General features: G+C 34.2%; 4 protein-coding genes, 2 long non-coding RNA genes and 2 other non-coding genes across 49 annotated transcripts; 5 read left to right on the forward strand and 3 right to left on the reverse strand.

Annotated features, from left to right (window-relative positions):
* The first annotated feature begins 303 nt into the window (after positions 1 to 303).
* On the forward strand, positions 304 to 11271 carry LOC135150764 (uncharacterized). Its single transcript, XR_010288979.1, has 5 exons — positions 304 to 1638; positions 3423 to 3617; positions 4496 to 8032; positions 9817 to 10011; positions 10890 to 11271. It is a non-coding gene; the product is annotated as an uncharacterized LOC135150764 (long non-coding RNA).
* A 3974-nt stretch (positions 11272 to 15245) lies between these two features.
* LOC108206657 (WRKY transcription factor 22) lies at positions 15246 to 17049 on the forward strand. Its single transcript, XM_017377029.2, has 3 exons — positions 15246 to 15835; positions 15987 to 16097; positions 16303 to 17049. The coding sequence occupies exons 1-3, from the start codon at positions 15375 to 15377 to the stop codon at positions 16739 to 16741; spliced, it is 1011 nt and encodes a 336-aa protein (XP_017232518.1). The 5' UTR covers positions 15246 to 15374; the 3' UTR covers positions 16742 to 17049.
* A 2800-nt stretch (positions 17050 to 19849) lies between these two features.
* LOC108210193 (desiccation protectant protein Lea14 homolog) lies at positions 19850 to 21913 on the forward strand. Its single transcript, XM_017381482.2, has 2 exons — positions 19850 to 20122; positions 21485 to 21913. Exons 1-2 carry the CDS (start codon positions 19917 to 19919, stop codon positions 21738 to 21740), a joined length of 462 nt encoding a protein of 153 aa, XP_017236971.1. The 5' UTR covers positions 19850 to 19916; the 3' UTR covers positions 21741 to 21913.
* A 1623-nt stretch (positions 21914 to 23536) lies between these two features.
* Positions 23537 to 23609, reverse strand: TRNAA-AGC (transfer RNA alanine (anticodon AGC)). Its single transcript has one exon. It is a non-coding gene; the product is annotated as a tRNA-Ala (tRNA).
* A 500-nt stretch (positions 23610 to 24109) lies between these two features.
* On the forward strand, positions 24110 to 24964 carry LOC108208010 (RING-H2 finger protein ATL67). The gene has a single exon (XM_017378480.2). The coding sequence runs from the start codon at positions 24145 to 24147 to the stop codon at positions 24856 to 24858; it is 714 nt and encodes a 237-aa protein (XP_017233969.2). The 5' UTR covers positions 24110 to 24144; the 3' UTR covers positions 24859 to 24964.
* A 3443-nt stretch (positions 24965 to 28407) lies between these two features.
* LOC135151010 (small nucleolar RNA snoR145) lies at positions 28408 to 28546 on the forward strand. Its single transcript, XR_010289461.1, has one exon. It is a non-coding gene; the product is annotated as a small nucleolar RNA snoR145 (small nucleolar RNA).
* A 2251-nt stretch (positions 28547 to 30797) lies between these two features.
* Positions 30798 to 38995, reverse strand: LOC108209757 (uncharacterized). Of its 42 annotated transcripts, XR_010289016.1 has the most exons (19): positions 38768 to 38991; positions 38609 to 38673; positions 38374 to 38419; positions 38054 to 38240; positions 37380 to 37454; positions 37167 to 37258; positions 36573 to 36988; positions 35978 to 36479; positions 35488 to 35647; positions 34730 to 34988; positions 33759 to 33897; positions 33504 to 33683; positions 33342 to 33392; positions 32261 to 32284; positions 32082 to 32111; positions 31909 to 31989; positions 31656 to 31797; positions 31463 to 31573; positions 30798 to 31353 (listed from the first exon to the last, which is right to left on the reverse strand). It is a non-coding gene; the product is annotated as an uncharacterized LOC108209757 (long non-coding RNA). The 42 variants fall into 42 exon arrangements; XR_010289011.1 differs by having other exon boundaries at positions 31875 to 31989; positions 32069 to 32284; positions 38768 to 38994; XR_010289010.1 differs by having other exon boundaries at positions 31875 to 31989; positions 32082 to 32284; positions 38768 to 38993.
* A 5273-nt stretch (positions 38996 to 44268) lies between these two features.
* On the reverse strand, positions 44269 to 46251 carry LOC108208468 (beta-amyrin 6-beta-monooxygenase-like). The gene is made up of 3 exons (XM_017378996.2): positions 45098 to 46251; positions 44826 to 45013; positions 44269 to 44729 (listed from the first exon to the last, which is right to left on the reverse strand). Exons 1-3 carry the CDS (start codon positions 46062 to 46064, stop codon positions 44430 to 44432), a joined length of 1455 nt encoding a protein of 484 aa, XP_017234485.1. The 5' UTR covers positions 46065 to 46251; the 3' UTR covers positions 44269 to 44429.
* Between the last annotated feature and the right edge of the window lie 25838 nt (positions 46252 to 72089).

Here is a 72089-nt window from a genome sequence, read left to right on the forward strand (position 1 = left end):
AACGTTTGATAATGGTGGTAAGAGGTCTATTATTACGATTTGGGTGAAGATGATGGTCATATACGTTGCAGATATGTGTATATATATATTTATATTCGCGAGATATGCTATATATAAATTAGTGATATGTTATGTACAAATTAGTGATTTCTGTAGTTAAAAATAGTGATAAAAAACTGTCCAGAAACTGGTTTTTAGTTTTTAGGCTAATTTGGTTTCTATTGGAGTAGGACTCTATATATATATACTAGTATTGTTGCCCGCTCCGCTGGGCTATATTAAAAGTTATATGTATTTGTAATATCCCATATTATTAAATTCAGATTTGATTATTATAAATCTATTTGTCTAAATATTATTGTTGGCTTTAGTTGAAAAGTGAATTGATTATGTGAATAGTTTTATGTGATGATACTTGGTCTATGGATTAATATGGATTATACTGATTATGCGTCCTCCTTCTTTCTCTGATTCCGAGGACGGAATCCCTATAAGGAGGGTAGATTGTAATGACCCGGATTTTTAAAATTTATTTATTATTATAAAAATGATTTTTTTTTCAAAGAAGGGAATAAGATTTAATATTTTATTCCAGTTTAATGAGTTTCAAGGTTTTATATTTAAACCCCGGGTTATTGTGTTATTGATAAATGATTATATTTTTTTAAACTGATTTTCATATATTGTTTTGAAAATTTTAGATGATTATTATGTGAATATATGTGTGATGTGAGTAAGTGGTATTGGTGGATTTGTTGGTTAATTAATTATGGTTAATTATGAGTATTATATGATTAATATATGAATTTTTGTGAATTTTGTGTTATCTAGTTTATTGAGCTGAATACTCGTATGTGTTCGTATTTGAGAGATTTCAATTTCTATATGCTCAGGAGAAAATATAGTTTATTTGGATATTTTCATATCGATTTATGGAATGTTAGATGATTTTATAATCGATTTACGGATTTAATTGCGTATATTTATATTTATTTATTAATTATTGGACTTCCGTAAAACTGTTCACTCGTAGCGAGGTGGCAAATTTTCTTCCCGGAAGTTTCAACAAAACTCACCTTTAGCCTAATTTCAATATTCCGGACATTTTTCGTGTTTTGACTTTTTCGATCCGGAGTACGGTTTTCCCTGGAGTCGGTCCGGCGGAGTTTTCGGGTACTAAAATTTGTCGATAATTATCCAGTTTGTCTCGATAAACGTGAACTGAGATATTTTCATCATCCTTATCATGTAATAATGGCAGTGGGACCCGCAGACCAATAATTGAGTTAAAAAGCCCCGTTTTGATGATTATCTCGAAAACCAGTACCGATTGGACCCCGCTTTATTAGTATAAAGCTATTAAATACGTATTTTCATGTCATAAACGATCCAAAGGGGTACCAATTATTTGTAAATATAAATATACCTTTCTAGAGCTTATTTTCACCCGTAAAATCATTTCACCAGTTTCTCTGCACGAATACCGAGAGAAACCGAGCGGTGTTCTTCGTGTTCTTCGTAATCAAACGTGGATTTGAAGGCGTTATTGGAGTCAGAATCAAGCGTGCGAATAGTCAAATCGAAGATATTGAAGAGTAGAACTCAAATCAAGCATCAAAAACAACCTGAGATTCACAGGTAGGGAGTAATTGAAGTTTTAAAATTCGAATTATTATGATTTAAATAGTGAATTTTTGAAAACGTGTTTGTTTGATGGTTTTGATGATTCCATGTTGTAGAGCGTGTTTTTCTCGTCGTTTTGGTATATTATATGTTGAATTTTGACTTCCATAACATAGAGAAAAGTCAGTTTAATCTTTGAAAAGTCATGTTCTTGGTGTTCTTGAGGAGTTCGCCGGAATATTTGAGTTTTTCGCCGGCAAATCGTTCTGATGATTCTGGGTAGAAGCTGAGCATACCATTTGATAGATCGTAGCTTGTAGAATCTGTTGGTAGTGTCCAATCGTGCAAAGGGGCGGTGGAAACGTCGCCAGAATCTGTATTTTCAAGTCGGCGGCGGAGCTCTTTGGCTCCATTTTCCGGCTTACTCGGGGGTTGGATGTGAGTTCTGAAACCAGGAATGAACTCCTGACGTTGTGCAGATTGTTTGGTGTTGATTTGGTGGGTGGAGGAAGCCGGGAGAGTAATCTCCGGCGAATCGGGGCGGTGGCGGCGGAAAATATCCGTTTGCACCCCCCAACTTTTGGAGATGGTGACTTTGAGGCACCCAGGTTTTCATTCTTTCAAAACAAACCCTGATAGTTTCAGTTTTTACAAATTAGACCCTGTGACCAAGTTTCAAAATCTTACAGAATAAACCTTTTCATTTTGGAAATGTTTTTAATTATTTTTAATTATTTTGATTTTCAAAAATAGTTTTTAAATTATTTCTTTACTCAAAAATAAATCTAATTTGATTTATTAATTAATTTTAATTAGTAATTAATTATTTAATTGGTCAATTAATTTAAATATTAATTGATTAATTATTTTAATTAATTATTAATTGATTTTAATTGATTAATTAATTGGATTTAATTATCCTTTTTGATTTAAAAATTTCGAAAAATAGTTTCGAGCTTTAAAATATTTTTCCAAATTATTTTCAAGGCTCGATAATTATTTATGAATGATTTCAAGTCCAATTTCAAGTATTTGGGACTTGATTATTTATCTGAAAAGTGATTCTTTTATCGATTTTCATTCCGAAAAATGTTTAAAAATTCCAGAAAATTCCCGAAAAATCATTTTTAACCCAAGAGTTGATTTGATATCAATTGGGGTGGGAAACCTTATGTGTAATGTGTTGTCTGCTATTGGTTGGATGTCTTATGTGTCGATATAAGAGTGAGAAAACGGTTTTAAACATATCTTTTGATCCGTAAGTCGGAATCGAGTGAAACGAAAGAGAGATGAAAGCTTATAAAGTCTAGTTTGATATGACATAATAATATGATGGAGTCGAGAATGTGAATAATTGTTGTGAAATGTGCAATGTGATTATATGTTATTTGATTGCTATTAATTGATGATTACATGATATACATGTTTATTCATGATAGTATACACGTGTGATAAACGATTTGGATGACATAGTTTTGTGTAATGATCGATATTGGATAAGAATATATGAATTATAGTGATTGGATTTGGTTGGTTGATGGTTGATTTAGATAAGATAACAGGTGGATAGTCTAACAAATAGACGAAACGCTGCCAAATTATCGATAGGATTTATATGATAATTGATTTGTGATATGTTATGTGGAATATGACTTGACTATATGGTAGAGTCAAAGCATGATTACGTGTTAAGTGATATGTGATAAGTTTAAAGGGGTATATAAGTGGGTATCGATATACGTGATATGTATATGCAATAAATTGATTAGTGATTATATTATTATCTTATTCTCGTTAAGGTTTTGGACGAGACGTGGATGACCGAAGACGTTCAGAAGGACAAGTGGTGTTCCAAAGCGAATAAAGAACGAATCGAGTAAGCGAAGCGAAGTGGCGAATAGAGTATAGCTAGAGATGGTCTAGATATTACGAGATGCATAGATTGTGAAAGTGGAAAGATGAGATAGAGATGTGAGACTGGAGTCAGATTTAAGGCAAGTATCCTATACCCTTCTTTTGGATATCTTGCGATTATTCTGATCCATTCTTTTCGTATGTGTTGCAAATATTCGTTCCTTTCTTTTTCATATTTGGCAAGTGCAAATATTTTTATCCATCCTTTTCTAATCCTCAAAAATTCAGATAGTTTCCGTTTTACAAATTAATTCGAAGTTCAGATTGTCATTGAAGCATGTGTTGCTCAGTGATAGTTAGAGCTTTGAATGAATTGGGATCTTCTTGATTATTCAACCCGCCATTGTCATGCTGGTCTAGCAGGCTAAATTCAGTTGATTAGCCGATAATGGAGGATATTGAATAGTTAGGGATTTCCTGAACTCTGATTTATGGAAGGATGGACGGTGACTTATGGAAAGTTTATTATCAAAGTTTGATTTGGAATTATTCAGTTATTGATGATGATTATGATTATGTTCTGTTAAGTTACATTGACTTCTTGAATTGAATTATGGAATTGGATTATTGTTTTTTATAAAAATTATGTGGACCAAATGAGTGGTCAGACCAGATTCGTGGTCATGTTAGGCCAATGAGTGCCTTGGATCCAGTGATAGAGCATGGCGGGGCCTGCTCTGGGTTAGGTATGACTGATCAGCATCCTGACCTTGGTTTTTAATTAAAAATGTGATAGTCCAATTCAATAATTCTCTTGTGAAGGATTGAATTCCTCAGGTTTCTATTGCTGCAAGGTATTGTGATTCTTTTATACAATACCTAAATTTGTGAACTCAGGTTGAATCTTTTTATATCTTGAACTCGAGAATTTCTGTTATATCACTTCAGAACTTTCATTGTTATTATTACTTGCTGAGCATTGTTGCTCACTCTTGCTATTCTCTTTTAACCATTTCAGAAAAGCTTAAAGATGAGATGATTGATTGAGATTGTGGATAAGGCTAATGCTAGGCGAGGAGACAGAGTTGAGGAGGAGACAGAGTTGAGGATCCAGTGGTCAGGGAGTGGTGAGGAAAGTTGATGAGATTGGTGCAAGCTGGAATAGTTGACAGTGATTCTTCTTATCGAAGATGATCTGACTTGGTAAGAAATATTGTATAGTATTAGTGGTGGATTCTAATTTCAATACTGTAACCTGGAAGCGATCCTGTTGTTTTGGGGGTTAAATGTTCTCTTAAAATTTTCTTATTATGGTTTTCAAGTTTGAAATTCAGGTTTTGAAATCATTTGATTTATGTTCTCATTCAAAGTTTTTATTAAATGTTTTCAAGTTTTAAATTCTTTTGGATTTTCATTATCTTTAAATGAAAATACCAGGTTTCAAAAGTATTTTAAAAAGGGTTTTGTGTGGTGACGTCAGAATCCAGACCCCCGGATTCTCGGAATGTCACAGTTGGTATCAGAGCAACAGGTTACAAGTTATTGGAATTTGAATATAGATTATAGTCTTAAGTTTTATAGAGAAGAATGTTGGGTGACCTCGTATAGAGGTATTGTGAGACTATTTAGAAATAGTCTAGAGATGCGATAGAGGTATAAAATCTGGTTAGACGATCAAGTTGAGTGTATAGGTTTAGAGAGATTTTGATTCTTAAGTTTAGACATAGGATTTCTAGTTTGTTGATTAATTGAGATGATGAATTGTGTGAAAGGTCAAGGTTAGACCTAGATAGAAGAGTTGGATAGTGAATGATTGAGTTGAGAATGGTGAAAATGCAGGGTTCAGAGTATTCTGACTATACTGCATATTTGAAATTGGATTATTGTATTGATTTGAGGATGATATAAATGCATGGTTCATAGTATGTTGACCATGTTGGATATTTGGAAAAGTATATTGTTTTGTGAGATATGAAGAGTTAGTGTAAGATATGAGTTGTACTGAATCAGAAGGAGAGATTTATAGATAGAGGTGGATAGGTGAGAAGTGAATGATAGAGAGTATGTGGAGTTGAGTCCAGCTATTAGAGGTAATGTCTGCGAATAAGTTAGAACGTTAGTCCTCGACGACAACGCTTCGAGCTAATCGGGGTTTCAAATGGCATCAAGGTGGGCCCATAACCCACAGGTTGATGATCCAGACAATCGAAGATACGTTACGTGTTTGTGCTATGGATTTCAAAGGCAACTGGGATAAAGTAGAAGAATGTAAATTACATGGGCCAGAGTTATTACGGACGATAACGTCTACGATGACATCTTACGAGGCTATTACGAGTCAAATCGATTGATTATCGAGAACGTTGAAAGGATGACATAAATCGAATAACGATTTCGTAAAGTAGAGTGGGAATTTGAGAAGACTTTGGCAATACCTCTCTTCAACTAAAGATTCTTTTGATTATATGTTTTTCATCAGTGAGTTATTATGATATCATTTCAATAAACGAGATTTTCAATTTCTCAAATTCTAGGATGATAAGGATATTGATTATTGGTGTGAGTTAGTATTGAATCGGTGTATGATAAAGGCGTGTTTATGAAGAGACAGTGGAACTCCTTGATATTATTTGATATCCCTTGATATTCTTCCATATTCTTTGATATCCCTTAATATTCGTTGATATTCTTTGACATTCTTTGATATTCCTTGATATCTTTTCGATATTCCTTAATATATTCCTCGATAATCCTTAACATTCCTTGATGCTCCTTGAGATTTCTTGGATTCTTTCCATCTGATTGGGATGAACAACCCTATGTATAGGGGACACAAGGTATACCTGTCTGTGTGATAGGAGTTGGATGGGACGCCATCACTTGTGTGTGTTGTGATTACAAGAAGGTTAACAACCTTTAGTAGTGTCTAATATGGACACGCAACATTAAGTTCATTTGATCTTATTGATCTCCCAGTCACTCTTGTATTCCAATGTGACCTATTTTGAAAATATCTTGTTCCTCCGAAATTCCCAAAGATTGATTCTTGGGAAATGAATGTTGCAATCGCGAAAGTTTGACTTTCCTTTTCCATTAAAGTTAAAGGTATGCCAAGATCAATCAAAGGTGGATGACGATATGATATTACGAAGTGGGTACGTTTTAGTTTCTTCGGAGGATTCCGAGGACGGAATCCTTATAAGGGGGGTAGAATGTAATATCCCATATTATTAAATTCAGATTTGATTATTATAAATCTATTTGTCTAAATATTATTGTTGGCTTTAGTTGAAAAGTGAATTGATTATGTGAATAGTTTTATGTGATGATACTTGGTCTATGGATTAATATGGATTATACTGATTATGCGTCCTCCTTCTTTCTCTGATTCCGAGGACGGAATCCCTATAAGGAGGGTAGATTGTAATGACCCGGATTTTTAAAATTTATTTATTATTATAAAAATGATTTTTTTTTCAAAGAAGGGAATAAGATTTAATATTTTATTCCAGTTTAATGAGTTTCAAGGTTTTATATTTAAACCCCGGGTTATTGTGTTATTGATAAATGATTATATTTTTTTAAACTGATTTTCATATATTGTTTTGAAAATTTTAGATGATTATTATGTGAATATATGTGTGATGTGAGTAAGTGGTATTGGTGGATTTGTTGGTTAATTAATTATGGTTAATTATGAGTATTATATGATTAATATATGAATTTTTGTGAATTTTGTGTTATCTAGTTTATTGAGCTGAATACTCGTATGTGTTCGTATTTGAGAGATTTCAATTTCTATATGCTCAGGAGAAAATATAGTTTATTTGGATATTTTCATATCGATTTATGGAATGTTAGATGATTTTATAATCGATTTACGGATTTAATTGCGTATATTTATATTTATTTATTAATTATTGGACTTCCGTAAAACTGTTCACTCGTAACGAGGTGGCAAATTTTCTTCCCGGAAGTTTCAACAAAACTCACCTTTAGCCTAATTTCAATATTCCGGACATTTTTCGTGTTTTGACTTTTTCGATCCGGAGTACGGTTTTCCCTGGAGTCGGTCCGGCGGAGTTTTCGGGTACTAAAATTTGTCGATAATTATCCAGTTTGTCTCGATAAACGTGAACTGAGATATTTTCATCATCCTTATCATGTAATAATGGCAGTGGGACCCGCAGACCAATAATTGAGTTAAAAAGCCCCGTTTTGATGATTATCTCGAAAACCAGTACCGATTGGACCCCGCTTTATTAGTATAAAGCTATTAAATACGTATTTTCATGTCATAAACGATCCAAAGGGGTACCAATTATTTGTAAATATAAATATACCTTTCTAGAGCTTATTTTCACCCGTAAAATCATTTCACCAGTTTCTCTGCACGAATACCGAGAGAAACCGAGCGGTGTTCTTCGTGTTCTTCGTAATCAAACGTGGATTTGAAGGCGTTATTGGAGTCAGAATCAAGCGTGCGAATAGTCAAATCGAAGATATTGAAGAGTAGAACTCAAATCAAGCATCAAAAACAACCTGAGATTCACAGGTAGGGAGTAATTGAAGTTTTAAAATTCGAATTATTATGATTTAAATAGTGAATTTTTGAAAACGTGTTTGTTTGATGGTTTTGATGATTCCATGTTGTAGAGCGTGTTTTTCTCGTCGTTTTGGTATATTATATGTTGAATTTTGACTTCCATAACATAGAGAAAAGTCAGTTTAATCTTTGAAAAGTCATGTTCTTGGTGTTCTTGAGGAGTTCGCCGGAATATTTGAGTTTTTCGCCGGCAAATCGTTCTGATGATTCTGGGTAGAAGCTGAGCATACCATTTGATAGATCGTAGCTTGTAGAATCTGTTGGTAGTGTCCAATCGTGCAAAGGGGCGGTGGAAACGTCGCCGGAATCTGTATTTTCAAGTCGGCGGCGGAGCTCTTTGGCTCCATTTTCCGGCTTACTCGGGGGTTGGATGTGAGTTCTGAAACCAGGAATGAACTCCTGACGTTGTGCAGATTGTTTGGTGTTGATTTGGTGGGTGGAGGAAGCCGGGAGAGTAATCTCCGGCGAATCGGGGCGGTGGCGGCGGAAAATATCCGTTTGCACCCCCCAACTTTTGGAGATGGTGACTTTGAGGCACCCAGGTTTTCATTCTTTCAAAACAAACCCTGATAGTTTCAGTTTTTACAAATTAGACCCTGTGACCAAGTTTCAAAATCTTACAGAATAAACCTTTTCATTTTGGAAATGTTTTTAATTATTTTTAATTATTTTGATTTTCAAAAATAGTTTTTAAATTATTTCTTTACTCAAAAATAAATCTAATTTGATTTATTAATTAATTTTAATTAGTAATTAATTATTTAATTGGTCAATTAATTTAAATATTAATTGATTAATTATTTTAATTAATTATTAATTGATTTTAATTGATTAATTAATTGGATTTAATTATCCTTTTTGATTTAAAAATTTCGAAAAATAGTTTCGAGCTTTAAAATATTTTTCCAAATTATTTTCAAGGCTCGATAATTATTTATGAATGATTTCAAGTCCAATTTCAAGTATTTGGGACTTGATTATTTATCTGAAAAGTGATTCTTTTATCGATTTTCATTCCGAAAAATGTTTAAAAATTCCAGAAAATTCCCGAAAAATCATTTTTAACCCAAGAGTTGATTTGATATCAATTGGGGTGGGAAACCTTATGTGTAATGTGTTGTCTGCTATTGGTTGGATGTCTTATGTGTCGATATAAGAGTGAGAAAACGGTTTTAAACATATCTTTTGATCCGTAAGTCGGAATCGAGTGAAACGAAAGAGAGATGAAAGCTTATAAAGTCTAGTTTGATATGACATAATAATATGATGGAGTCGAGAATGTGAATAATTGTTGTGAAATGTGCAATGTGATTATATGTTATTTGATTGCTATTAATTGATGATTACATGATATACATGTTTATTCATGATAGTATACACGTGTGATAAACGATTTGGATGACATAGTTTTGTGTAATGATCGATATTGGATAAGAATATATGAATTATAGTGATTGGATTTGGTTGGTTGATGGTTGATTTAGATAAGATAACAGGTGGATAGTCTAACAAATAGACGAAACGCTGCCAAATTATCGATATGATTTATATGATAATTGATTTGTGATATGTTATGTGGAATATGACTTGACTATATGGTAGAGTCAAAGCATGATTACGTGTTAAGTGATATGTGATAAGTTTAAAGGGGTATATAAGTGGGTATCGATATACGTGATATGTATATGCAATAAATTGATTAGTGATTATATTATTATCTTATTCTCGTTAAGGTTTTGGACGAGACGTGGATGACCGAAGACGTTCAGAAGGACAAGTGGTGTTCCAAAGCGAATAAAGAACGAATCGAGTAAGCGAAGCGAAGTGGCGAATAGAGTATAGCTAGAGATGGTCTAGATATTACGAGATGCATAGATTGTGAAAGTGGAAAGATGAGATAGAGATGTGAGACTGGAGTCAGATTTAAGGCAAGTATCCTATACCCTTCTTTTGGATATCTTGCGATTATTCTGATCCATTCTTTTCGTATGTGTTGCAAATATTCGTTCCTTTCTTTTTCATATTTGGCAAGTGCAAATATTTTTATCCATCCTTTTCTAATCCTCAAAAATTCAGATAATTTCCGTTTTACAAATTAATTCGAAGTTCAGATTGTCATTGAAGCATGTGTTGCTCAGTGATAGTTAGAGCTTTGAATGAATTGGGATCTTCTTGATTATTCAACCCGCCATTGTCATGCTGGTCTAGCAGGCTAAATTCAGTTGATTAGCCGATAATGGAGGATATTGAATAGTTAGGGATTTCCTGAACTCTGATTTATGGAAGGATGGACGGTGACTTATGGAAAGTTTATTATCAAAGTTTGATTTGGAATTATTCAGTTATTGATGATGATTATGATTATGTTCTGTTAAGTTACATTGACTTCTTGAATTGAATTATGGAATTGGATTATTGTTTTTTATAAAAATTATGTGGACCAAATGAGTGGTCAGACCAGATTCGTGGTCATGTTAGGCCAATGAGTGCCTTGGATCCAGTGATAGAGCATGGCGGGGCCTGCTCTGGGTTAGGTATGACTGATCAGCATCCTGACCTTGGTTTTTAATTAAAAATGTGATAGTCCAATTCAATAATTCTCTTGTGAAGGATTGAATTCCTCAGGTTTCTATTGCTGCAAGGTATTGTGATTCTTTTATACAATACCTAAATTTGTGAACTCAGGTTGAATCTTTTTATATCTTGAACTCGAGAATTTCTGTTATATCACTTCAGAACTTTCATTGTTATTATTACTTGCTGAGCATTGTTGCTCACTCTTGCTATTCTCTTTTAACCATTTCAGAAAAGCTTAAAGATGAGATGATTGATTGAGATTGTGGATAAGGCTAATGCTAGGCGAGGAGACAGAGTTGAGGAGGAGACAGAGTTGAGGATCCAGTGGTCAGGGAGTGGTGAGGAAAGTTGATGAGATTGGTGCAAGCTGGAATAGTTGACAGTGATTCTTCTTATCGAAGATGATCTGACTTGGTAAGAAATATTGTATAGTATTAGTGGTGGATTCTAATTTCAATACTGTAACCTGGAAGCGATCCTGTTGTTTTGGGGGTTAAATGTTCTCTTAAAATTTTCTTATTATGGTTTTCAAGTTTGAAATTCAGGTTTTGAAATCATTTGATTTATGTTCTCATTCAAAGTTTTTATTAAATGTTTTCAAGTTTTAAATTCTTTTGGATTTTCATTATCTTTAAATGAAAATACCAGGTTTCAAAAGTATTTTAAAAAGGGTTTTGTGTGGTGACGTCAGAATCCAGACCCCCGGATTCTCGGAATGTCACAGTATTAGTAAGAGAATGAACATGCATAAACTGACTGATAACAAATATTTTCTCCGTCTGTTTTTAGTTGTCACATTTTATTTTTGCTGGTTAAATTGACTGAGTTTTGACCAAAGATTATAAATTTTGTAAATTCTTTATAAAAATAAATAATTATCCTATATTCGATATATCTTCTGTCCCAACAGATTCTTTACGTTATTTTTTAAAATGTATTTTAAAATTCCTATAAATACAATTCTATAATATAAAATATATGATTATATATATATACACACATATATTTATATATAATATACAATATATATTTATATATATAATATACATAGACTACCGCAAATGTAAACCATCCCTTAAATACAAACTAAAAACCAATCCAATTTAAAATGTAGCGACATTCTCTTTAGAATGTGTGATTTGTGTTACAAAATTTGGTGAAAACATCCTGAAAATGGTGAAAACCTCCAGATATGTTCTTGTTGTCAATTCAATTGGTGGTGGCGGTGGCGCAGAGAGTGGAGGTGAAGGGGGAGGCGGAGGTGGTGGACATGAAACGAGTTTTTGGCTCTATTCGACAGATTCCGTAAAAATATAGAAGCGAAATTGGCAGTAAAGCGAGGACAATGGTACTCGAGGTGCAAACGATCGTGGTGAGGTGGGGGGACGGTAGGTGAGGTGGATTTGGTGGTGATAAGGCGGGGGCGGGCGTTATTAGGTGGTCCCAATACCATAACTTTATCATTACTAGTGACTACTTAACACCATCACACACCTATTCTCATCACTTACTATTATTATTAACGTCCTACGACTACAATTGACCATCAATAATCGACAACAGATAATTAAATTAAATAATTTTTTTATCATAGAAAATAAAAATTACTAATTTTACCGTGTAAAATGGTGATAATGAAGTATGAACAGATGATTCTTGTGGATGTAAATAATGATCGTAACACTAGTTTTTAGTTTGTATTTAAAAATAAATTAGTATTTGATTACTAATATATATGTGTGTGTGTTTTTGCTCCAATGAAAATAAGTAGAAATATGGATTATGAAAATGGTTAGAGCCATGCTACTCTGAATGAGACCGGTGTGGAGTTTAATGAGATTAGGATTATTGAGAGATTCAGAATTTATCTAAGGCCTATTAAGTCTCAGTGAGGCATTGATAGACCCATAGTGGATTGTGTTGGCCATGAAATAGGATACTGGCAAGAAATGTGAATGTGATATTAAGATTGGCGATGACATATATGAAAATAAATAGAAACATGGATTACGAATATGATCAGAGTCATGCTACTCTGAGGTGGGACCGGCGCGGAGAGGTTAATGAGATTAGGATTACTGAGGGATTCAAAACTTTCCTAAGACCTATTAAAGTCTCAACGAGACATTGATAGACCCATAGTTGATTGCGTTAGCCGAAAAATGGGACAATGGCAACGAATGTGAATGCGACATTAAAATGGGCGATGACATATAAGGGATAACTGATGTGTGGAGGTTTCTCTTCACTTTTTTTAATTATTTCTATTTAATTATTTATGAGTTTGTGCGTGTGTGAAATCATGTGTAATATGTGTGTGCGTGTGTGAAAACATGTATAATTTTATCGGTTGAAAAGTTAGTTCAATTTCAATAAAATGTTAGAAAAGTCAATTCCATTTTCAACATAGTGTTGAATATGTATATATAATTAATTTGATTGAAAGAATACATCCTTAATAATTAATGAAACAGATATATTTCAACTGTCTTCCATTTTCTGGCATGAAAATTAATGATTTTCATTAATTCAATAGCCAAGATAAAAAAAGAGTCCAAGCCTCCGGTTACTTCTTGTAACCATAATAATTTATAATAAAAATAAATGACATATGAGAATACGAGTGGGACTGATGTAATTATTAATATTTCCAACTACAAGATTTAAATTAATAAAAATATTCATGCCTATTATTAATTGTTAGAATTATGAAACCAGCTACACACACATATTCATACCAGTTATTTTATTTTGACTTAATGTATATATCTGCTGGATTGTATATCAACGAGCTAAATATTATAGTTAGAATGCTATTTTTTTCTTTTTTTAAATCATGGCAATAAATGAACAATCTCGAACGACCAGAAAATAATGACAAGTGAAAATAATCTGGCTATTGGTATTCGTTGATCTAACAACGAGAAAATAAATGACCAGTAAAACCCCTCACCATTAATGACCAAGATCAGACCTTTCAGAACACAATTTCAATAATTCAACTACTATATAATAATTAATGTTTAAATAAAATTTTCATAATATATATAATATTATCCCCCATTTATTTTCTTCCCTTGGAAAAACTCCTATATTGCTCTAAAAATAAAATATTAAAATAAAAATATATCCCACAAATGAAAAACAAATTTATTTCTCGAAAAGATACCGATTACCGAGCATGTTAAACTTGTTAAATTTTCTTGAAAATTATAAATATTCAATTTTTTTCTTAGAAATTATGCATATTTATGTATGAGTAATTTCGTAAATATATATAGTACCATTTACTTTCCCAAAACGTCAAATTATAGGAGTATCATATGTATTAGAAAAAAATAATGATATTTGTTAGAAAAGTTAATAGCACAATGGTATATTATTTTTTAAAATACATTTTGAAATTTCAGAGTACGTTTTAATCATATAATTTATGATTATATTTTTAAATATGTACTCTCTCCGCCTCCTTCAAATGTTTATATTGAGGGATGGATCTTGTAACACATTTTAAAATTCTCATAAAATATAGTTGGTAAATTAATTTATTTTTCTATTAAATAAAATTTAAATTCTAAATTTTTTATACATAACAATTTTTTTTTAAAAAAAATATTTGCTTACCTATACTTTTTATACACCTTAAAATGTGTATTAAACGGTCGAAGAATAGGAGACAAAAGGGTGTGAATTGTTATGAGGAGTATTCGATTGAGATTTTAATGAATTGTTTTGAATATATGGATTTTAATGGACGGGACGTGATTTTGATTCTATGCGGATTCTTGATAAAATGTTGTAGAGTTGATATAAATTCTTTAGGATTTAAGCACAATACTTCAAAATCTCATGGATTTTGGTGTGATCACAACAAATTTAAAATATTGAGCAATGTCACAAAATTCATCATTTTATTAAATTTAAAAATTCATCGGCAGTTGAATACCATCAGATTTTAATGTATTTTAAACATTCCTAAATTGAATATCATCAAACTTTTAAGGATAATTTAAAATCCTCTTCGAATAATTCCAGATTTTGTAACGGAATTTAAAATCCCAATTGAATATTCCAAGATTTTAATGAATTTTAAACAATCATAACTGAATACCCGGAAATTTCATGATTGTTTTTTTTAATATATCATTTCCATAAAAGTTTAAAAAAATGAGATTTAAAACAAATTTGAAAAAATATATGCATTTTCTAAAAACATATCAGGATGATAGAGAAAATCAAATTTGTTAAAAAATCAAGATTACTGTAAATCTGCACCCACTTTATTGTCGGTAAACAGCGGGTGATATCAAATTTTGATTCACGGGACACGGTTCTGGACTTCTGGATAGAGAAAACATGTAGAGAGAGAGAAAGAGAAAGGAGAGAGATAAAGGCAAGTGTGTGCTGTATCTTGACTTTGTATTCAGCTGATTTCACTCTCCTTTGACAAATTCAATTGTCAACCCATAACAAAACAAAACACTATCCCTCTATTGTCAGTTTTTTGACCCCTCAACCATTTTTATTTAATTATACATTTATTTTATATTGACACACCAAAAGCAAAAACACAATTTCCTCTCTCTCTTCACTGACTTTCTCTCTCTATAAATAATTATTGTACTCCCTCTTTACACCCCTCATATCCTCCAAAAGTCAGCGCCTTCCATTTCTCTCTTCTCTCTCAATCTATCTCCTCTCTTCTCGCCGAGATATGGACGATGACTGGGATCTCTACGCGGTGGTCAGAAGCTGCACCGCCGCCGCCGCCGCCGGAAAGTCAACTCTCTCTGCAACTCCGAGTCAACCGATGTGGAATAATCCGATAACCTCCCCGCCCTTTCGGGTCCAAGAAAACGAGCATTCTGCGAGGTTTCCAGATCTACAAGAAGCCAGAAGAAGCGAGAACATAGAAGATTTGCATGAGATGTTTAAACCATTTGCTCCCAAACAAGGCTCACAAAATGAACCATTTGGCCAGAAGATGCAAACGATTAGTCCACAAAATATTCCCATCTCGCCTCTCTCTGTTCTCGGTGATTTCTTGCCACAACAGCCGCCGCAAAAGAGACAGAGAGTTGAGCCCAAAACTGCTTTTTCCATTTCTCATCTCCCTCCGACTACTTCAACTGTTACTCCAAGAAACGCTTCTCAAAATCCAAGGTCCAAAAGAAGGTAAAAAAAAAAATATTTTTGTTTTTTTTTTTTCATTTTTGTTTGTTTATGTATTAAAAATTAAATCTTGGTCAGTGGCTTTTATTAAATATTGCCCAGTTTGAATCTTGACATTTGATAAATTTCTAATTTTTTTTAATTTGATTTACAGAAAGAATCAAATGAAAAGGGTTTGTCATGTGCCATCTGAAGGTCTATCTTCTGACATGTGGTCTTGGAGAAAATATGGGCAAAAACCCATTAAGGGATCTCCTTACCCGAGGTAATTATGATTTTTTTGAATTTAATTTTACATAATTATTGAGATTTCTGAGTACTTTTCTTGTTATGGAAATAGGAATGAGCTAAATTTGGGGATTTAATTATGGAATAAAATAATTGTCTGGTTTAGTGGAATATTAACTGATACGCTTTATTTTTGGTAACATTATGAATGAACTAATTATTGTATTTGTGTGTATCTACAGGGGTTATTACAGATGCAGCACTTCAAAGGGATGTTTGGCCCGAAAACAAGTGGAGCGAAACCGATCCGACCCGACTATGTTCATTGTTACCTACACTGCAGAGCACAATCACCCTGTCCCCACCCACCGGAATTCGCTCGCCGGAAGTACTCGCCAGAAGGTATCGTCCTCGGAAGGGGTTTCCGACGGCGACCCAAACAAGCCCACTTGCTCAACTCCCATTTCGCCGGCGGCGAGTCTCTCGCCGGCGCCGGAGAAGTGTGAGATCGGCGAAGAAGACGAGGAGTTGTGGGCATCAGATACCCCTCTGAGTGATGATTTCTTTATGGGTCTGGAGGATATAGAAATGCCGGCGGCCGGAGATGGGGAGATGGATCATTTTCCGATGTTTCCATGGACGGGTAACAATGCGACAACGACGGCTGCCGGAGGTGTGTGAGTCGCCGGGAAGTGACGCCAGCATGACGTAAGGAGGATGCTATTTGAAGAGTTAGTGGGCTTTTTTGGGTATGTTAGAGAGAGGGGAGGAGAGTGAAAGCAGTGGGAAAAGGAATATTCCGATAACAATGTTTGTGAATGTACATTTGTAGGGTATAAATTAAGATGCTCCATTAAAAGTGAGTCTTGTAGAAGAAAAAAGATTTTATTCCTTCGTTACCTTTTAAAGTTTTAGTTGCATTTTATACTTTTCTAATGTTAAATTTTGTCTTAAGCATAATTCTAGTACTAAGGTGGTGTTTTAAATCACAGTTTGTCTGATATGTTAAGGTTTCATTTAAAATTAAGGAGATTTTGGATCGCTATAGAGTACGCCGGTCCTTTTTTATTTAGATATAATTAAACGTGGATGTATGATTAAATCAAGCATTTTTTTTTTGAAACCGATTAAATCAAGCATATATTTCCTTAAAGAAAAATGTTTATGGATGTTGTATTTAGACGTTTTTTTTTTTTTTTCAAGATATGGTTTTTGTTTAAGATATGTATGAGCAGAAGGGTAATGGGGTACTACACAGCTGCCGGTATTACAATTAAGATGCGGCAATTTACTAGCAGCTGAACTAAAATGCAGAAACTATGGGTGTGGTCTAATTATCTGATTCTAACAAAAGAAAACTGGCTACACCTAGCAGGCCCAAGGCTACGTTTTAGAGAACCAGGTAGAAAGCACATAAAGCTGCGGAGTTGTATTTCCAACGCAGGTCCGAGCTTGCGAGAAATAAACTTGCACATAGAGTTGTAGGTATTTATCTTCCCAAAGTGGTAGCTTAATTTGCAGCAGGAAAATATAGTCATTACTATCAAAGTGAGAGGTGGCGACGACACAGATTTTGTGTACAACATTCTCAGTTTATTGCCAATTTGCATACCAACGGAGATACCACTAATGCTCTCTTTGTTTTGACATATAAATTGTTTGATCGCATTAAATTCATTTTTTTTGGATTTTTTTTATTTTTGAATAAAAATATATGATTAATATTATAATAATAATAAATTTAAAATAATAATTTTAGCTATGCGGTCAATGATTTAAAAGTGTGTGTCAAAAAATTAAGCGATCTATATTTTAAAACGGAGAAAGTACTTGCTAGTTGTATATACAGTCCTCGCCATTAAAAGAAAGTCGTTTTATCACCTAACATTCTCAAAATCTTGCATTGAAGGGTGCTACAGTCCAGTTTCCTGACATTCCTCATTTTATTTTCGTCATTTGCTGTGGGGACGAAGTCTTCTGCTCGAGATGGAAACAGAACTACGATTGACGTTAATTTATCAAACCCAATTTCGAAATATTTTGTTTATATATTGTGATAGGTTATCTATACTTAAACTCATCGTAAGTCCTGATAATATTGGTGAACTGTTTTAATACCGTCATTATCTTTCGGGTGCATCAAGATAAACTGCATTTAAGCGACATGCTTTGATCTAGGAGGCATAATCACAAATTACACTCTCTTCAAGAGTTAAACATGTGACCAAGAGGATACAAGCCCTCTCTTTAACCAGCTGAACCAACCCTTGCGGCCTATATCATGATTTCAGAGTATATGCAATTAATTTCAATTGAGATTTTAAAGAATTTTTTATTTATAAAATCTGAGGGCATGAAATTCGGACTTTGAAATTTTTATGAGAATCTCGGAATATTCAATTACGATTTTAAAATATACTAAGAAAATATGATGATATTCAATCGAGATATTAAATAATGTTTTAAAATGTGATAGTATTCAATTAAGATTATTTAAAATTTTCTTAAAATACGATGATTCAAATGTTTGATGATTTCTTTTTGATTTCATAAAATTATGGATTTTGTGAAATTGCTTAGTGTATTTTAAGATATTTGAAATTCCACCAAAATTCATGAAATTTTGAACAACTGTGTTTAAATGCTAAAATCCCTCGTGAACTTTACAAAATTTGATATACAATATACATAAAACTAAAATTATATACAATGGATTAAATTTCACAGACTACTAAAAATTTGTTAAAATACTATTCCCTCCGTCCCCTTTTACATGTCCATTTTGCTTTTCAGAGTAGTCAAATTGACCAATTTTTGACTAAACATTACAAATTATCTACTCATTATTTCTAAAATCTGAAAAATGCATATTAAAATAGATTAAATATACTTTCTAGTGGTATAGTTTTTATTATTTTTCACAATTATCTAATACATGTAAAGTTCAGTCAAAATATAGTTAATTTGACTGGTCAAAAGTTAAATTGGACATGTAAAAGGGGACGGAAGGAGTAGTTGAATATCCTAATCGAGTCATAAATAGAAATACAAAATTGAATTTTCTAAAATTACTCCCTTTTGATTTGATTGATTTTGTTTGCAAATATCTCCGACTCAGACTCGATACTTAACAAAATCAGGGTCGGACCGTTGAAATATAAGTATAAGATTCATAAAGAGCCTCCTCTCACATTTTAAAGTTTTAGATGGAACGGACAACACATTTGTTTGGTAAGTTTGAATCATCATGTTTGATATTACAACTAAAATCTTGAATTCATCAACTTAAAAATGGTCTCGACTAGATTTATTCAGAGACCGTGTATAATTTACACGGCTATTATTAGGTGCAAGTTTGATTCTTAGAAACATCCTCCAATAAGCCACAGGAAATAGAATGGTAAAATGCCGCCCCTTTGTTGCTTACAGAGGATCACAGGCCGCTTAGTTTTATTTCACAGGCCCATGTAACAACAAAAATACCCCAAGCTTGCTCTTTTATTTACGGCCCAATTAAAAATCAGTGCTGTGGACCGAACCACTCCAATAATACTTATCCGATATCTCATTCCTAGATAAAATATAAATAAAGTGAATCAATTGAAAAAGGACAGGAACGTCGGCAACGCGTTAAGTTGATAGCTCAAACCGAGTCAGATCGTACTGAAATATCTCGCCTTTGTCTGAACCTCACGTGTCCCCACGTCTTTCTTACACGCATTCACGTGGCGGACCCACAAATTAAGCACATCACCGTATTAATAAACATAAATTAAACCTTCGGGAGCCTTATATATAGACACATAAATCAATTCTATAAATCACCTCGATAACATAAAAACACTTGCCGGAAAAAATGTCGCATCTGTTGGACAAAGCTAAGAACTATGTGTCGGAAAAGCTGGCGGAGATGAAGAAGCCGGAGGCGGAGGTGCTCGACGTTGATCTCACCGACGTTAGCCGGAGTTGTATCACTTATGATGCCAAAGTCTCCGTCACTAATCCTTACAGTACTTCGGTTCCTATCTGTGACATCACTTACTGCCTCAAGAGTAACAATAGGTAATTTTTGTTTTTACAACTTTAATTTTATTTTAGTTTTGTTTTTCTATATGAAATACTATTATTCATGCTAAATTTTTAATGGTTATTTACTAGGGTTTGATTTCTGTGATTAGATGATTTCTGTTAATCTATATGAAGTTATTTGTATTGTGTTCGATTTTGTTAAAGCTAGGATTGAAGTTATAAGATGCGAGCTTAATGTGACCTGGTCAGATTGAATTAAAAATTTGAATTGTTCTGAGTTGTATATTTAGAGATTTGGTATATTCAAGTGTAGATGGGGTTCTTTAATTGTTTTAAGAGACGAAACTATTTGTGAGTCGCTGCCTAGGCCTAAATGAGTGTCCAAGTGAATGATCATAGTAAGGTGTCAAAGAACAACTTATTTCATGTGATATAGATCAAGAAACATACAGGAAAAAGTAGTTTGGAAACAGAGAGATAGATTAGCATGTCAAATGTTGTTGCTTTATTTGGAGGCTTCAAATTAGATTTTTTTTGGTTCTGCGCCTTCACTTTTGACACTTGCTGCTCTTCTATTGGTATTTTCATCTTCACGGTCGGCTTTGGTTCAATTTAGGCAGTTGATTACCTATATATGCTCAACCCCTGCTTGTCATCTTTTAAATCTATAATTTGCGGATTAAAGGAGAAGCTAAGAGGATTAATCTTTATTCCAACTAAAGGAAAATCAAAGTGAATGACTGCCTGTTGTCTTGAGGCGGCTACTTAAAATGTACCAGTTTTTTTTGCAGTGTTCAGTGTAACAATCATAATAAATGTCTACTTGTGTAATTGTCTCTTGCAAAGATTGCATACTCACATACTCATGTCTCTGCCTGGACTTGACCCGGTACAAGGTTGAGAAAGGATGATCGTCTAGTATCTACTGATTTATCGTCAATATACTTTATTTGATGTGATATGTCACTAGGCGTAGATAAGAAGAATTCTAATTCTCACATTAGGATGGTGGGTTCTTTATAGGGGAATATGCCTCTTTTTGTGTTTTTATGCTGCAATGATGAATTCTTTTTAGAAGAAAGCATATTCTCAAGGGAAAAGGAGAATGAACCAAATCTATTTATATTGTAGTACAAGGTTTTAAATACATGATTTAAAATTTTGTGGAAAATGATTTGCCTAAATGATTGTTTTATTTTCTTTCCAGTCCTAAACATAATTCTAAATAAACGTATATCGGATCTTTGGATCATTGGATGTGTAAATGAAACCTTCAGCATCTTTTGATAAACAATGATGAATTTCAAGATACTTTTTTCTCATTCAAGATGGTATTAATTTCCTTGTATATACTGATTTACTTTGTTACATTGTTGTGATGATGAAAAATTATAGGGAGATAGCATCAGGAACCGTTCCTGACCCTGGCTCCCTCAAGGGAAATGATACCACATTGCTTAATGTGGGATTGAAGGTGCCACACAGCGTGCTGCTGAGCTTGGCCAGGGATATTGGTGCTGATTGGGACATTGACTATGATCTAGCTATCGTCCTGATTGTGGATCTTCCAATTTTTGGGAATATAAGCATTCCGATCAACAGCAAGGGTGAAATCAAGCTTCCAACCGTCTCCGACTTGTGGTCCAAATAATCACCAGAGTGATGTTTATCTGAAGTGTTCCCCACTTCCCAAGTACTTACTTTCCTTGCTGGTTTGTGCAAGGAGAGTATGGGAACTCATGCTTTGTAACAATAAATAAGAAATAAGAAGACAAATGACGTTTGTTTTTCATGACAAAATGGCAAATTTATGTTTTTGTTGAAGTTACATTCTTGATTTGGACTTCTGATTCCAGTTTGTTCATGACTCGAGGGGTCCGTTCCCTCGAACGAGGAAGTGTTGAATAACCCATAGGTTATAGACTTATAGGACCTCACATCCAAAAAGGCTTATTTTCACATACTAGTAATATATAACTTAACATTATTATCAAAATATCGGTTTTTTTATTGTGTGCATATCGTGTGCAATAAGCCCAAAATATTTTTATTGGCTTACACTTGGTGGACCTCCTCCATTTACAACAACCACAACGATTAAAATACATCAAATCACACCGATTAAAATATATCAAAGTAATAAATTTTAGTGCTCTGCTTTAAAATATTAAAATCTAAAAGTCATGTACGGGAATAGTAGTCCTTTGCTCTGATTTAAAATATGATTCAAATCTTGAGAAAAGAAATGGATGATCGCGATGACTTAAATTATACTGCCTATGTCCCTTTCATTTTTGTTTACAGTTACTATTTTGAGATGTCCCTCTCATTTATTTACGTTACTATAAATAGTAAGTTTTTCTGATAGTTACACCCACTATCTTCCCCTACTATCTAATATTTAACAATAAAAACTACTATTACACCCACTACTTTCCTCCACTATCTCAAATCTATTATTAAATATTGATAGGTCCCACCAAGAGGGAGTAAGAAAAAGATTGGCGGTGAATAAATAAAAATTAAAGTATAAGGAAAATGTTAAGAATGAATATATGGAAATTGAAATTGAATAATATTATATATTGAAGTATATATTTTATCAAGACAAAGTAGAACTAATATATATATTTTTTAAACGAAGTAGAACTAATATTAAATAATTTGACAACAGGCTTATTTCTTTGAAAAATCCAAAAATATATAAATATAGGGAATTGATAAATAAGCTACAAAGTTTATTATTTAAGCTCCAATTCAATTTTTTTATTTATCCAAATATCATTATCACCACTAATATGGATAAAATATGTGGAGAAGGCATAGGTAAATATGGTATAAAATTTGGATTTGGAGCTTAAATAGTAAACTGTGGAGTTTATTTATCAATTCCCTAAATATATATAGTATATAATCTCTAATCAATTGTAATCATCAAAAAACACACATATATTAAATAGATTTAAGAAATACTGAGTACTTAATAGACAATAATTTAATAATGTAGTGGATACTCATGTTATTATATTAATGAATCAAATAACATTAAGATACTCGTTGTGTAAATAAAACATTATTTTTTCAACAATTTTGTATAAATACAAATATAATTTAGAAGTGTGTGATATAAGATCGTTCTTGAAAGTACAAATAGGAACTAGGTTATGTTGAATTCGTTTTCGTTTTGAAAACTTAAATGTATATTGAAAGGGGGGCAGTATCTTGTTTGGTTGCTAAATGTATTAAATTATATTTGATGTAGATAATGTTATAAACTCTGAAAAACGGCTATTACCGGTGATTATATTCTTTGTGAAAACAAAGAAAAGGGGAAAGCCTAATTTGAACGGCTAAGTTGCATAAAACATCACTGAATATAAAAGAAAAGAAAAAAAAAGGGAACTCAGGCTTTCATAACAAAAACAACAAAACGGGCAGAACGTAAAATGGAGATGCGGGGTATCGATCCCCGTACCTCTCGCATGCTAAGCGAGCGCTCTACCATCTGAGCTACATCCCCGGATAGATTTTGATTACTAGCTGGCTTATTTATTAATATTATTATACTGTGAGACAGTCCTTCCTAATCACTCCAAACTAGGCCCGGCAATTTGACACGTAATACGCTAACAAGAAACGAAACGACACGAAAAAATGGATATGGATTTTGATTTTTAATACACGAAAGTATAAAAACAAGAAATTACACGATAGATTTAGTGCCGGATATGAATTTTCATTTTGGGTACACGAAAGTACACGAAACTACAATTTCGTGTAATTTAAAATACAATTACTGTAATTTAAAATTTTGAAATCTCACCAAACTCTCATAATCTATATCAATTCTGCGATATTTTATCAAAAATTCACACAAAATCAAAATCAAATAAAAGTTAAAATTAATAAACCCAAAACAATCCCAATTGAACGCTCCTCCTAAGAATAAACATGGATTTAAAATTTAAAAATAAATAATACTTCATAAAAAATATTCCCCCGCAGCTGGCTGCCAGCGAATATATCCTGAGAATCGAGAAATAAATAAGCCAAGCATGTTGGTGATCAAGTTTGCAAAAGAATCAAAGGAAACAGTATTAAATGCATTCATCTTCAAATCTACCCATCATCTACCCCCAACCATCCACTCAAATGGCAGCCACCACACCACACTCACACCTCTCCTCCTCCTCCCCATGTCCACCTTCCCTTTCTACACTCCCCCCACCACCCCACCCGACCCGCCCTCCCCAACCCGACCCGACATTACCCACATCCGTCTCCGCTACGCCACCGTTTTGTCCCTCGCCTTTCTCCTCATCCTCGCTCTCATCCTCCTCTGCTACCTCCTCTTCCGAATTTCTCGCCGCCGCCCTAACCCTAACCCTAATTTCATCACTACTGACAACGGCATTACGCTCCCGCGCTCAATCTTCGTTGATGACGAGGAAGCGGATGAGCAGAACGGCGTCGTGGGACTCGATCAGGCGGTGATCGATTCGTACCCGAAGGTGAAATTCGTGAGAGGAGGCGATTGCGGGGATTCAGTATGCGCAATATGCTTGTGCGAGTACAAGGAAGGGGAGATGCTGAGAATGTTGCCTGATTGTAAGCACTGGTTTCACTTGAAGTGTGTTGATGAGTGGCTGAAGCTGAATGCTTCGTGTCCTGTTTGTCGGAACTCGCCTCTGCCGACTCCTCTGTCGACGCCGTTGTCCGAGGTGGTTCCGCTGTCTCTATATACTGATGGTCGGAATCGGAGGAGGTGATGCTTGCTCAATTGTGTAGGAACGGAACTGTTTAGTGGCTTAGCTGTGTGCTTGTGTTTATAAGAATATTGATATCGAGAAATAGAATTTTGTGAATTTTTTTTTTTTTTTTTTGCATTCTGTGATCTGAATACATAACATGCCCGATTTGAATTTTAAGGGAGATAACAGGGAATCATATGCTGTGTTCTGTATATATAAAGTAGACTGTGATTTCGAAGATTTGTTACACACTGTAGAGCAGATGATCACAATCAACGATTGAATTGAATTTGGGGGTGGATTGTTGATGGCAATGGAAGCGGGTTTATATGGATGAGAATAGTCTTCAAAATAATAGTCTTGTTAATAGTTTTGTTTTGATTTGACTCGGTTAAATTGACTAAAATTTGACAAATAATTAGACATGTTATATAATTATGATAATTTTATAACAACTGCGCTTATTAATCATGTAACAAACGTCACACAAACAAGAAGTTTTTGTATGAGTGGAACACATGTTGAAGAAAAATCTCAAGTTTGCAGGGGAATGAGTACCTACTAGTTCAAACCAAGATACCATGCATACTGCTAGTTTCAGCTTGATGATTCCATCCAATGGCTTAAAACAAGTTCTTATGGGAAGCACAAATGAGCTTTAATGTTGAACCTTTCTAAAATGTTCAAGTTTGCCTCAATTGAGAGCACAGATTTTGCAAATGACAGATTTTAAAGATATAGAAATCACAAGGCCAGTTCACAACTGCATGATACCATAAAATAAAATGTTTTCAGCACAACATATATTGGAGATGCTCTGTAGACCTGTGTATTATGCTCATGTCTAGAACAAGTAAACAACTCTCCCTCCATTACTCTCCCAATAATCTACACAAGGTAGCGACGTAGCGTGCTAATTATAAACTGACAAAATTCTTCTCCTTAAACAGGCAGCGGAGGTGAAATGCTGAAGAACACTTCTGCAGAAGCACCGCTGCCACTTCATCATGCACATGAGATATAGGGGGATCCTGGCACAGCTAGATAGATGATCCAGGTTATAATCTGATATTTCCTGTTCTCCTATAACTTGCAAGGTACATAATTAACAATTTTTGCATAAACAGGCAGCAGCAAAACCAGGAATGTAAGACAACCAGCAGTGAAAAGATGAGTACTAACCTTTTGGAGGCATATTAGAGGCTCATATCATTCTAGTGCGGAATATACGAGGAAACTAAGGGGCCGTTTGGCTGGACTTAAAAGAAGTGACTTATTGCTTAAAGTAAAGAAGTGGATTATAAGTGATAAGTTGGTTTGGACTTATAAGCTATTTAAGTGTTTGGATAAATTCATTAAAATTCATGACTTATTAGGTATAAAAATTGCTAAAATAATAATAAAATATCATAAACTATCTTTTAGAATGATCCTACACATTGTTGTGAAGTTAAATTTCGAAAAAAAAAATAAGTCAAGAAAAAAAGCTAGCATTTCTAACTTCCAACTTCTCAGCTTATAAGTCACCAGAAGTGCTTCTAACTTCTTTACACAAACACTCCGCAAAAAGTAGAAGTTGGCTTATAAGCTAGAAGTCGGCTTTTAAGCGGTTGCCAAACACCACCTAAATTAGTTCTCAAAAAATTCTCGAATGACACATGTTTTATTCTGATTGGTGATAAAAATAATAAATCAGATCAACCCCTTATACTTAAATCAATCACACCAATTAATATATTTATGCCGCCGGTTCATCTCCATCACGATATTCAGGAACCCTTTATAGGACCTAGAACGGTTATAATCCATTTTTATTATATCTACAATTCACACTTTGAGAAAAAAATCTGTATTGCATATTTCAGTTTCTAATTATTACTTGTTCTCTTCTCTCGTATTTTTAATAAATATTCATTGTATTTACAAGAATTTTTACATAAATAGAGAAATTAAAAAATTAAGAAGGAAAAAAAAAAGGAAAAAAAAGGTGCAAGAAGGACAAGAAATGAAAGAAAAAAAACTAAGAGAAAATTTAAACAAAAATACCATTCAACTCTTAAAATCCTAATCTAAGCTTATAAAAACCTCTTTTCTCTCGTTAGCTACCAACTTAGTCTTTACTCTAGTTTTTAGTATAATATATCTAGCCTCCTTTTGATTTTGCGATCATTTCTTTCATTTTAAATTCTAAATATAGTTTTATTTTGTAGGTGTACTTTTCTTGTGAAAACTCCCTTTTCAATTAAGTACGAGCTTTATTTTTCCTTTTTAATGATTGTTTTCAAATTTACTAATTATGGGTGATGATATCTTTCTATTTCCACTAAATAATTTTACTGATTGATTTTTCGATCAAATCAATTTTTCGATAATGTTTAAGCTATTTCGAACACCTTTGTCAATTTTCCATCACCCAATCATCGAAAATATTTAACGCGCAGTCGTAAACACAAATCATTAGAATGGGTCCTCATCGGATTTACAAAAGTGTCCGGAATAGCTTAAATCTCACTGGCCGAAAAATTGATTCGACAAAAAAAAATTTAGTCATTCCAAATATAATTAATCAAAATCCATCAACCTTCAACACAAAGCAACAATTAATTTTAAACTAAAATTATTTTATCATTATACTACTAAAATGAATGATAGATCTACAATAAAAAACAAATAGAAAGGGCTCCTTTTACATCCCCAAAGATAATTATTTAGTGAGATTAGAAAATATCATCACCCGTAAGTAGTATAACTCGAAGACAACCATTAAAAAGGAAGAATAAAGCTTGAATTTAGTTGAAAATTGGGGGTTTACAAGAAAAAAAACCTAGAAAATAAAACTAGATCTAAAATTTAAAATGAAAGAGATGATTACAAATGAAAGGAGGCTAGATCCACCGTACTAAATATTAGGATAAAGACTAAGTTGGTGGGTAAAGAGAGAAAATGAGATTTATATAGGCTTAGAGATGAGTAAAGAGAGAAAATGATGTTTATATAGGCCTAGATTAGGGTTTAGGGGTAGAAGAGTATTTTGACTCAGTTTTTTATTTTTCTTATTTCTTTTTCTATTTTGCCCTTCTTAGATTTCTTTATTTATATACAAATTCATGAATATACAACAAATAAATAAAAAAATATATAAAAACAAGCAATAATAGAGATACAGAATTTTGTGCCCCTAACTCTGAAGTGGATAATATTAAGCGGGTCTCTCTGGTAACAACAAAATAAAGCCCAAATTAAGTAAAAATACGGGCCTGTATAAGCCCAGTTTGATAGCACCCGCATTATAAAATATGACCACCATCTCTTTCAACTACTAGGGTTGATCCTTTCTCTCACAGCGGTGAGAGCTGCGCCGCTCTTATTTTCTCCGATGATCTTTTTTCATATATTTTTGTTTTCATACGAATAAATAGATGCGATGAAGAGAACGATGGAAAAATAAAGCATGATTGTGAGCTTCTGCTCACAATATGAATATCTTTACCATTGGTTCGTATTCACTGAGCATCAATCAATGTATTTATGTGTGTATATACTGTTAGTGTGATACTGTATGTATTGAAGCGAAGGTCCCAGCAGAGGGGAAAGAACTCCATTGAGGCCTCTCTAACACTAAAATTTACCTTCGCAAATTGAAGGCCGAATCGTAGGATTCCTAAGCTTTTCTATGCTTTTGATTCTTATAATCGCCCACATTTTGTCGTTCTCTGGTATTTTTTATTTTTTTTTAATTTAAGAGTCTGTGTTGATCAGACTATAACTATTATGTGATTTTTCCGGAAACAGTCTTGTCGCATGAAAATTAATACTCATAAGCAAAGCGCAGAAGAAATTGTTTCGATGAAATTACTATGCAAATTCTTCCATTTGAATTACTGGTCGTTTTTTTTGAAATAAACACTTTTTGTATGATAGTATATAATATACCTATTTATTATAGGTTTTAAAATAATTATTGGGCGAGAAAAAGTAATTAAAACAAACAACACAACGGGTTTTTTGTTGATTATGTCCCCATTTTAACAATGTTTATAAATATGTTCGTGTTCATTCGTAATTCTAATTATATCTCATAAACGATTTTTTTTCCCCTTTAAGATGCCAATTATACCTTAAATTTAGATTTAGGCGGTTGTTAGCTTATGAGAGGGACAGAAGAACATCTACTGGGGAGAAGTAAGGCGCCATGACCATCAAGGCCTAAACTCTTGAATCTTGAACAACTACAGGGTCCTGGAGAATAAATTATACTAACATATATCATTAGGCCGTGTACAGAAGTTAGAAATTTTGGGTGTTTTAATTTCTACTAGGGAATTATGCCCGCGCTACGCGAGCTCCCATTAAAAATTATTTAACAATTAATAAAATAAAATATTGTGTATTTGCTTAAAATGCGAATTTTTAATATTATTACCAACTATTACATAAGCAAGAATGACCACGATTACTCTCCTTACTATGAATAATTCGTATATATCTATAGTGATCTTAGACCTGTAATAATCTATTCGAAAAAATAAAAATTTATACTTATTTAGACTATTGATCAAAAAATTTGCTTACAAATTATTTTAACTGCTATCAAATCAATTATGCTCGCGCTACGCGTACTAAGACCCTTATTCAAAAATTATATCTTTTCTTATCCTCACAAAATTTTGAAGGTGATATATTATTAGGTATAAGTGTAAAATTGAACTTTTATGCCTGCGCTATACGTGCTAAGAACTTGTATATTATCGATAAATAAAATTATCTATTGAAGTTCTGAATATTAAATATTAAAAAAATGAAAAAGGTAGAATCTAATAAAATATAGCCGATAATTGTATTGAAATTATGATTTTCATATGAGAGTGTAATTTTGAAAAATATTCGTTGTATAACGAAAATAACACATTAAAATTTATCAAGCTAAGACTGTGATAAATATAATAAACATCCTTCAGACATATAATTGATAACTAATATTTCATTGTGATATTAACAATACTTTTAATAAATTTATTAAAAATTATAGCATTTTAACGACATAAAGGAATAACTTTTAAACATCGGTTTTAGTAACGATTTATCTTTTCGTCAGGTTTAAGATTTTTAAACAAAAATTATTTTCATATACATTTAGTATTGTAACAAAACCGATGATGTAAGAAAATACCAAAAAAAATATTGTATATTTTGGATACAACTACGGAGTATTTTAATAGTGTAATTGTTCTGACCCGAACCCGATTTTTTTGGATCTGGATCTTCTTTTTAGACCCGAAAAAGTTTGGATCTCGATCTGGATCTCCGGTATTCTGAACCGAGGCCCGACCTATATTGATTGACAACTCCAACAATAATCCTCATTTGTGTTTCTTATTATTATTTCAATATTATATTCTATTTCTTTCGAGAAAAAGATAATTAAAAAATTTGAGAAAGAGGTTCCAAAATATGAGAGTTGAATATTTAATCATTAAAAAATAAATGACAAATGGGGGATTAATTATTTATGAGAAATGAGAAGTGGATCCTAAAGTCTAGCGGAATGAGGAAAGACTCTACTGGAATGAATTTTTGTCCATATTTCTCAAAATTTTAGCTTGGAACATGATATATCTAATCAGCCAGAGATGCTCTAGATGAGGTTTCCCGACTTCTATCATATTCATACGCAATTTAAAAAGTAGTCACTTTTTGATCCATAAGATGGGGTCCGGATTAATGGTAGTTAAATACTGGTCAACAATAGCCAGGTCTTCTTTGATTTAGTTTGATCAAATAACTGACACACTTGGCCCTGGCACAACCCTTCAATACAGAATAAAAACTTTGAAGAGTATCAAAGGCTTTTGCCTCATTGTTTCTATTTCTGTAGTAAATTTAGGAAGATTTGCGGTTATTCTGTAGTATAACAAACAAATATTTGCTCTACACCCTCTGCACTTTTTTTCCTGTCCTTTATCAAAGTTGCTTTTGTATTTGAATTATTGTGCAGCAATTGACAACAAAACATGGCAACATTTACATAAACTTGACCAAAAAAAAAAGGATATTGAAGAAAATAAAGAAAGAATTGTTCTTCCTCTTACGTTCCAGATTGCTAAATTATCCATAAACTACAAAGAAGATGAGAAACTTGCTAAAATCAAATCAGCACCTTCTCTTTGTTCTCCTTGTCATCAGACTCCTACTCTGTACACTCACCACCTTGCACCTGTTGATCAATCCCCTGCATCATAAAATAATTCATTTCATCAGGCTCTGACATGTACTCCTTTTCGACACAGATCAATCTGTTCTGCACTCGCTTCACATTTTTCTCTTTCTTCAATCCTTTGCTCCATTATTGTTAATTCTTCAGGATGCAGCTTACTGCCACTAAACTCATACTCTTTAACTTTATCACCCAAAATATTATCTACAGACCACATAGTCACATTCACCTGAATATCCTTCTTCTGCTTAGCTTGATCTACTAACATACTATCACTACCTGCTCCTGATCAGCAGAAACTACGTTAAACATAAAATAGAATTCAGTATCCTCTACATTGGAGAGTGTTGCTGCGATCCCTTTAATTATATTTATGTCCGAAAAAAATTACATAAACATATAACTTACCCTCTGATTTTCCACAAACATCCATAGACGCTGGACTGTTCTCCTTGTCACTATTATACATAACATTGAATTTTTAACCACTAACATGACCGCGACCAATACGGCTAACACCTAGATGCAAGGAATATTAGTACATACCATGATGGTTAGAGAATATAATCAATTTGAAAATGAGTTCAGGCAACGTGCTTACCCCCAGAGGCAGAGTTCTCCGTTACAGAAGGATGATTCTCTATCTCCTCGTCGATAAATTTGTGCACAGATACAGGCCTTTCAAGAACACGTGCATTGATGTCAAGAGTTCTGAGTGGCTGCCTTTTGATCCAAATCAATATCTGATGCAACAACAACATTAGAATCTCATGTCTGTACAACCTCCTGCGCGTACATAATTTGCAAATACGTGACATACGAGCCTGTGTACTCGCATTAGCCTGTTTTTTTACCTCTGATGACAACACATTGCAATGTGATCAGGTTTTGAATGTAGTTTGAAAAGTGGCCAACTACCTTAATATTGAGACTGCCTGTAAAATAAGTTATAGGCTTGAGAGTTACCAAAATTATATAGCTAGATATAGTCATTTGGGAGATTCCCAATCCAACCTGTACAACCAACCTGGCACGCTGCTGCAGCAATAGCTAAATACTGTGAAAATTGCCAAGGCATGCAGGTAGTAAGAAAAAAGCTTTCAGGAAGCAACACCAATATAACAGCCTTATTTTAAAAATATAAGATATCTTCCTTTTTTTCTAGACACTCGGATGAAAACACTGAAAGAAAAGAATCTCTACCACCTGACCAATCAGATTACCAAAGACCTGAAAAGTATAAACACGATAAAAAATATTAGTGCATAGAATTAATTAAGGTGGAACTGTGTTTGAAGTGTTTACCATATAAGTAACAGTCAAAATGAGAACGTCAAGACAATAATTTATAGAATACTTATAATGATTTACTCAAGAGATACCAATATTGTAACTAAATTTTCAGTTAAATCTACGCACCTTACATGTAACAGTGTTCCGTAAAGATAATACATAACCAGTGTAGACAATTATTAATTTTCTACAACAAACAAACCCAATAACTATGAAGAATTAACATACTACCCGGACTTCAAAAGTAACAATGACATTATTATCTTTGAGGAGTATATTAATACTATTGGATCTTATTAAAAGAAAACCACCACAATCAGCAGCAAAATTAGAGGGTAAATAATGCAGACCATATCATTACCTCTAGAACATTCGCACTGAAAATATAGAATGAAATGTGCATAATGAATTTGTAATTAAAAATTAGCATAATGTGTAGATTTTTAATATTCTCACATGACTCATTGGGTTCATTCTCCTATGCAATACCAATTAATCCTAATTTGCGATAATCTAGGGAATTATGCCCGCGCTTCGCGAGCTCCCATTAAAATTGTTTAAAAATTTTAAAATTTGCAAATTTTTGATGGTTAATTGATAGCTTCTGAAATCAATATGCTGAATGATTTGGAGTTAATGAATATGTCCTGCTTTTATGTGCTTATCTTTTAGAATCAAGGTGGTGATGAGGTAACTGGTAACTGATAAGTGACACTGTAAATTTAATTTGGATATATCTGTAGTAGTATGCAATTGAAACTGATAAGTTTTTTATGCTCTAGCATAAAGTCATCAAGTTAAAGTCTTGTTAGACTCTGCAAGCACATCAGATTGGTTGCTCTCCTCTCTAAAACAGACTTTGAATATTTGCTTGTGTATTTCTTCAGATAGTCTACTATTTAGTGATAAGTGAAACTTAGTGATTGGCATATTTTATAAAGCAGAATTACATTATCAATGTCTGATGTATTTTATATAAGAAGAGGTGTTTTACCTCATCCCTTTCACTCTGCTCTTGTCATTATTTCCACATTTTTTTGCTAAGCTGATATTTTACAAAGCTAGTATCATTAAACCGAAACTTGTCTGGAACCATGAGTTGGAATAAACCTTTAGAAATAGGAATCTCAATAAAAGATAAAGTGATTATATGTACCTGCAGATCAGTGTAAAAAACTTCCTATCACCGATACTGCCAGAATTTGCTACATCTTTGTGATTTAAATGTTACCATCTTCTGCAGAAGTCTGATTCTTTATTGTGTTGCCACTTTCCTCGCCAAATCTCTGTGCCAGACGTTTCTCAACTCCTGGACGTCTACCTCTACGCCTAGGAGCTGCAAGTGAAATGAAAAACCTCCCTGAATTTTGGAAATATACATGATGCTTCTAAGCAACCTTAAAAAAATTACCAACTAATGGATCTTTGTGATGAGCAAGCACCGGTTGTTGGGAATTCCCCATATTGTTGACACCTGGACCACGACCTCGTAGCTTTGCCGCCGCACAATCGCACTCATATTTGTCAAATACCCCAGAATATGCTTTATTCTGACGAAAAATACATGTGTTAACGGAAATTATAGTCAGGAACGTATCAAAGATTCACAGAATTTTATTGTCAAGTTAATAACCTTTATATACCTTGTTAATAACTAATAATATAGCATATTTACAGTATTCAACTGTACAGTTCCAAATGAACACTAACTATCAGAAGATGAGGCTGTGAATAAATCACATAATCACATTAGGGCTAAATTGTTATGCTTCTCATTTCTAATACCAGAACCTGATTTACTTGTTTCAGCCAAGACATCTGTAGTTTTGCAACTAAGTCATTATTTTGTAAAGCTAATCCAGGCTTAGCAGTGCCCAAATATTCTCTTTATAGCTGAAGACCGTTGAAAAATATTCTCTTTATAGCTAAATGTGCCACACTTATAACATTGTAAATTGGAATATGATCGTTGTAAAAGAATATAAGAAATCGGTGGTGAGGTTTTGATAGTAAAGTAAATGACACTACCTCTGGAGATTGTAAAAAACAGAGACAATCTTGGTGACATCTTCCGGTCTAAAAATTGGGAGATTAGGATTTATATTTTCACCATTTTTTGATATTATTTGACTATTTGTACTTTCATTACCTTTTAATTTTTTAAGCCAAGTACTGTATTCATATTTTGGTTGCAGCCTATGCTTTAGACCTAGATACAGAACCAAATTCTGAATCTTGATCATATTATGGTAAAACCTCTATAGATCCTTCTGTCCTATACGCCTTTGGAATCATTGTTGGGACCGTTGATCTTGCAAGTAAAAGAACTCAAGTTGTATGATCAGTAAAAAGGACTGCTACTTATATTAGATTGAGATGTACCTTTATATTGACTACTTCCTCCGGTTTCTTTCATCCAGGTGTTTTTATCTTTTGTTGCATTGAATCATTGTATTCTTGCAGTTCTTCTGATGATATTTTATACACGTCTGCCTCTTCAAGAGTTTATTCCATCCCCATTATTGTTTCTTCCGCAACACTTGATTTTCCCGTAACACCAAAGTAGCTTGATATGCCTGTTTTGTCGCCTTGTCCAGAAGTGTTTGCAGATGTTCTGCTATCGCCTACCGACTTTTGCATTCTGATTTTCAATGTAGAATGTTTCAAAATATCTTCCCGAGAAATAGTAATTTTACATGACATGATGTTCGATAACTACTGAGAGTAAATTAAGTTCTACACTTCCAGTTAATAAGGAACATGCATATATATATATATATATATATATATATATATATATATATATATATCTGTAGACAAATCAAATATGTTAAAGCCCTGCCATATATGGATTACTTTATCAAATGCATCCCTACACCTTAAGAAATGAAATCACTTCTTAACAGTAAAGTATTATTTTGTCGAGACAACTTAAAAAACAACTAAAGTATTATATTTACAAAAATAAGTTTCTCAATGCATTCTTCACAGCATTGAAGTTAAGGAAGACAAAGGAGAGGGAGATATAGGATGCGTAAAGATGGACAAATTGTGATTACATATACGAAGAAATTGTGCAACAGAACTCGCCAGATGTTTCTATTAGTTTGAATAGAATATAACAAAGGATGAGGAACTACCTCCGGCGTTGCCGTATCTGCTGTCTTTCATCAAACGTGCTCGTAGTATCATAACAACCCAGTAAAAATTCCCAGACTTCTCCTCTTATTGTTGGATGGACTCCCTAATTCAGCCACATAGTAGGTGACATATACGTTTTGACCCTCAAATTTGATCTACCTGTTCAAAAAAAAATAGAATATGTACCAGGCCACTAATGACTAAATTGCAACATTAAAGCAACATAAAAACTCATGCTTAGTATATTGGCTTATATTATTTACCATGGTATGAGAACACATACCAGATTTTGAGGTAGAAAGCCAATAAGTCTAAAGTTAGGACAACACCAAAAGCCAATAAGTTTGACCAACTTAAAATACGTATCTAAAACAGATAGAACCTCTCAACACTGAATTCGTACTCTTTCTTTGTAACTATAGAAGTGCATGACATTAAAGAATCATAAAAGCTGTCCTCCCAAGTGCTTAGTGTTGTAAAGATACATACCTTGGTTTTGCAAAATCCAGTCATGCGGAGGAATCCCTTATAATTGTTGATTGGCATGATGCCAGCATTGCTAGTGACTATGGGAATAGTTATCCCAATTTGTCGACAATCATTCACAGATTTGAGAGAAATATCAGTATCATAGAAAAGTTGTGTGACAATAACATCAGCACCACAATCCACCTGTCAACGAAGCACACAATGTGTATTCAAGTACCCAATCGTAAAGATATGTAGCATAGCTCCATGGTCTGTACCCAACATCCTCCAAATCTTCTCGGCTATGAAAACCATCTCTTTTTAATACCTTCGTTATACTCAATCTACCATGTGTGCTTGTGTTTAAAAATGCAATTGTAGTGCTTTCATGGACCTCAAGGGCTACGGAAGCAGAGGCAGCCTTGAGGCTGATCACCAGGAATCATTCCTCCACCTTTTGATGTGTCCATAGCCTCTATCATAGTGATAACCTCATCAATTTCAGGCCTTCTGCCAGTGAGACCTGATAGAACAAAAATATGAAAATTTAAGTATGTAAAGCCTCCTGATCTCTAGTAGTCACAAACACGTGCAGAAATCTTTAGTTTTTTTATACCAAGTTGTGTATTCACATCCACTCTTGTCAAGTCGGTTTGAGGCAGCATTCCAAGCATCCTATTACGCAAGAAATCATCAAGTGCTGTTCCACCACTACGTCGTTTAGCACCTATCAGAAATAATTACATCTTCCCGCTGTTTAGCAATTACGTTCCTAAACATTCTATCACTGTTGCCATATCACGAAATAAAGATGTATTAAAGCGTAACACTGCTAAAAAAAGATAATATCAAGAAAATGTTATTAGTTACTACTCTTCTATGGAAAAATTTGTATAGAAAACACCCACACATGCATAATATAAATCTACAGATATCAATATTATACTATATACTGAAATTAGCAAACATTAGATTATGATTCTGGCTACCACCATACCATCGTGGCCACGGTGACAAACTTCGATCCGATTTCTGCAAGAAGAATCTGTAAAATATAAGCTACACACTGAAATGGGACGGTTGATACTTGAAAATTTTATGTCTTATAAATAAAACTCTAAAAGTGATTCAAGAGATGACCTAGAAGAAGAAATAACCACTTTTTGTGAAATAAGAGGCAATATTGCAAAATTTCTATAAAAGCAATCACCTCAAGTTTGCTAGCCAGATTATTGTGCTTATGCACTGGCAACAAAAGCAACCAATCGTAGAGCACCTGTACACCTTAGACAATTCTGGCCACTATCAAAAAAGTTTAAATCAGTCTATTATCATTAGTGTTTGAATAAGTCTGCTACATGTTAATGTTAAGTTTTAATGCAAAAGAAATGAGATGCAAGATTGTAGGATCAAAATGACAAACCTTCCGAGAAAGTCAAGATGCAATAATATCTTCGTTTAAGGACGGAGATAGCATTCTAATTCATTTTGTTGTTCACTGCAAGAATTGAGATTAGAATTAGAATTCATACCAAGACCTGTAAAATCAATCCAACAAATTAGAGATTAAAATCTTGAATCCCGACATGGATGATAAGAAAAAACAGAATAACGCCACATACAATATTAATTTCTACAACAGTAATCAAACACATACTCTTTTTTTTCGGGAAATGAGGGCGGCACCTCATATAAATTTTACATAGAGAGAAAAAATATAAAGAGAGGACTCCTATCTGGAAAACAAAACCTCGAATAACAAACTCAAAGAGGAAAAACAACCAACTAATCATAGAAAATAAATATGCATGTCCTCCAACGTATAAAAAAATAAAAAGCAAGCAAAATAGGCCTAAAAACTTCCGGCCAGAGATAACAGCACCCTCCCCAACCATTCCAAATAATTGAATCTACCACACAACACTTTGACCATGCACTGATCACTTCTGAGCAATACGAATGACCCACACAATAAGTCCCAGACAATCCAAAGCAGGCAAATATTATATAATCACTGAACTACTATCCCAATACAACCTGGCCAGCTTAAATGATTGAGAATAAAAATATGGGAAGCCAAGGTACAGCAATACTTACAGGTCCTGAACCCAATTAACAGCAAAATACCATTCACAACCGCACTTAACCCTCGGCAAAAAAAATACTCAGCAAGATACCAAGGCTGTACCGGAACTAATAACCACCCAAAATGACTCTGCAAGATACCAAAGCTGACCCAAAATTATGCCCTCCAACCTACTATGCTCACCAGAACCCCAACAACCTGCCACAAACACCTCCTCAAATCTCCAAGACTTTCTAGAAAGTAAGACCAAGATTGCTGCATCTTGAAAATAAGTACGTCCGGAAACTATAATGTAATGCGGTGGTCGAATCATAAAATTGATTGTTAATACCTGTCATTTCGCTATAAAATCTTCATTGATTTCTTTTAACATCAACCTGAAACACAAATAGAGCTTGAACATGTTAGAATTAGAAAACGTATTAAATGGATCAAACAGAACAAACAATTTAGTTCAGGCGTTCTAACAAACACTTTATGACGTATCAATTATAGAAACCATAGATTAGAAATCATACATGACAAATTATAAAAAAAATCAAAATAACTTAAATCCAGAATAAAACCTGCAGATCTTGTCGACATATTCTTGCCAGAAGTACGAAGCGGAGGGAGGCCGGTCTTGCCGCATCTGGGTTGGTATAAGAATCAAAGCAAGAAGGAATGACAAAAAACTCTATGAAATGGAAAAAAGAGAAACAGGATGCAAAGAAATCGTTTTAGACCTGCACACGGGCAAGATCGATGCAACACCGTCACTTTCATGCCCGGTGAAGAACACAATGCCTATATCAATGAGTAGAAGATCGCAAAGATGATCCATAAGCTTGAGGATGGTTTTGCTGGAACTGGAATTGAAAATTTGAATTAGGCCGCGGAGGATACGGTAACAGAATACACGCTTGTTAATGCACGATCAAACATCCAAAAATAAAAACTGAAACGGGTTAATGGGTTATCGGGTTAGTGGGTAACGGGTCAGGCAAATTTGTGGGTATTTTTTGGAGTATTTTTTGACCTTCACTAGCATGTATTAAGAATGTATGGATTAATTCTATTAATATTAGTGTTTGATAGGTTTAGGCTTAAAAGAAATTTTTAAAAAGTTTTTTTGAGGAGTTTTTTGGTTAGAGGTTTTGAGTCATAAATATTAATCAAACTTAACTATTTACTAAACAGTTTTGTAAGAAATTGCTAATTCAATCAGCGGGTGAGAACTTCTATTGTAATCATCAAAAAATCTAATTCAATCGCTAACAATTTCCGGACAAGTCATAGTGGGTGTTTGGCTAAGATTCTTAGAAGTGCTTGTGAGCTTTTTTATAGCTTCTAAGACAAGTCATAGTGGGTGTTTGGCTAAGATTCTTAGAAGAGCTTCTGAGCTTTTTTATAGCTTCTACTTTTGGGTTTTTCAAGTCAGAAGTTGGAAGTTAGGATTTCTAGTTTTTTTTGAGCTTTTTCAGTGATTTGCATTTTATTATGAAGTTTTAAAAATTTTAAAATGTAATAAACTTTATTTATTAATAAAGTTTTTTTAAATAATTTGAATTTTTTTAGGATTTATAAATTTAAATTACCACACCCTCAATTGAGTTATAAACAAAAGTTATCCAAACGCTTTTAATTAAGTCAAGTTCCTTATTGCTTCTAATCCACTTCTTTACTTTAGGCAATAATTCACTTCTTCTAAATTAAGCCAAACGTTCCCATAATCTTTTTGCACTATTTAACAGCACAACCAGAAGCAAGATCCTGATCCGTAAATAACATTTTGAAACAAGGGAGTGACAAACATGGAGAGAGAATCGAGAGTTGCTCAAAAGTATATTTCTTAAACAATATATATCTCTGGGATGTAAACATCTTTTGAGTAATATTAAAGGGCAGAATAATTTTAGCATTACATCATAGAACCAATAATACCATGGCAACACAGTAATACACGAGGCATATTAAGAAGAAACTCTTCTGCTCATCATCATGCTGTCTTGCTTTGCTTTTCCTCACCTCTTTATTCTCTTCAATTATCCTTCACCACTTTCTCTTTTTGTCCCAGAGAATCCCTTTTAGTTTTCTGAATATAAAAAATACAATAAAAATGAGAATAACAGTCAAGAATCCCATAAAGATTATACGTGATCATAAACCGATAATGATCTGCATGATTGTAACACACATACCAATTGATCTCTTGCAGTGAAGCACTGCTTCATAGATTGAGCTCTCATTATCAAACCAGCATGGACTCGTTGGAACAGATTCTTGGGCCTTACTGCTCCAACTCCTAGCCTTTTTTAATCTCCTGTACTCACTTTTCTTGCTCATGCTCGGAGCTGCTTCGATTGAAATATTTAAATTCTCCAGGCTCCGAATTTCCCACTTTTTCCTATCGATATCGTCCACCCGAATACTTTTTCTAGAACAACCAACTTTGTGACAGAGAGGCCTCAGCATTCTCAACCATCCTCTGATTAATCTTTTCGACGAGGTTCTCAAATTTTTGAAAAAATAATAAAATTTCATTCGATCACTCGAAGAAATGGGAATGGGATCAGGCAGTGAAGACAGGGTATTAAAGGCTTCGACATTTGATTTTGTTCTGTCTAGATAAAACGGTATAATGTGACCATTTGAGAAGATTTCATCAGCATGGACAAAATTAAAAGAGGATGATCTCGATATCGAAGTATCGAAGTTGAAATTAGTGTCTCTGGGAGATGATGTTGAGGTGAGGTATTCCTCTAGGCCATGGAATTGAGGTGTTTGCTGCACTAACCAGCTGTATGAAAAGCTTTCTGTGGCAAGAGGCTCAGAACTAAAGCTCTCCATTCTTGCCTAGCAAATTGTTGATGTGAGAAGAAGCAAATGTAGAAATCACAATTGACATTTATATATAGTACATATGTTTTATTTAAGGGATGGGACCATTAGTCCATGCTTTGCGATTTAATTATAAATCATCTGCTAATGACATCATATTTACCAAACCAAGGAACTTTCTATTTTTTAATTATGGTCACAAAAGTAAAGTCCTACCGTCCTTTCTCTCTGTCACAGTAATATACACAGCTTGGTTCTATTTAATAATTCTCGTGGCGAAATCAGGATTTCAAAATATCCGAGTTAAAAATGCAGAAATCGGGACAAATTACTATGATTCGATTTCGGCCTCCCATGCTTGTCAAATTCCCCTTCTGCCGGAAGGTAAAATGATCAACTCAATCAGCACTCTGTTAAAAAGGTAATTACAAACAACTCCCCAAATGAAATGTGCATTTGGAGGGTGTATCAAACCAGTATTTTGACTATTTTCCTATGTGAGCATGCCTGGATTCTGGTCATGCAAACATGATCAATATTAATAACTTAGAGCAAGCCCAATGCAATTCCCTATTTTCAACCCCTAAAATATTATATAATAATGGTTACTTAAAATATAGGGGACCAAAAAATTGTTTTGCTCCAATGGTATTCTCTATATTGATCCCCTATATTTCAAATTCACATATGCAACTGAAATGAGAGAGAAATTGCAGTGGTAAATGACAGAAAAACAAGAGGATATATGAGCTGGTGATGACATGGAGAATATAGGGGTTTGCTTTTTCATCCCTCAAATATGGGGTTGAACTTTCTCTCACCTAAAATAAATGAGGGATAGGGAGTTGCGTTGGAGTTGTGTTTTTTGTTCTCAATCCTCAAATATTGTCCATGTAGACTAAATATAGGTAAGGAGTGGGTGCATTGGAGTTGCTCTTATATCAGATTATTATAAAGTACCAAGTGGCATATATAATTTCACAATTTTGTCAACAATCATATATTTATAGACAAAAAGAATGATATATGTTCCTTGCAAAATAAATTAATAAGTTGAAGGAATTTTTAATTTGAAGCCAAGAAACATGCTAGAAACTTGTGGTTCCATGCCTCTTACTTATAATCATGCAGTCATATGTCATGGCCTGTAGTATGCAGCTGTTTCTTCCATGAAAATAGCAGAAACACAAGAGACAAAGAAGTAAAAACAACTTATCTGCCTTATAATTTATGCATATAATTATTTAGCAGGCTTAATTGTCCCAGCCAATTTCAAAGATGCCAAGTTGCATGTGAAGAAATGATAGGATTAACAAAATCCAACAGGCTAGAGTTTAATTGTTTATTCCTTTCATGATATCACAAAGACTATAGTATAAATCCTGCATGCCCCTGACAAAATAAGTTTCAAGGGTATTAATCAAATCAATTTTATTGAATTACAATTCCGTAAGGCTCGGTACTCAGAACTCTGATACCATATTAAGTGATCATCAATGACAAGAACCATTTACAATAACAAAGACAGAGTTTGATAAGCTTTAAAGTATGAAAAAGATCAGGGAGGCCGACTGACGAGCCATAATCCTTAGGATCAGAGAACCGCAAGGAACAAGTGGCTATAAATCTGTATAATCCTCATGAGGTCACAAATAAATTTGAAAAATGATGAAGAGGGGAGGTACACTTGTTACTTTCAGTCGAAAAATTGTACGAATTGGGAAAAAGAAAAGACAGGGGTCCCGAGCTGGTCGAGATAAGAGTTTGACATGATAATGTACAATGGTAGCAGAAAAAAGAGAAGAATTGACATAAATCCAGGTCCCCTCCTTAAATTTTCAGAAGAAGTACAATGTTTGGTTGGTTGGTGTCTTCTGCGTTTGTTTGCATGCATGTATTGGCGCCCATGATTTTTAAGCTACTTTAGTTTTCGATGTTCATACACCGGGACACACACACAAACAAGAACATACAAGGTACAACACATAAATCCTTCCCCATATCCAGTAACCTTCACTCTGCCTTCACTTTTCTTTTTTGTTGGATACTGTATTAGTGCATTCTGTATATCCATTTGCCTTCACTTTTTACCATGTACTAGGGTCTGAGATTCTGACATACGTATGTTAGTAGCATATGTTCAGCGGAAAAAAGTGCTTAATCCTAAATTTTTGATGTATATACAACGTGATACAATATCAGAAGTATGCTAGTATTATTCGTATGTTTTGGACCAGTTGCTAAAAAACTATTACCTTCATTTTACCATTAATCACAACCGAGGAACTACTCAGTATTATAATCTATATCCTTTATTAATAAGCGTAAAATAATAGTAAAGTTTATCCTAATCTAATACTCATTAACAAACTGATTAAACTTTAAGCCTACGTCTCCAGGAGATGACTAGAGGTAACACTGGCTTAATTTTAAGCAAAAAATTGACAATTTATCTTAACCGCAGGCATCGTTTCACATTTGTCATCAAGCAAGTCCCAACATGCATATTAGTTAAACACAAAGTGAAAAAACGACCAAAGACTCAGCTGAAACACTGCAATTGGGTAATTGGGAAACAAATTAACATCTCCTTTGTCACCAAGTAGAACCAAACTCTCCGCTTGTAGATGCGAATCTGCATAACAGTTAATACCTACGGACTAGACATGAAGATTCTGTAAGCAATCATGATTTTGCACCTTGGCAAACCTGTTTCTTGTCCTTTTAAACCAAGAACATCCCAGCAAGTGTGAAAAAAATCCGGCATCAGTAGTAGATCATGGGAAAGACAGACAAAAAAAATTAATAAAGCATTCTGGAAGAATTAAGACATACAAGGGAGATGCACCTAGTCTGCAAAAAGTAAATCCACGGGTAACATTATGCCAATATTCATACAGTTCAATAGTTGAATTATGTTCCGTATCAAATGCCAATTTCATTAGCCAATAAATTAAAGCATCCGCGGAGGCTAATGGAGTCGTGTTGTATGCAAACCTCAGCGAGTTTATTTCTAAAATAACATTACCTTCTTCAACATCTTATCAACAGCTCTAAGGAAAGTTTCTTCAACCTCTGTCTCAAAGTATGCAGTTTGGTCATCCTCAGAAGCTTCAGAGTCGGAATCATTACAAGCTGGAAGAATTTTATAAGCAGGAATTGGTGCCATTGAGTATCTCCATTCTTCTGCTTTATTAGGTGAGCAAATAAAGCCGACAACATCATAACCTACTTCCGATGTATAACAAACTTCCATCTCGGATAAGTTACTGGTGTTTGCACTATCAACAATTGGTGAATTTTCTGCTATCCTGCTGCTATCATCTGCATAATTCAGCTTCTTATTATATTGATGTTGAAGTCTACATAATTTTTTAAGGCAACTTAATCTTATTGTATTAATAACTTCATAAAGTTGTATTTTATTACATATTTTGTAGTATGAATACATTTTACAGAGATCAGAACTCAATCTCCATGAAAACATGCGGGCTAAAATAAATACAAACATCAAACACGGGGCACCTATGCATCATAATTTTGTCGACATAGAGGCTGTTTGCCTGTTTATGTTTGGTGAGGAATGAGGCGAACTGGGAGACCTTCCATTGGGACGGGGGAAGCATGGAAGACTATCTTTTCTTGAGGATTTAGTTTCTCCAATTTGAATCTAGTCACAACGTTATAGATAAACACTAGGATTTCAAGTCGAGCATACTCTTTCCCGGGACACATTCTAGGCCCTCCTCCAAAAGGTACAAAAGTGTATGGAGCAGGTCCACTCCCTTGAAACCTTGATGGATCAAATGTTTCTGGATCCGCAAAGTATTTTGGATTCTTGTGCGTTGTATGCACCATCCAAAATGTCTACAAACAAGAAAGAGTGTTAGATTAAATCTATGAATATATATATACTTAAGTGATCAGCAAAGGCAAAACCTTCCATCATTTGGAAATTTATACCTTCCATCCTTTGGGAATGGTATAACCAGCAAAGGTAAAATCAGTGACTGCCTCTCTGAATGCACCTTGACCAGGTGGTGCCAACCTTAAAGATTCACATGCAACATTCCATGAGTATTTCATTTTCTGAACATCTTCCCACGTCAACAGCTCCCCGGCTGCTTTTGTTTTTGCTATCTCCATTTGCTCTGCACAGCCACAACATGCTGATTAATCGCGACTTCTTGGACATAAGCAGCAACAAATTAAGTAAAACTATTTAAGAAATGTACCTTCGTAAACCTTATTATATATATGTGGAAGCTCAGCAAGGTACTTCAAGACGAAGGTTACAGCAGTGCTTGTGGTCTCATAGCTTGCAACTAGTAAACCAATAATGTTATTTGAAATCTCCATTTCACTCATGCATTCCCCATTCTCATCTGTCACCAGCAGCATCCGGGACAATAAATCACGAGCTGTTGCTTCTGATTCATTCTCCAGCATTTCCCTTTTCCTCGCGGTGATGATCTTCATAAGCTCCTTACGAACTAGCCTCCCTCCCTTAATAGCCCCATTATAAGCCGTGCCAGGCAAATCAATTGGGACAGAGAACATTCCAGACGTGACAAGAGTAAAGTGCTTGGCTAGTCTTGTGACATGCTCAGCATCAACAATACTCATAAACAATCTACAAGCCAAATCAAACGTGTACTTCTTTGACATTGGAAACACCTTTACTACTTCAGTCCCAGCCCATTCAGAATCCACATGATCCCGTGCCATTAAATCCATCACTGGTATGTACTGTTTTAGAGCCTCTGGCTTCAGAATGTCATGCATGAAACTCCGCTTGAGAGCTGAAACTTCCTTCAAAGAAGCCTCCACAAACTCAGGGAAAAGCAAAGCTTTTTTCATGGACTGTGGCCACCAAGAAGTAAGTAGCTTACTTTCATTTGTAAAAAGGAACTTGTTCCCTTGAGCTCCACAGAACACAGCCATTTTCTCTCCTAGTAGCGACGTTTGAAACACATCCGGAGAGTACTTTTTGGTTCTTTCCTTGATGAATTCCTGAGGCCCTGCTAATGCAAACTTGATACTTTCTCCAACCAAAGGCCATCCACTTGATCCAGGCGGAACATTCAAGTTTGAGCCCTCAGCATTCGGTTTTCGCAGAATCAAGAAAAGAGACAGGGATATAGGAATGATGAGTAATGACAACATGTATGGGAGGAATGAGCTGATCACTAGTGTTTCCATAGCTAAAAATATCAGTTTCTTGATTTCTATCTCTATGCTAAATCATAGATATGCTGTTTGTTTATATAGACAAAGCAATGCAGAGGGATCTTGAAGAAGCTCACTGAAAAAACAATTTAAGGTATCACTGCATGGAATCTTTATTCTATTTCTCAACATATCGGCATGCTTAATTAAGAGTTAAGACAGAGTAAAGAATATATATCATCTCCTTTTCCACGAGTGTTTGAATCCTCTGTCTGGAAATATATAATTGTACACTTCTTTGGTCAACTTGAATTCTTCGAATCAGTGTTTAAATCTCATGTTTAGCATATTGTGTTACAGAGTATTTAAAATTTTAAATTACGGTAAATAGTGATTATTTTGTGGGAAGTGAACTTTGATTATTTTATGCTAGCATATGAGTATTTTATGTTCACTATTATTTAAAAAATGAATCAGCATTTACGTTCACTAGATAATTGTACTACTTTTTGTAAAAATACGTTTTCTAAATTTTTGAAAAAATAAGTTTTTGTAATTTGTAGCACTAAAACAATTATAAAATAAAATAAATTAAAAAGTGATTTATGAATTAGTTATAGATACAAATAAACTTATAAATCTAGGACTTCAAGAAGTTAAGGATAAACATGCCCTTTATTATCTCGGCCAATATAGCTTAAAGCTTGGCAAACAGGCTACTGGTCTCCATATAGATGGGCTGGGCTTGTTTTTTCAATTCTCCTTAATTTTTATTAATATATTTCTTGCTCTAGCTCTGTTTTTCACTAATACTAATCGATGCATAAAAGGAAATTGATTTCAGCAAAAATCATATATTACTCAACTCTTGACAAACAAAAAAAAGAAAGAAAAAACTCTGGAGGGACTCAAGGAAGTCAAATAATTGACAGCCTTATGGGCAGACATTTTACGTAAATGTTTAATATTAGTTCGAATTCAATTATTTCATAAAGTAATCTTTTAAATCCGATTATCATTTTATAAAAAATTATCAGAAGACAGAAATCCCTAACGGTTAAAGATTAATTATCTTCTTAAAAGCAAACAAGAAACAAATTAATTACAGAAAACATATATGAACTACGACTCACTCAATTTCTGATTCTGTCGCTGTTTATATAATTTTATTTTTACATGATTTGTTAAATTTGGTTCAGTAAATTATTCTACCACTAAAAGATTAATAAAAATCCATCTGCCCTCCGCCTCTAGTTTCTTTGGGACATCCGTTCTTTTCAAGCGGGACCGAGAGGGCGAGCAGGGCTACCGTCTAAGGGCCATGTTTTTAGAGGGCCCAAAAGTTAATCATTTATAGTAGTATACGTTAAGTTTTAATATAAATTTTGTCCAACTACTCATCATTCTGTATGTTATTTTGTACTATATTGCTTTTCAAATATCACAAAATTATGCCTATGACATTTCCAGCTAATCAACTTCTCAAGATTAAAAATTGAAAGGTTACCATGTAGGTTTCTTACCTTGATTTCATTAGTGTAGTTTATATATTAACCTATTCAGTTAAATCTGAATTCATAGTATCATAAATATTTTATAAGAATTTCTTTCCAGGAGGGCTCAAAATTTTGTTTTCGTTCTGAACCCTCGTATGGTATAAAACGGCCCCGGTTCTTTTCAACACTTGTATATTTTGATCTTACTCCCTCCGTCCCAGTCATTTGTATATAAATGGCTGGGACACGGAGACCAAGAAATTGGGTAAGAAATGAGTAAAGTTGAATGAAAAGTGAGTATAGTGGTGAGACCTATTTATATTTAATACTCCCTCCGTCCCATTTAGATGTATACATTTGTATCGGGCACGGAGACTAAGAAAAGTGTATAAAGTAATGTAAAGTAATACTCCCTCCGTCCCACCAGGAAGTTTACGTGCACTGTTTGCACGCATTTTGAGGCTCTCATAAAGTATAGTTCTATAATGTATTTTTTATTTTTTATTTTTTTGAATTAAAGTTTAAACGTCAAACTTTTTTTGGAGATTTTTTTTAAAAATAAATATATAATATAAGTATACTTTATAGGAGCATTAAAATGCGTGCCAAAAAGTAACGTAAAGAACCTGGTGGGACGGAGGGAGTAAGAAAGAGAAAGAAAAGTAGGTAAAGTGGTGGGACCCATTAATATTTAAGTGATAGATTTAGAAAAGTAGATGAAGTCAGTGGATGAGTGGGATTTTTATATTATAAAAATTTACTATTTTAGGAAAGTTTTGTAATGTATAGAATTAAATGGGACATCCCGAAAAGGAAAGTGTATAGAAATTAGAGGGACGGAGGGAGTAATAAATTTGAGATAGTGGAGGAAAGTAGTGGGTGTAATAGTGTTTTTATTATTATAGAATAGAGATAGTGAAAGAAAGTAGTTGGTGTAATGATGTTTTATAGTATTATAAAGGTTTACTATTTTTGGAATGTATACAATTGATGGGACGTCTCAAAAAAAAAAATTGTATACAATTCATTGGGACGGAGGGAGTAGAATATTAATGGACACACAATCACACATGATTCATGAAGACAGAGTACGTCTGTTTGTTTGAGTTGGCAGTGTACTAAACAAATGAAAAGGACAGAACACACAATTATATATAATATAAAATATTAAGCTTCTAGGAAGTTAATACATTACTAAGAGTTAATACATTACTAAGCTTCTAGGAAGTTAATACATTACTAAGTGACATGCTCTAAGTACGTCTGTTTGTTTGAGTTAAGCATCTAGGAAGTTAATACATAGTTAGCTATTATATATAATATAAAATATTAAGCTTCTAGGAAGTTAATACATTACTAAGAGTTTTGAACTCCAATAATGCTCCCTATACACACTCCTAACATTATATTTTATTATTATTTAAATTCCACTATGACAAAAGTTCAAAGTCACATGGATGAGAGTGAATATTAAATTATAAAAAACAAATTAAGAGCCAAAAGAGAGGAGAGAGAAGGGGCTCCTAGTATTTTTAGGAGCCACTAAGAGCCTATTGGAGCTCCATTTTTTCTTATCCTCCTTATTTTTGGTTTTAAGAGCCAATTTAAAAGGCTATCGGAGATGCTCTAACATATTTGTTTTTTCTTATATTTTTCTTATATGCAGGTGTAAATTGGGAAGAAAAAAAGTTGATGGTGGGACCAACCGAGGCGAAGTTGATGGTGGGACCAACCAATACCTTTCGGGTAATTGATTTGAAAATCTATTAACACCGCCAGAGCAGACAGCAGATCATGCGATTAAAGTTGGCTTAGTTGATAACCTCGCACATATTCTACTGTTGTTCACTTGTTCTACGTTACGTGGCACATTCTTGAACTTGAATTTTTCTTTTAAACACAACGCCATAACGGTTCGCTTTCATATAATCCTATGATTGGCGGAAGATAATTAACCATGTTTAGTTTATTTTTTCCAGGTTTCATTTTTAATTTCATTGTGATGTATTATATAATTTAATAAATGAATTATTTTTTCCGTCCAGCTTAAAATATTGGTGGGTTGAGGTTCATGTAAATATGTTTAAAATATTACTATATTCTCTCCATTACAACGCTACTGTGAGACTTGAAAGATTCAAACGGATATATATAATAAAGCAGGACAAAGAAAAAATTTTGGGAACAAAATTTGGAGTATTTAGCATTTTCCAAAGTTTAATTCCAGCGTAAAGAAAAGAGTCGAAGCACATGACATGTGTGGATGATTTCAAAAGAGGGGACTAGTGTGCATGTTGGTGCAGTCTTCGTCGCTAACCACTACTTCTCGTAACTATCCACGTCCTGTAGCTGTCATTTGCTTCCTCTCTTTTTTCTCCTCATCGGCCATCGCAACTCTAACATACGTCTCGGACTCTAACAGCTTTCGAGTTTATTAAACATGAACTAAACGCTCTCGTCATAAATATATTGTTACTATGTTGAACATAATGAGTTTGGCGTTTATAATAGAGTATTCGAAATATGCTCTGATCAAAATATCTAATTATCTAAATCAAAATGACATGGGAGGTAACATGCCTTAATTATCCGACGGTCTCGTATTTGTATAATATTGACCACATGGGCGCATGGATTGTATATATTGGTTCATAGAAGAATAATGTTTATTGTCGATGTGATATTGGTCAATATAACTTAGTAAGCAAGTAGCACAATAATAACGTCGAGCTGGGCTTAGACGTGTTTTGAGGAAAAATCAACCAAAGAGTGTGAGCAAGTAGCAGCAGCACAAGATAAGATATTTTATGAAGGTGCCAATGCCATAGCGCGTTACCTTCGTTTCGCTAATAGCGTGCTGGAAGACATTTTCTTTTTCTTCCAGTACTCTAGTAGTATTTGTGAACAGGGACAGTAGAAGAGAACAGATGGCTGGGAAAAGAAAAAGGATTACTTTGCCTCAAAATGAACGAACTGTGAATGAACGGGTTTTGAACTAACAAAACTATGATATTTATTTAACTGAGATTAAAAAAAAAATTATCAATTTGATTTTTAAAAAAAATACCACAATCTTGAGATATTCGATTGGTTTTTTAAATTATATTATAAAATCTGATAATATTTAATTATGATTTTAAATTATGCATGAAAACCCAATAGTATACAATCGAGATTAATTAGAATTTAATGGTGTTCAAATACTGTTGGATTTTATCTCCAATAGGATCGGTTATAATTGGTTGTCTAAATTCGGCTTGTAGGACGGTGTGTAATATTTATTGAAGTGCTTCGATGGTATTTAATATATTGCGTGGCTATATTTTAAAAATAATATATTATTAATATTTTTAGGTTATTATAAATAGAATATATCACTTCAATGTGATAAAAAATATAATGAAATCTTGTTAAATATTTGTTACAGATTTGTAGAGTTTCGACACATAGAATCATGTTCAGAAGGTTAATTGTATTTTATACAAGAAAATGTATTATAAATTTTTTCTTTACACAATTTCCATATTTGTTGTTTATAATATATATTATCATTATTTAATTAAAATATGATAGAGATATTCTTATATACAATACTCCCTCCGTTTTTTTTGCTTATGTCGGTGTTGTTCATAATATTAGACATATTATTAATTTAGATAGATTAAAATAGTCGTGAGTGATGATTCATTGATGGGTATTTAATACAGTGTACTCCCTCCGTTTCAATTTACATGTCCATTTTCAAGAAAATTTTTTGTTTTAAATTACTTGTCCACTTCAACTTTCAATGCAAAATCATATTTCCTGAGTCAATTCCCCTCCACATATCTCTTATTTATATTTTCTAGATTAATCTCACACCACATATTATACTCATTTAATGCAATTAATTTGTGAACAACCACTATTCTTAAACTGTGTGATTTTTTGAAAGTGGACATCTAATTTGATACAGAGGAAGTAGTTTTTTATATTTAATAATAATACAAAATTAAATATATTAATGATAAAAAATGTGTATTGATAAATATGATAAAGCAAATTGGAAAAAATAATAAAAAACGGGGAGAGTATTATTTTAGCCAATATTCATTCTCGTCATCCTCTAAATTTGTTAGAGATGCGTCCAATTCAGTTAGAGATGAGTACAAAATGGTCGGGAGATCCTATATTATAATACCTGAGTCTACCCAGTTATGCAGTTAACCAATCAGAAAAGAAGAATTATTTTAGGACCAATCAGAAGTCATTCCTAAATTTTAGACCAATCATATTGATTCTCCAACTTTCCTTCTACCACTGTATGCAGTTAACCAATCAGAAAATAAGAATTATTTTAGGACCAATCAGAAGTCATTCCTAAATTTTAGACCAATCATATTCATTCTTCAACTTTCTTTCAACCACCTTATGCAGTTAACCAATCAGAAAAAAAGAATTATTTTAGCACTAATATTATTTATTATACAATATAATTAATCAACTCCTTTTCATTATCTGATTATAACTCAACTAATTAGACTCCTTTTCATTATCTAATTAAAAATAATCTAATTAGATAATAATAGAATTTGAGATTTATTTTAAGTAATTTAATTCAATTCAATTCAATTTATGAAAAAATAAATTATTTTAGGATGTTAACCAATAAAAAAAGAGGAATTAATTTAGTACCAATATATCATTCCTTATTTTAGGCCAATAATATTTATCCATTAACTTTAGATAATTTTAAAACAAATCAGAGTCCATCCTCAAATGCAGTTAACCAATTAAAAAGAAGAATTATTTTAGGACTGATCAGATGCCATTCCTAAATTTTAGACCAATCATATTAATTCTTCAACTTTCTGATTTTGTTTCAGATTATTTACGGAATATAATAGCTTGAAAGTTTTAATCTGATTTTGTTTCAGATTATTTAATTATGGTAAAGAGTAGCACAAGTCTCTCAGCACCTATAAATACCCCTATAATCATAAGGTTTTGGATCATCTAAACACAACCTCCTCTCTCAATATTACAACCTCACGGATTTAAGTTAGATGTTTTTGTGCACAATCAATCCAAAAAAATTGGCGGAAGGTGACAATGTAAGAACATGATTACTTTTGAAAAAAAAACACAAATAAAATTAAGATTCGTCGTGCTTTAAATTGTTAATTACTTGTATAAATTTATTTTCATTTTTTCACCATGAATTATAGTCCAATTTTGTTATTTTATATATTAGTATTGGTATTACATCAAGATTTTTATAATACAAAATTTATTTTATCCTACAAATATTAATTTTGAAACGTTAATTATTTTTGGACCAATCAGAAATCATTCCTAAATTTTCGACCAATCATATTGATTCTCCAATTTTCCTTCTGCCACTATATGCAGTTAACCAATCAGAAAATAGGAATTATTTTAGGACCAATCAGAAGTCATTCCTAAATTTTAGACCATTCATATTCATTCTTCAACTTTCTTTCAACCACCTTATGCAGTTAACCAATCAAAAAAAAAGAATTATTTTAGCACTAATATTATTTATTATACAATATAATTAATCAACTCCTTTTCATTATCTGATTATAACTCAACTAATTAGACTCCTTTTCATTATCTAATTAAAAATAATCTGAAAGGCATATGTTCAGCCTATTTGTATTTAAAGAGGTACAACTCAACTCAGATAAGAAAGCTCAGTAAATAGCAAGTCATCGGAATCAGTACGAAGAACGTCAAATGATTTATGGAAATCATATGTCAGATAAGTTCCAGGATGCTGCTGCACGCCACTGAAAGAAGTTCATTAATATGTTCAAGCCTCAGTGCACAAATAATCTTTTGTGGCACGTCCAGGAATTCAGAAGACATAAAGTTTCTATACTTTATTTCATCAGAAGATTCCATTTAATGAAGATGTACGTACAAGACGAAGACTCGACGAACTAACCAAATTCTTATTGTTTATTTGACGAAGAATATTTGATTTAACTAGATACAGATGAACCAGACAGTACATCTATGTATCAGTTATCCAAATTAAATATTTGAAGTCAAGCAGAAGTGGTAGTTCGCTCGTTCGACAAATCAAGAAGAAATTATTCAAGTTTAAAGAAGACCGGAAGTTGTTCTACTGAAGATTGTGTGATTAAATATTTTAATAGACTATTATTTCACTTCTCAAATAATTATATTAATTATGTAATTTATTTATTAAATTAATTCACTCTCGAATTAATTTAATTTATGAATTTATATGATTAAATTAATTAAGTGAATAATTTTCTATTTTAATATACCATTTTATTTCTTTATTTAATCACAAAAATCACCTCAGCAAGACAATTCTGGATTGTCTTGCCGAGTGGATTCATCATGCTTCCAAGACAATTCTTCATTGTCTGCATTAGCCTTGATTGAATCAGCAAGACAATCTCTAATTGTCTTGCCGATTCATTTCAATGGTGTGCAAGACAATCCTTGAAGATTGTCTTGCCGAAGGCATGTGTAAGTCTGCAAGACAATCTGTTTGTCTTGTCTTGCCGAGAGACACACTTCCAGCAAGACAATCTGTTTGTCTTGTCTTGCCGAATGCTTAAGGTGTGCAAGACAATCCTCCATTGTCTTGCCGTTTGTAGTGTTTGTCTTTCTGACAAAGGAATTGTCTTCCCTTCCCTTTTGATTGTCTTACTGACTTGGTTGAAGCTTGGTAGACAATCTGAGATTGTCTTCCCTTGCCCCTTATTGTCTTGCCCAAGCCTAGATTGTCTTACCCTTCTTGTAATTGTCTTTGCTAGCTTGTAATTGTCTTGTCTAGTGATTGTCTTGCATGTACAAAGCCTTGCCTATAAATATGGCTTGGTTTCTTCATTTGAAAGTGTTCATTCACTTTGTATTCAAAGCATTTGTAAAGCTTTCAAGTTGTTAGTAACTTGCTTGTTCGTTATATCCACAGTTTTCTGTGCTTTGATAACCCGGTTGTTTTAATCACTAAATCTAGAATATACCCTGTCGAATTTATTCTACGAACTTTAGTGGACATTAAAACTGAACCATATTAATTATATAACGACTTCAAACATTGTTATATTAATTAATTATAATCTGATTAACAAATCATATTCAATCAGATTCACTTCCGCGACGATTTGGTACTGATTGTATTCAACCCCCCCCTTCTACAATCATATCTGGACCTAACAATTGGCATCAGAGCGGTTGATACCATTTTTCCGTATCAGATCCTATACACACTCTGTAACGTCCAAATATTTTTTATTCGAATTAATTTTATTCCAAAAATTAATTTTGATTAAAAATATTTTTCTTTCAAAAATCTAAATCTCTCCAAACACTATTCACTTTAAATTCCTAAAAAATGAGTACGCAAAAGATCAGTAGCATTAAAATCCCACCGTTCAGCCAGGAACACTTTGGCCTATGGAAAAGGCATATGTTCTTATTCCTCCGAACTGCGAACAGAAAATACATCGGGATTTTAGACAAAGGTGTTACTACTCCGATGAAGGTCATATTAGCACACGAAGAGGATGGTGTGTTGATACCTCATCAGGTCATTCCGAAAGAACTTTCTGAGTACACAGACGAAGAGAGTGATCAGATGAACTTAGATGATGCTCTTCAACTAATCTTGGTTGAATCTCTAAACCCAGTAATGTACAATGCTGTTGTAAATTGTACGAACGCCAAGCAAATCTGGGATACATTAGAGATTATCAATGAAGGCTCAGAGGAAGTTAGGGAAAACAAGAAAGAGATACTGATGGCCCAGTATGAACAGTTTGGTTCTCATCCCGGTGAAGGGATTTCAGAAGTATTTATCAGACTTAATAATTTGATAAATAATTTAAATCTGAATGGGAAATTCTACGACAAGAAAGAGGTCAACATGAAGTTTCTCTTAACCCTTCCTGAACATCTGGAACACAGAATCACTGCCATCAGGGAAAGCAGAGACCTGAATGAGATTTCTCTGGAAAGACTCTACGGAGTTTTGAAAACTTATGAACTGGAGCAAGTTCAGAGTAAACAGAGATATGGCTGGGGTAAAACACAGAACCATTCGAGAGCTCTAGTTGTTGAGTCACCTGTACTGGAAGAAAAGAAGAAGGATGTTGTTGTTCCTTCTGAGACTACTCAGGAATTTGTTGTACCTGAGATGGGTCAGACTGCTTCTACCAGTGGTGATGAAGAGTTCTATACAATGGAAGAGCTGGAACAGTTAGAAGATCAATCTCTATCACTGTTTGCCAAGAAGTTTGGAAACATGAGATTCCGGAAGAACCCTTCCTATAAATACAAACCTACTGTTAGTAAGTTTCAGAAGGGAGGCTATTCATCTTCTACAAGTAAAGGAGGATATAAAACTGGGATGGTGGACAGAAGCAAGTTCAAATGCTTCAATTGTGGTGAACCTGGACACTTTGCAACTGAATGCAAACAGCCCAAGGTTCAAGGAAAAAGAAAAGATTCGTATGATGAGCTGAAGCAGAAGTATGATGCACTGGTTAGAAAGCATCATGGTACTTCTGGAAGTCAAGGTTTCAAAAGCAAGTCTTATCTGGCAGAAGGCAAAAGCTGGGATGATACAGATAGTGATGAAGAGGAGCAGCTAGGGAATGTTGCTTTCATGGCTACTACTGGATCATCTTCACCTCCTCCTGCTGGAAGCTTTCAGGTAGATCCTACATGCCCTAAACTGTTTATGCAATTAGGACTTGAAAGAGATGATGCTATTAAAAGGATGAAAGCTGCTAATCTTAAAATTGATACTTTAGTCTTAGAAATTCATGCTTATAAAATGAATGAGATGAAAGTATTAAAACCTAAAATAGAACAATTGACTATGGACTTAGGATTACAATGTGCTAAAGTCAAAGTTCTAGAGAAAGGTGAGATTGCTTTAAGACTTCAGCTAGACGAAGAGAAAGTGAAATGTAAAGCCTTTAAGGATGCCTCCTTGATAGTCAAAGAACTCAATGATAAACAAGAGATCAAGAGAACTGTTGGAATAGGCTTTGACTATAACAAATCTGTAGGTAAGGCTAGTAACATTACTCCTTTTAAGAAGAGTGCTGAAGAGAGAGGGATTCCTTTTGTTTTGAAAGATTCCCTTAAACCTTTGTTTAAAACCTCAGAAGCTGAACCTCTTTTAGAGACTCCTGTTGTCATTAGATATGAACTAAAACAGGAAGACCTTAAAATGAAAGAGAGTAATGAGATGAGAGATGAGATTCTGACAAACCTGAAACCAATTAAAGTGAAAGGCAATGTTAGGTTGCCTAAAGCTGGTTTAGGTGTCAACTCTGAGAGAACTAAATTCAACAAGCCCAATAATTTTGTTAATAGTAAGAACAAGAACAATAGATGTCATTCTACTGAGAACTTTAAATCTGATAATAAGGTTAGAGTAGAATCTATTGATGTTCCTACTACTGTGACTGATACTTCTGTTGCTCCTGCTTTTGATGCATGTCATAAATCTTGTAGTGTTGATAATTGTATGACTTGTGCTTTCAATTTGATGTCTGCTTATTTTAAAAATTTGCATGCTAAAAATGAAAACACATCACCTAGACAACACACAAACAACAAGCATGCTAGATCAAAGACTGCTAGTCCTTCTCACAAGAGAAAGGAGACTTATGTTCCAAAGCCTAAAACCAAGGTTTATAAGGCTGTTGTTAAGGAAGTAAGTTCAGTCAAATCTGAACCAAGTATCAGTCCAAGAGGCTCTGTTGTATTACCTGATAGAAATCAGTTCTTTAAGACTGCCGGACCCAATCAAGTGTGGGTCCCAAAGACTGTCTAATCAAGTTGTCTTTTGCAGGGTGCCAGTGGAGTTGTTCGTGTTACCTGGGTGCTTGACAGTGGAGCGTCAATGCACATGACTGGCAACAAATCCCTGCTGGAGGACATAAGAGAAGGAGCTGGCCCTACAGTCAGTTTTGCTGATAATAGCAAAGGTCGTACTGTGGGATATGGCAAGTACAAAATTGGGAGGATCATCATAGAAGATATTGCAATAGTTGAAGGACTTCGACATAATCTCCTGAGTGTCAGTCAATTCTGTGACAAAGGTTATTATGTTCATTTTGAAAAGGAGATATGTATCATCAAACATATCAAGGATAAGCGTCCTTCACTATGTGGCATAAGGAAAGGCAATATATTCGTAGCTGATTTGTCTTCAGGACCAGGAAACGAAGTTCACTGTTTCTACGCCAAAGCGTCTGCTGAAGATAGTTGGTTATGGCATAAGAAGCTCTCACACCTCAACTTCAAAACCATGAACTCTCTAGTCAAGAGAGATCTAGTGAGAGGGTTGCCTTCCCTGGAATTCTCAACTGATGATCTTTGTGAAGCTTGTCAGAAAGGAAAAGCGAAGGTTGCATCTATTGATGGAGGAAGATATGCCTTAGTCATTGTGGATGACTTCTCGAAATTTACTTGGGTTTACTTCCTCTCTTCCAAGGATGAAACTCCCCTGACAGTAATTGATCATATCAAGTTGGTTGAGTTGGAAAAAGGTGTTCCTGTAAAAGCTGTAAGATCAGACAATGGAACTGAGTTTAAGAATCAAACTCTAATCAACTTTTACTCTGAAAAGGGAATTAGAAGGCAGTATTCAGCACCAAGGACTCCTCAGCAGAATGGAGTCGTCGAAAGAAAGAATCGTACACTGATTGAAGCTGCAAGGACTATGATTGCTGAATCAAAGCTTCCACTGTACTTTTGGGCTGAAGCTGTGGCCACTGCTTGTTATACCCAGAATAGGACTTTGATCAACAAGGATCATATGAAAACTCCATTTCATTTGTATAAAGACAAGAAACCATATGTTAAACATCTTCATGTCTTTGGAGCCAAGTGTTTTGTTCTCAAGGATGGTGAAGAGAACTTGAACAAGTTTGAACCAAAGGCTTCTGAAGCAATTTTTGTTGGTTATACAAATAATGCTTATAGAGTTTTTATAATTGATACTCTGTCAGTGAAAGTTAGTGTCAATGTTACATTTGATGACACTAAACTTCCAAGTATACAATCTGCTGATTCATCTGAATCTCTGAAGTTTGACAACTATCCAGATTCTGATTCAGATGATGATGTTCCACCTGAGGTTGCAACAGGAGATGACAACAATGATGATGATCCAGGCAATGGTGGAGGAAATAGCAATAATGCTGGAGATTCCACTGATGCCAGTGGTGGATCATCAAGTCAACCTGGCAACAACTCAGGGGGAGCTGATGGATCAACTAGTCACACATTTCAGCTTAATGATAATACTGCTGAATCATCAAGGACACAACTTCCAAGGGAAAGGATTTGGAGCAGAGATCATCCCTTTGATTTGATTATTGGTGATCCTGATGTTGGTGTAAGGACTAGAAGTGCTACGACAAATGAATGTCTATTCTCTGGGTTTCTATCTCAACTAGAACCAAAGAAAATAGAAGAAGCACTTGCTGATCCTGATTGGGTTCTTGCCATGCAAGAAGAACTCAATCAATTTGAGAGACAAGAAGTCTGGGCCCTGGTTCCAAGACCAAAAGGAAAATCTACCATTGGAGCTAGATGGGTCTTCCGTAACAAGTTAGATGGTGATGGCATTGTTGTAAGAAACAAAGCCAGACTGGTTGCAAAAGGTTATTCTCAGGAAGAAGGAATTGATTACGATGAAACCTATGCTCCAGTTGCTCGTCTTGAAGCCATCAGAATATTTCTTGCATTTGCTGCACACTCCAACTTCAAGGTATATCAAATGGATGTGAAAAGTGCATTTCTGAATGGAAAGCTAGAAGAAGAAGTATATCTGGAACAGCCCCCTGGCTTTGAAAATCCAGAGTTTGCTGATTTTGTATACTTCCTATTCAAAGCTGTCTATGGACTCAAGCAGTCACCAAGGACATGGTATGACACTCTCTCTGAGTTTTTAATAGAAAACAACTTTACTAGAGGTGTCATAGACAAAACTCTCTTTTACAAATTGCATGATAAAGATATGATATTTGTACAAATATATGTTGATGATATTATATTTGGTTCTACTAACGATAACTTGTGCAAGAGATTTGCTAAGTTGATGCAGAGTAACTATGAGATGAGTATGATGGGTGAGCTGTCCTACTTTCTTGGTCTTCAAGTAAGCCAAAAGGAAGATGGAATATTCATTTGCCAATCCAAGTATGTCAGAGATCTTCTTCGGAAGTTCAATCTAGAAGACTCTTCACCGGCAAAGACACCCATGGCCACTGCCACAAAGCTTGACCAGGATAAATCTGGTAAGAAAGTTGATATCACAAGCTATCGTGGTATGATTGGCTCTCTACTTTATCTTACTGCAAGTAGACCAGATATCATGTTTGCAACATGTTTGTGTGCTAGGTTCCAAGCTGATCCTAAAGAATCACATCTTATAGCCGTCAAAAGAATCTTTAGATATCTTAAGGGTACACCTGGTTTAGGTATTTGGTACCCTAAGAATACTGGTTTTGACTTAACCGGCTATACAGATTCTGATTATGCAGGATGCAGGATTGATAGGAAGAGTACGTCTGGAAGCTGTCAATTTCTAGGACGTCGGTTGGTTTCCTGGTATAGCAAGAAGCAGCACTCTGTGTCTACCTCTACTGCTGAAGCTGAGTATATAGCTGCTGGTAGCTGCTGTGCTCAGATCTTGTGGATCAAGAACCAACTGAATGATTATGGTGTTGTAGTAAACAAAATTCCTATATTTTGTGATAATACAAGTGCCATAGCCATTTCCAACAATCCGGTTCAACATTCAAGAACCAAGCACATTGATATCAGGTATCATTTCATTCGAGAACATGTCATAAATGGTACAGTGGTGTTACATTTTGTACCCACGACTGAGCAAATTGCTGACATCTTCACGAAACCACTGGATGAATCCACTTTCTCTAAGCTGGTTTGTGAGTTAGGGATGTTAAATATGACATAGTTCTCTTGTATATATTTTTCATATGCATTATATGTTTTTGTATATTTTTGTGAATTTTCTGTATAATTATATCTATTTTATTAGATTTTATATGATTTTCTGTATATTATCTGATATTATTCTAATTAATTATGCATGCCTGTAAATTAGTAAATGATTTTCTAAATGCTCATACACTCCCCTGTAATATTCTCTAGGCATTTAGATAATTATTTGTAATTATTTTGTATTTTTCAAAATTAATTAAGTATAAATATTTGATTTTAAGTTAATTCATTTTATTGAATTAAAGTTAAAGTCGTAAATAGTTATATTTAACTAAAGTTGAAATTTACAAAATATTCGTGTATTATATACTATTGTTTTTATTATAGTTTTTTTAGTTTAATTGCAAAATGTTTTATCTTTTAATATAATCAAAAATCCTATTATTTTTATTTGATTTTCGGCAAGACAATGGTTTTGTCTACAATTAGGCTCGGCAAGACAATTAGATTGTCTTGCTGAACCGGTTTTTCACCGATTTTCAAACAACTCGGCAAGACAATCCCATTGTCTTACCGAGTCTGTCTTAAGTCAGTTGTCGTATCAGTAAGACAATCAGATTGTCTTACTGACACAGCCTTTTGTCTGTTATACTTGGTCTCGGCAAGACAATTTTGAATTGTCTTATCGAGACTACTCTCCCGTTGTCTTACTGCGTACGTGTATATATATATCTACAAGACAATCGTGCAAGACAATTCGATTGTCTTGCTGATCCTACTTCATCTTCTCCATCTGCCCTCTCCTATACACGATTTCCGTTCATTGTTTTTCAAGTTTTATCATCAAAAACTTGCTGGGTTTGGTTTTTACAAGCTTTCACGCTTGCTGGTTACTCGATTTCGTCCTTGTTTAAACGAAACTCTGCCGGATTTTAGTCAGATTTTCGCCGAAGTTTAGTCGATTTTTAAAGCTCTTCGACTGAGTTTGTACTGTGGATTGACTAGAGTTCGATTAATCTGTGTTATTCGTGTGACCTTCGAACTGATTTGAAAGGATTTGGAGTTAGGGTTCTTGGTTAATTTGGGGATTTTCTCAATTAGGGACTGTTTGGCTGATTTTGTGAGTTTGTGGTGTTTGAACTTAAGGGAGTGTTTGGCTGAGTTGGATTATTTGACTAAGCTCCATTTTAATTAATTAACTTTTAATTCGAGATTATTCTAATATTTCGAATTAATAATTAATTAATCAAGTTTAATTATTAATTGAACTTTGCGAGATAATTGAAAATTAATCTTTTATTTGAAAATTTCTCGCTTAATTCAATTTTTAATTACTAAAAATGGCCGGAGAATTTGAGATTGCTGAGACCAATTATTGTGCTAACCTAAACTACGAGGATTGTTCTGATCGTTTCAAGAAATGGATTCGCTTTCTGACTCAACAAAGTCTTGTCAGTACTGCACTAACCGCTGATGTTCCTATTCAAGTGCAACCACTCTTCGACTTCTACTCTAATGCCGTCAACTCTACAACTCTCGAGAATTATAAGTTGATTGGTGATCTACCAAATAGACGAAGGATTGTTATAACTGTTGATGATGTGAACAGAATTCTAGGGTTTCCAAGGAATAACTTTCAAGTGGAACCAACCAGTGCTGAGTTAACTCAATTCTTCCAAGACATCCACTACCAGGGACAGATTTTTCTCCCTAGAATGTCTAAAAGCAAATTGAAGGCTGAATGGGATGTCTTCTTCGATACTTTGGCAAAGGTATTTGCTCCAACTACGAGGCAGAATTTTCACAATATATCTTCCATGCTACAAATCTTTGGATTCTCCGTGGCTTACAATCGTCGAATTAACTTCGGGAAGATATTACTAAAGGAGATTATCAGAAAAATGGGTTCTGTCTCTCAGAGATCCATTCATGAAAATGACAAAGTGGAGTGTCACTTTCCAAGGTTCTTAATGCTATTCTTAAGTGACAAGATGAATGATGCTGATAGAGCAATGTACGTTGATTCTGCAGTGGTGCCCATTCTAAGAACTTGCACCAAGATTCAATCAAGACTTGCTAATCAAAAGAAGCATGAGAATGTGCCTCTTGTTGTGACTCCTTACATGTTGGAACAGTTTAATGTTCCCCTTCAACCTGTCCAAGTTCCTCAGCCACTACAACAACAACAATATCAACCGGATCAACCTGAACTTCAAGATAACCAACCTCAGGAACAATCTCCTCCTCACAACTTCCAACCACTTCAACTTCTACAAGATTATCAATCATCCAGCCAATCCTCACATTACTCTCCCTACAACCCTCCTTATAATTCTCCACAACAATCACCTCACCAATCATCATACAATTCTCAACACCAATCTCCTCCACAATACAACTTCTTCCCAGACCAACAAGCCTCCATTCTTCCCTCTCAATCTGAACCAATACCTTCACCTACACATCCACATACCATTCCTCCACCACAATCCACCTCTCAGCCTCTGCCTGCTGATTCTGCTATCAATCCAGAGCTACAGGACTTCAGGACAGATTTACAGGTAGCTCAGGTACTTTCTAATCTCACTGATACCTTTAATATTGATATTGCAGATTTTGATTGTGATATTGGATTTGATTTCCAGACTCCCAGCATTGAACCTGTCAACACCCAGGTTCATAACCAAGCTGACGTTTTCGTTTCAACAACTGATTCTTCGTCAAACACATCAACCGACACTACTCAAACACCAGTTGTTCGAAAGGTAGCCCGGAAACGGAGTGGTAGTGCAATTCTGAGAGAACCCGCAGCTCTGTCTCATAAGAAGCAAAGGGTGGCAGAACCGGAGACAACTGCAGCCGCATCCATTTCCTCCCAAAAGGATTTGGACACTGACATGGTAAATATACAGTCTCTAGATTCATTCTCTCCACAGAATGCATTTATTGAAATTGGCCGTCCGACCGCGGTATCCTGTAAAGAGTCAAGCACGCAACTAGCACTCACGCTAGTTGAACCTTTGTCTTTTGATTCTTCACTTAGAGAGAGCACAGATATTCAAAAAATGTCATATGAAAAACTTTCTGATCAATCTTTCTTTTTGGATCAGGCTATACTTGGCAACCTGCAAGTACATCCGCCTTCACAGGCATCTGAAGGACAATTTGTTCCTTCACAACCTACAGTTCCATCTTATGGTACTATGGTTGTCTATACAGGTACTGGTGACGGTGTGACAAACACGAGTGAAATCAGGCAAACACCGAGCGAAACACATGCACGAGAGGATAGTGATAAATCTTTGAGTGTTCGTGAGGTGAGTGCACACACCAACACTGATCTGTTACAGGAACAATTGGCTGCTATGAAAGCTGAGATTTCAAGGTTGAATGCTGAGAATGCCAGATTCAGAAGTGAAGAGTTGGTGACTCTACAGGAAAAAGTTGTTGATCCTTCATATTCTTCTCTCAAACAGGAATTAGATGCTCATGTCAAGGGTATTCATTCTAGGATGGACAAGTTTGATCAATCTCAGGAGCTCTGTCTGACAAAGCTTGGAAACTTGGAGCAAACTCTGGCTCAAGTTATTCATCACTTAAAGCTTAATCCGTCAACAGCTCAGTCCACTCCAGAGGATCCCTCAACTAAGGGGGAGAAGGATAAGGAAGATAAGGACAAAGATGATCACAGCAATGCTGGTGATAGGAGTAATAAGGATGATGCTGACAGGAGTGATAAGGGTGGAGAAAGAGCAAGTGGCAAAGAAACTTCTGAAGCTGATAAAAGCTATAAAAGGTCTAAAGGCAAAGAACCACTACATCAATCTGAAAATGTCTTCAACACTGACAATTATGATGATTATCCCAAAGACATGGATGATGATGACGTATTCGATGCTACCTATCGTCAGGCTGAAGAAGAAGGTAAATTTGATGAAAGCTATTTGTTTCAGGAAGAACCTGTTGATCCTGAACACGAGGAGAATGTCAGGAAGTTCAAAGCAGAAAATGAAGCCAGGAAGCGTAAGCTTCGTGATTATCAGAAACTTCTGGAAGACAAGTTGATCACAGAGGAACAAATCAAGATTGAAAAGCAAAAAATCTATGATGCTGCGATCAAGCAGAAGAATCTTGAAATTAAAAGAAAAGAAGGAAAAGGCTGGGACATTGCTAGGAGAATATTCAATGGACCTCAAAGGGAAACTTTCGATGATAAGAAGTTCTTATCTCTGATATATGACCTTCGAGAGGTGAACCCTGATGAGGATGTGTTTATGCATGCCTTTGCCTTAGAACTGGAATATGTAACTACTGCTGTTAGGGGACTGCTAGAAGAATGGGAGCTGATTGTCTACACACGGAGAAATGGTTCATTCAGACTATCTGTCGAATTTCTCAAATCATTCTCCGTATCTGAGCTCTGGGTACTTCGCAACAAAGTCAAGCGTTGCTCAAACTTGAATGAACTTCTTCGTGACAAACTGTTGGATTGTGCTGTTTTCAACAGTCCTCAGGTTGTTAAGAACCCTTACTGTGTCAAGTTTGTTCACTTGGAAATCCTCTGCACTGTCTATTTAAATGAAGAGGCTTTGCCAAAGTACCCTGCCAAACGTCTGGCTCTAGCATCCACCTTACTAAGGACCAAGGGCTTCGCATCTAAAGCCAAGTCTGATGCTGATGATGTAATCTCATCCTACTGCACTCGAAGAAACATTTCTCAATACTTTCGGAGGATGAAGGGTGTAACAAAATCTCAGCCATCTGACTTCCGTGAAGACCCTGTGGATCTGGAAGTTCTTCACCAGCTAGCTCTGGCTCGTGAAAGAAAGAAGCGTGGAGAATCCACTGCAGCTGAAGAGCCTACTCAGAATGAGCCTTCTACTCCAATTATTCACTATTCTGATGCTGAAGAAGGAGAAGTCACTCATTCTGAGTGAATAGATTGATTAGGATATTTGTTAGATATGTTCAAGGAACATCCTTTTGTAATCTATTTGTGATCATGGTTTAATGTTTAATGCAAGCCATAAACTTTTGCTATTTACATTCTATTGTTTAAATCTTTGTCTTATCTGTTAGTTGAGTTATCCTCTAGGAAATTTGTAAGTCTAAATGTAAAGACAACCCTATCTGTTACATAGGGATGATAACTCAAAAATAGAACAGGACGAGTAAATAACACTACGCCTGCACCGGAATCGGAAGATACGAAGACAAAGGTTGAAGAAGCCATCTACAGTCTTGAATGAATAAGTTCACTGGAAGAAGTTCATTAATATGTTCATGCCTCAGTGAAGAATAAAGATTGAAGTATTCAAGATTGTGGAAGCAATGAAGATGTTGTCTAAGTACTCGAAAGATTTCAGTGCAACCCCTGAAGCAAGATATTTCTATATATCTTGGTTGGTTATTTATAATCAACAAACTGAAGCATAAACTAACCCGGAACCGACTGATCAATGTTTGCTGACAAAGACGGTACAATGTTTAACTTCAGTGTTAGTCGCTTGTGAACCAGACCAGTGCACTAAGCGTCAGCACGTACGGAGCTTTGCAAAGTATTTATCGATCGAAGAATTGATCCAGTCATATCAAGTCATTTGTTCCAAAGCCAAGCCAAGTCAAGCGAAATGCCAGCTATGCCAAAGCTTACTGCTCAAATGCCATATGTCAAAGCTTCCACAGAAAGCCATATCAGGAAGTGACATTTTATATATGTGTGCACTTATATATTTGTATATGTACAAATATAATTATATATGTATATATGTATATTTAATTAAATATAATATATATAATATATATGTATATATGTTTTTAAACATATGTATATGTATATTTATATGTATATATATTTAAATAAATATATATGTATATAGTATATATATTTATATTTTACATAAACATTTATATATTTAAGTGTATATATATATATTATATTATGTGCATAAATATATGTATATTTATATGTATAGGTAATTATATATATTCTATATATATATATTAATATTTATATTTACATATAATTATATGTATATTATATATATTTGAATATATGAGAATATATTTAAATATATGTATATATATATTACTATATGTTTATATAAATATTATTTATATATATTTATATGTATATCTTTATTTATACATATATTTATATAATATTATGAATATAATATAATATATATAATATATGATTTGTGCCAACTCAAGATTTGAGCTAATTTGGCTAAGTTGGGAGAGGAGCAAACTCAAGTCAATCTCAGTCAAAGGAGTGATAACAAGGAAAGCTTTTACAATGGTGGAGCAACTTTTGACTAAGTCAAAAGACACTATGGTGGAAGCTATGTGAGGAGCAACATTTGACCGAAGTCAACAGCTCTTCCTCACTTAGAAAATTGTCTAAGTATCATCACAAGTGAAGACAATGCACTCTTGAGGAGCAAACTTTGACCAAGTCAAAGTTCGTCCCCAAGTGATGAGAGAGAACAAGGAAGCTATGTGAGGAGCAACATTTGACCAAAAGTCAAAGGCTCTTCCTCACTTAGAAAATTTTCTAAGTACATCACAATGGAGTATCCACACTCTTGAGGAGCAAACTTTGACCAAGTCAAAGTTCGTCCCCAAGAGATGAGAGAGAACAAGGGAGCACATTCACTATGGAGTTTCTTGGAGTTAGATTTATTTTGTTAAATCGAATCCGTCCAGGACGAACTCAAGTCGTCCAGGACGAACTCGTTAACCATGGTTAGTTTATGAAAGCCTATAAATATGTGATTGTGGTTCTCACAATTTACATCATCCTTCGGGATGGATGGCCAAGTGCTATGCACAAACTCTCTCAAATATACACACACCCTAGCCTAGTTTTGTACCATAAATATTTGTAGTGGATAGGGCTTGTAATATTTAGAGGAGTGGTCATTGTAGCCAACCTTCGGGTTTGGATTTGTAGCACCTTCGAGGTATTTATCAATATACAGATATACCTTGGAAAATATTGTGTGTTGGTTTAATATTTTCATATCCTCAGAAACCGACCCAATAAATATCCGGAACACGAAACCCATTACAGGACTGCAATTTATTTATCCGCAAGATTCGAAAGAATTTTAAATTGTAGTGAGTATCGTATTCAACCCCCCCTTCTACGATACTTTGGACCTAACAATTGGCATCAGAGCAGGTTGATTGATATACAAATCAGGATCCTTATCGTACGGAAAATCAAGAACCTAACTTTTGATATTTGATTAGGGGAAATGTTCTTCCGGTTTGTGTTGCTGAATTTGTCCGTAGGCCTAAGCAAGGATTATCTGTCGGATACTGAACTTTGGACCCGGACTTATAAATTTATACTTTAAATTTTAAAAAGTTTATTTTATAAATTTGACTTAATTTATTTTAAACTTATTAATTGAGTTTATTATGAATTAATTAAATTTATCTTATAAACTTAATTAAATTTACTTTATAAACTTTACTAAATTCATTTAATAAATTTGCTTAAATTTATTTTAGACTTGTAAAGTTTACTCTTAGACTTTATCAAGTTTATCATAAATTTTTATAAATTTATTATTTAAATTTGTATAGTTTATGATTTAAATTTAAGTTAAAATATAAAATATAAATTTAAGAGGATTTTATTGATTATGGATATAAGTTCAAGTTCAATGGTTCAATTTAGTTTGTTTTGGAAGCTATGATTTAATTGGAGACGAGACACTTGAATATTTTCAAAAATTAAATTTATCTAATAAATTTTAATATATTTACTAAATGAATTTGAAATAAATTTATTCTAAACTTATTCAGTTTATTATGAATTTATTTGAATTTATTTTTTAAATATATTTAAATTTACTTTATAGATTTAACTAAGTTTATTTTATACTTTATTTTTCTTTTTTTTTAAAAAAACTTATTTTTAAATTTATTTTCTTTATAATTTAAACTTAGTTTAAATAATCAAGTGTCCCGTAACCTTTTTAATTATTCTACTCCAAGACAAATCAGATTGACATTAGTTGAGACAGATCAGGCTGACAGATTACAAGACAAACACCGGGATTTCTAATACCAGATTCTCAGAACCGGTAATGGATGTACATTGATGACCCAATCCAATTGATTTCTCAAAGGATTATTAGAAGCAGTTTTCTATGTTCGACAAAGCTGATTGTGATTCGAAGAAGATTCTATTGAAGACTGATTGGACACTACTGATAGTGAATTTTGAAGAAGATACTTCAGGCCTTGATCTGAGTAATTACTCCTACTTGATTATCAGATCACCAGATCAGGATGGGAATTTGCTACATATGCAGTGAAGCATCTTTCCAGGGCTCGGAATGTCAACTTTGAATGGCACCACTGGTAGTAGGAAAAGAGAAGTTTTTGCAGACGAATCTTCAAGGGATTTCAATCTAACTCAGTGATTCAGGGATATACAATTACACAGTGAATTGTATCAATGCTAAATCCATCCAGAATCAACTGAATCAAAGACAGAGAACTGTGGAGGTTTAAGGATATAATTATTGAGTTGCTACCGCACCAAATCAGTTTCGTGCATTTATGTCAGAACCTTAGGAATGAACAGAAGAGTTTGTAACTGCTGAATTTGAGGAAGCTCAAGTCGACGAAAGTTAACACTTTTGAAGAATGTGAGGACAGAACTTCAAGGATTAGCATAACACTATCTGAGAGGTTTAGTCATGTCAGATTCAGATGGAATCCATTGGTTTCAAGTGGAGACTCTTCGGGGTTCAGTTCGACAGGTTGTTTGAAAACTGAGTTGGTCAGTACACACAATATTGTTTGGTATCTTAAGCAAAGAAGGGTTGCTATATATATTGAAGCCTCGACAAACAAGGATGATAGGGCTTGTCTGAAATTCAAGTGGATGTTTTGAACGAAGCATCACAACAAGTTCTTATGCTACTTAAGGAAAGGTGTGAGCTGGATAAGTTGCTGATGAGAAGGATGATTATGGTTATCTGGCTATCCTAGCATTCTCTGAAGATGACTCAACTCGCACATCTCAGGTACGAATTCTTTCTAACTATGCATTACATATTTCTTTATATTCAAAGCATGTTATAAATCTCTGAGTAGAATATTTTAACACACAAGCACAAGCATGATAGCATCATAATAGATAATGTTAAACTAGTATGCTAGATGACCTCTCTAGTAACTAGGTTTGATGATAATATTGTGCATGTGTCTTTAGCAGATTTTTAACATGTGTATGAATATTTAGTATTTGATTATTTGCAATGATGAGATTAGAAGCTTTCCTTTGGAACACGACTCTTAGTTTTAGGGGTTATGATCCTAGCATATATAACTCTGTTAAAACATTTACTTTCAGATTCCCCAGTATAATTAGATTTGCTTATCTAATCTGAATTGTTTGTTAAGGATTTTATTTTGTTCTATGATGGAATGTCTACCTTGTGTCAGTAGAACTTTTAGAACTTCATGTTAGATCTAAAACTGACTTAGGTAATAGAGATAGTATAATGCCATATAACAACAGATTGGAATCAGATCCTTATGCTCTTAGAAGATTATTGAATATCTGTAATTCTACTTGCTACCTATTACACTTGTGTTAATTGGTTTAAGTAGAGAGTACTGAATCTTCTGAATTGCATAACTGCCTACCTTGCTCTTGTCTTATCTTTGATTATTTGCCATGTGTATTCAACATCATGTCTGCTTATTTTCTTGTCATGAATGCATGTCCGTGTACTTGCATTGATTTTAGAAAAGCATGTTTGAGAATCACATTAGGGCAATGTCTAAATAAGAATTAGCATGTTAAGGTTGATTCTGTTTTTACCACTGTTAAAGAAAAATCTCTAATCCATCCGGACCCAGTTATGATTGGGGACCATAGAACACTTTCCATTTGTGATTGCAGGTTACATATGTTCCATATGATTTTTGGTGCACTCTGTTTGCTGAGTAGCTGAAATCATATATTTACCAAAAGTACCCTGTCAGCAAATGTGATCGTGTGAGCAGTTCCGTCAATAATCTTTGAAAGATGACAACAAAGATTCTCTTGCGGGACATGCCTGTTTTCCTGGAATGTCATCATGGAAACATATCTTTCTTGAAAGAGTCAAAGCACACAAATTCCTAGTATCAGACTGTTCTCTGACAAAGGACATTATGTCAGTTCATGGAATAGTGTTTTATCTCAAATCAGGAAGGATTTGAATTTGCTCGTAGCTAATATGTAACTTCAATTGAAGATGGAGTGAGCTGTTTCGATAGTAATGCTTCATCGGATGAGTATTAGCTATGGCACTTGAAGCTCTCGCACTTGTATGTCAAAACAAGGAGCTCTTTCTATTCGTAAGAAGAGAATTGGTGAGAGGACTACCTCATCTGGAATTCATTATGGATGAAGATTATGAGGTATGTCAATAGGGAAGTCAAAGGAGCATCGCACAGAAGCAAAGATATGATCAATATTACTGAGCCTCTTCAGATGATACGTATGGATTTCTACGGATCAGTTAATGTCATGTCTACAACAAAGCCAAATATCTTTTTGCGAAGATCATTGACTACTCTAGATTTTTTCGTGTTGTTCGTATGTGTTCGAAGGACAAGACGTCACAAATGAAGGTTGATCAAGATGAACCCTGATCATTGATAAATCTAGAAAGACACCATTCTTGTCAGTGGCCAATCAGAAGCAAACACTAACTCTTGGTATGTGTTTGGAGGAAAATGCCTCTTTGCAAGTCTTGCATTTGAAGCTCAAAGAATATTTTCCTCGGCTACTCAATGGAGTCTACAGTCTACAGGGTGATTGTGATTAATCAACAGAAGGTGATTGTAAGTCTGGACAGGACATTGAACGACACTTTGCTCCAAGCTGTTAAAGGTGATATCATTGGTATTATGATGATTCAAATCCAAGCAGAATCTCTTTGCAACGATAAGGATTGTTAAGAAAATCCCAGCAACAGCTTAGGGGGAGCATTTGGTGGATCCACTAGTCAAACTCAACACCACATTGAAGATGAACAGGACATATCAAGAACGTATCTGCTTAGACAAAGGGTCTGGAGTCAATATCATTCCCGGGTTCTAGTTCTTAAATGTTCCGAATGGTGAAGTGAAGACTAGGAGAGCTATTGTGAAAGGATATTGTTTCTTTGGGTTTCAATCTGAAGTGAAACTTGAGGAAGATTCAGAAGCTCTTAAAGGGATCCAGATTGAGTGATTACACAACAATATGATCTCAATCAAGTTGTAAAGCAGATTGTGCGGATTCTGATACCCTGACCTAAAGACAATTCAGTACTTAGTACTTGTCGGGTATTTAGATTCCAACTGGATGTTTTTGGCTCTGTTACGAGGGACAAGCCAAATTTGGTTGCTTAGAGTTACTTCAAAAGAGAAGGTTATGAAGATGATGGAAATAGAATCTTCAAGCTCAGGACTCTACATCTTAGGGGACTCAACGACCTTCGTGATTGAACTAAAGCACCATTAATGAGACTCGGGTTCAGGATATTACAATGAGCTAGAAGATGAAGATTCATACAATCTCAAG

The sequence above is a fragment of the Daucus carota genome, chromosome 2, assembly GCF_001625215.2.
Source record: "Daucus carota subsp. sativus chromosome 2, DH1 v3.0, whole genome shotgun sequence".
In the NCBI taxonomy this organism is placed as follows: domain Eukaryota; kingdom Viridiplantae; phylum Streptophyta; class Magnoliopsida; order Apiales; family Apiaceae; genus Daucus; species Daucus carota.

Coding starts and splice junctions, on each gene's coding strand:
- LOC108208468 (XM_017378996.2), bottom strand. CDS start 46,064: ATGGAAACACTAGTGATCAGCTCATTCCTCCCATACATGTTGTCATTA. Junction 45,014..45,097: donor ATATAATAAGGTTTACGAAG/GTACATTTCTTA, acceptor GTGGCTGTGCAG/AGCAAATGGAGATAGCAAAA. Junction 44,730..44,825: donor CCATTCCCAAAGGATGGAAG/GTATAAATTTCC, acceptor TCTTGTTTGTAG/ACATTTTGGATGGTGCATAC.
- LOC108210193 (XM_017381482.2), top strand. CDS start 19,917: ATGTCGCATCTGTTGGACAAAGCTAAGAACTATGTGTCGGAAAAGCTG. Junction 20,123..21,484: donor TGCCTCAAGAGTAACAATAG/GTAATTTTTGTT, acceptor GAAAAATTATAG/GGAGATAGCATCAGGAACCG.
- LOC108206657 (XM_017377029.2), top strand. CDS start 15,375: ATGGACGATGACTGGGATCTCTACGCGGTGGTCAGAAGCTGCACCGCC. Junction 15,836..15,986: donor AATCCAAGGTCCAAAAGAAG/GTAAAAAAAAAA, acceptor TTTGATTTACAG/AAAGAATCAAATGAAAAGGG. Junction 16,098..16,302: donor AAGGGATCTCCTTACCCGAG/GTAATTATGATT, acceptor GTGTATCTACAG/GGGTTATTACAGATGCAGCA.
- LOC108208010 (XM_017378480.2), top strand. CDS start 24,145: ATGTTGGTGATCAAGTTTGCAAAAGAATCAAAGGAAACAGTATTAAAT.